The sequence below is a fragment of the Amblyomma maculatum genome, chromosome 3, assembly GCF_055883805.1.
Source record: "Amblyomma maculatum isolate TAMU_Amacu chromosome 3, ASM5588380v1, whole genome shotgun sequence".
Lineage (NCBI taxonomy): Eukaryota > Metazoa > Arthropoda > Arachnida > Ixodida > Ixodidae > Amblyomma > Amblyomma maculatum.
Window position 1 is genome coordinate 214953528 of NC_139346.1, and position 70274 is coordinate 215023801.

General features: G+C 44.8%; 1 protein-coding gene across 1 annotated transcript; it reads left to right on the forward strand.

The window, feature by feature from the left end:
- The first annotated feature begins 31340 nt into the window (after positions 1 to 31340).
- Positions 31341 to 59995, forward strand: LOC146197684 (uncharacterized). The gene is made up of 11 exons (XM_084597226.1): positions 31341 to 31347; positions 34349 to 34400; positions 38086 to 38171; positions 42266 to 42331; positions 47161 to 47274; positions 47906 to 48078; positions 49630 to 49754; positions 51640 to 51721; positions 53072 to 53221; positions 58132 to 58227; positions 59828 to 59995. Exons 1-11 carry the CDS (start codon positions 31341 to 31343, stop codon positions 59993 to 59995), a joined length of 1119 nt encoding a protein of 372 aa, XP_084453352.1.
- Positions 59996 to 70274: the final 10279 nt, after the last annotated feature.

The window sequence follows — 70274 nt, forward strand, 5'->3', positions numbered from 1 at the left end:
TTACACTTATTTGGCCCGAACTGCTTGGACTAGAAATGTCTGTAGTATTATGTAAATAAATCATACAACATATGTTCGTCCTTCTCAATGAATTGCATAAAAACGTGCTCTCTGCGAAATGAGATTATCCCCATGTTTTTGCCTAGCAGCTCCTTTGCAGCACTATACCGGAGCGAGTTTTATCTCTCACTCAAAATGAGGTATTTAAATGGGAAAGGACTCGATGCCTCATGAGTGGCTTGTATTGGGAGCTGCATACAGACCTCGCGAACCCATTAAAAATATTAGGTGAACCACGTCAGAAATCGGCCCACCGTCCCTTTGTTCCCTAGACGAGTGCGCGGGCACTAAGCTGAGAGCCTGAGGTACAGTCCGTAAATCTTCTCGACTACGCTGGAGGGCTGCCGAGAGAAAGACAACCGCCGCGGTAAGGAAAAATAAAATATTTCTTTAAAGCTCTCAATGAGCATACGTTATGGAAGGCAACGAAAGCTTCCTGAAATCGGTGCCTGCGAAATTAGAAACTGACAACAATTCTCGCGTTAACGAGGATGACACAAAAAACCACAGCACAGCAGCCTCATGCGCCTTCTCAGAGATCCGCAAATGAGCTTCGAATCAATCTTCATTTGTCCACGTCTTAGTCGGTGCATTTTAATGCTAAATCATTAAAATTAATATTGTAGACGTCGGAAAGACAAGGAAACGCGCGAAAGAAACAGTTCATAACGAAACTATAGCCACGAAACTTGCAATTCTTTGGCATTTCCTCACGTCAGGGGACTTAAGTACATCCTTGTAAATGTTTTAAGTAGGTGCTCCACCGCGGCTTTGTTTGTTTCTGAGATGTGGCCCATGGGCTTATTTAATTATTGTTTTGTTCGTGTCGTATAGCGTAAATCTTCACAAAGAAATAAACCAACCCTACCTTTAGTTTTCCTGCAAAAAATGTGACTTCGTTTCCCTTTTTGAACCGCCTGTTTCTTGCACATGTTCTTTGGAACCATTGCATTATTGCGTAATTATAGTTTATAACACATAGCCCATTATTATTATTTCTTGTTGAATTTTCTAATATTTTCTCGCTTGAGCTGCACTGTTGCGACACTAGAATCCTGATTTCGTTCCCCTTTTCGACAGAAGGAGGGAGCACATCAAGCCGATTGCATGGCTTTCTTGCGCTACCTCTCAGATTCTATATAGCTGAGATGAAAAATACATACTTGATTATTGTTTCCACGATAAGACGATCGCCGCTGGCACAGAAATGAGTGAACGGGAGAGTTATGACAGATGCATTAGCGCTTATGCAGACTTAGGCCCATGATATTCAAGAGCACTTACTCAGGCGCAAAACTATTTTTTGCCATCTTATGCCCACTCCAGGCTGTCATGCGCAAAGACGATCTACAATGCAGTGTCTGCTTGGGTAGGTTAAAACTGATCTGACAAAATTTCATATCATAGGAAATTTTTGGTTAATATAGCAAGCTCATCGGCTCCTGCATTAATTGCCGTCGCTTGAATATGCAACCGCAGTCTTAAAGGCTAGCAAAATTTCATTTTGCAGCGCTTAGTGTGCATTTTGTGCATGCAAAAAGGAATGAAAGATGGTTCAGAATTATTATGGGCTGGGTGGCACATGTAACCTTCCGAATTTATGCACTGGTTGGGCTCAATATTTAACTGTTGAGAAATAGCACCTGTGCCGTCCTTGCACTATAGCCTGCCACGTTATGCTCATCAGGATGTTCAATTAAGAGCAAATAAGCTTACATAAGGAACCTTATTCGAAATTCCCTTCTTTTTCGGACGGGAAAAAGTTTGATGGACAGTTAAGCCACGCCCTTGAGTATACGACGCGAGAACGCAAATAGCATCCCACTGCGATAGCTCCGATAGCTCCCTTTGCGAATCGTCGTTCCCGAGCATGCGCTGTAATACTCCATTAATCAATTATTGTTTAATTTGTAAACATATTTCTCGCACATACTCATTAGCGTACAGACAGAAGCAGAACTCTTCAATACTACCAGTTTCGAAAGTTCCCATAGCGCCCATGTATACGAAATTCGGGTGTATATAAAGCGCCCATGGCCATTGAAATTGCGTCTAAGTTGCAAACTGTCAGATTGTTGATAAATGCGCAATAACCTGTAAAATATATTTAGTTGAAGACCTACAGTAGAAATAATTCTTAATGATAATAGCCATACAGTTAATAAGATTGAAAATAAAAATAAAAAAGCGATTTCCAAAATACAATGATGGCATTAGCGAAAAGCTTTTGAAGGCTTCTAAAGAGTGCGATAATTCACTGATATAATTCACTGATATTTTATCAGTGAATTGACCCTTACAATGCAAGGAAGTGAGAGACTAAGACTGCAGAATATAAATTGGATAAACGAAGGACGTGTATACGTGCAAAAACATGAACAGAGCGTAGAGACGAAATGATGCTGTAAGGCCGCAAGGATCTCTTTCCGGGTGTTTCGGCACACGCGCCGGGGAAAGCGGCTGAGAGGGAAAGGCATAGTAGCCACCAGAAACAAGCACAGCCAATCACGCAATCCCGCGCTGCTCTCCCTAGCCCCTGTCGACATGGGCAAAAAGGCATGGCCCACGCATACATCCAACCGCGCGGACCTAGTCCTCCTCACTCCCGTGTCCTTGAAGAGGCCAAACATGCAGTCCATGGCTTCGAGAAATTTCTGGGCTTCTCTAGCGATCCGGAGGAGAGAAGCATAGCTTTGACAGCGCTATGCTGTCGGCGCTCATCCTCCGCGTCTCGAAGATTCGGCGGCGGTTATTTGAGCGCGCGTCGCGACCACCGGTTCTGATCCTCGCCGTAGCTAAAGCGCGGTAGCTGGCAGGCCCCGGCTTATAAGAAGTCGTAAAGAGAGCTATTGGCTCATGTTGCTGTTAGCGTGCCAGCTCGTGGAGCTGCGCTTAGTGTTTGGAGCGGAGCTCTTTGTTGCCCGTCCCTGCGTTTGCGTCGCCGCCGGAGGAGTTGTCCCTCGTAACCAGCTCTGCAGCCCGGGCAGCGCACGTTCACCGGTGCGTGGCGGCGACAGTGTTCTCCGGTTGCCGAAGCGCCGGCTCGCTATCAGCGGATCACGGTGCGTGCATTCCAAGTCGAAACGCAGAGCCATGTTGTCTTGACTCGCTAGCGGCGTCAGCAGCATTAGCCAGTCACTGCTATCTCTTCGCCGCGCAAGGTTCCTATGGGCCCACGCGCTGCCTCACGTAACCTCCCGATAACTTGATTGCTCTCTTCATTTCTCCGAACACAAAGCTTCCTTCATGACAGTCAAGAACTGTTAGTGGAGTGTTTCTTGAAGGAACATGCGTGAAAAATAAAATAGTTGTCTATAATTGTACATGCATGTCTTGCTCGAAATCTTTGCTTCAGTCTATCGAAAAGGTGACACAGCTTATGAGCTAGGATCAACTTTCGCATTAGAAAGCAACGTAATTGTCAGCAAATTTTTGTTCAGTCTCATTTGTGATGTGTAGTCGTCTCTGTCTTTTGTAAATAAGTTTTCGGTACTTCGTGTTTTTGTTATATAATGTTAAGTTTCGTCTTGTACTTCAAATGCGTCGTCCTTCCTCTCCCTCTGTGTGTGAACTACACGTCGCCCGCCAAATCGACGAGCACCTTGAAGAGATGAAGAGGAAAAGAAAACGACAAACCTGACGTTTACTGATGCCACAATAATGAAGCACATGGCATTATGAGGGTACTAAAGATACGAAGCACTTAAATGTATTTGGAAAGGAATAATGGTACCAGGGCTTACATCCGGGAACGCAATTTTGTACTTAAGGACAGAAGCCCAGTCGGGGTTAGAAATAGATCAGAGATCAGAAAGGTTAGCACTTGGAGCCCACGGCAAAACTACAAACGAAGCAGTACAGAAGACATGGGCTGGGCCATGTCTTCAGAAAAAGACAGCACGAGAGGCTCAGAGCAAAATATTGCACGAAGAACGCCTCAGGAAAATGAACAAAGATAGGTGGGCAGCTAAAGTATTTAAATACTTATACAGAAAGGACATTAACTCACAGTGGCGGAAAAGAACCAGAAAACTAACCAGTAAGCATGTTGGAAGGCAGGGCGGAGAAATAAAGAACAATAAACGTCAGGTAAAGAACACAGAGGCTAAAACTGGAATATTTCGATCGAAAAGAAGCCGACCCTAGACATCAGGGTTTAAAGTGAGACCACCCACCAGTATTTAGGGGGGTCTGAGACCCCCTGCGCTCGAATGTATAAAAACTGCATGAAAACGAAGCAGGCTGCCATTTTTTATTCTTGGCAATGGTTTTCAGATCATTCTATATTGTTTCCGCAATTTCGCGTTGAGTTTTAATAACAACTAACAACATATTTTCTAGAACCTAGAACAATTATTTCTCCCCTTTGTAAAAATGATGTGCGAAGCAGGCCACCGGTCGCTGCCTTTCTCTCTTCCTATATGCTTCCCTTTCCACCTGCACTCGCATTATTAGAGCCCCCCCCCCCCCCCCCCCCCCCCCCCCTTGGAGCCAGAGTAAGCACTGATAGATATGTATAGAAAATGGGAAACTCTGATCAAAGAGGAAACCTTCTACAATAACTCAAAAGGCAGCAGCCTTTCGTCTGAAGCTAGATCAGGATGTCTTAAAACCCGAAGCTACAAAAGAAAGCTTTATCAAGAAGATGAAACTTGTGCTATGTGCTGTAGGTCCACAGAAACAACTAAACATATATACCGAAGCATCTCTCATAGTCTGAGTGGCTTTGGGACGTTGAACTCCACAAACCAATCCACATGATACTGGATTGTGGCAGAATTCATCCAAATGTCGACGCGAGCATAGCACCCTAGCCGAGGCCCTGGAGTTTAGAGGAAACAACGGAAGCGTGAACGAATCGGTTGTAGAGGTTAGCAAGAGACGTTTGAAAGATTGGTGGATAAATATCTAGGAGGCGATGCATGGAAGCTAAATCAAAATTAAGCTAGGGTATTTAAAGATAACTCGGGTCTAAAAGTAAAGTCGTTAAAGTTGACCAAAAGGAAAGGGCCAGCATGGTCTAGGATGTTTCACTCAGGAGTTAAGGATCCCGGCTTCAATTCCAATCTCAAAGGAGCTTCCTGTGTTGGCTGCTGCTGCTGTGCTTTGCTGTCTGGAGACATCTGGCAATCCGCCGGCCAATCAATTTCCAGCCACGTCACCTGATGCCAACTACCAACCGACAGAGGTGTGCTCGTAGTTGTTTTGCTTCACAATGACCGGCAACACCAGATTTTGTGCAGGACAGGGACTTTAAGGCTATCATCATGATTGCACCCAATGCGAATACCCCAAGCCGTGGCCGTTTTCTTCACAGGATTTCTTCACATTTCATCACAAATTTTCTTGACATGCTTCCCTCAAGGGCATCTGGAAAGCTGACGTACTACCAATCTCTCGCCGGTCTGGAGCTTCTGAGGCCGCACCGCAGTTTGTCCCTGGAGCCCGTGTTAAGAGCGACAGCTTACTCAGCAAAACTAGGATATTTACCGAAAGCTCTTTGCAATGGTTTATATAATATATACTGCTCATTAATAGTTATCAGTTCTAGCAGAATCTACGTGGCCACACTACGTGCCTGCTTTTCGTGTACTGTAAACGGTGAGCATCTGACGACGTGCCGACGAATCAATGTGTCGCGGTGCCGATGTTCGTCTCTCTCATCTTACCTCGTCGCATTTCTTAATGTTACATTGCAGCAGCGTCGCGCAACAGAGCAAAGCGTCGCTAACACCTGTCGCTGCGAGAGCACCAACCTTTTATCCTCGCCAGTGGCCTCAAAGAGGACCACGGTGACGACGAGCGAGAAGCCGCTGAGAGAGGCGGCGACCGCCATGCGCGACAGCAGGAGCTCTAGGAAGGAGCGTGCAAACACGGTCATGGTGGCCGCGACTACAGCAACCGCGGCGCTGGTCAAGAGAAGTGGCCTGCGGCCCGCGCTGTCCGCCATCTTCCCCACGAACGGGGCGCAAACGGCGCCTCCTAGGTAAGTGCACACACGCGCAAGGAGAACCAGCCACGCGTTGGAACACACCAGGTCCCACTCGTTGAGTGCCGTGAACACGCCGGCGGGAATGTCGTAATCCCACTCATGGCATGGGAACTGCTCAGTCGATCGTGCACTGCCAGACCAGGGGAGCGCGGACGGCACCGATGACGAGGTCACCGCTGCACCACCGGGGAAAGGTATATACAGAACTGGCACTCTCATTACAATAATTATAGCTTATTAAATAGGTGCGGGGTTCCCAGCACCTTACAACCTTCTTAGAGGGACAAGCGGCTCCTAGCCGCACGAAACAGAGCAATAACAGGTCTGTGATTCCCTTAGATGTCCGGGGCTGCACGCGCGATACACTGAAGGAAGCAGCGTGTCTTTATCCCTGTCTGAAAAGAGTGGGTAACCCGTGGAACTTCTTTCGTGGTTGGGATAGGGGCTTGCAATTGTTCCCCTTGAACGAAGAATTCCCAGTAAGCGCGAGTCATAAGCTCGCGTTGATTACGTCCCTGCCCTTTGTACACACCGCCCGTCGCTACTACCGATTGAATGATTTAGTGAGGTCTTCGGACCGATGTCCGTCGCGGCCTTTCGGTTACGCCGGTCTGTTGGAAAGATGACCAAACTTGATCATTTAGAGGAAGTAAAAGTCTTAACAAGGTTTCCGTAGGTGAACCTGCGGAAGGATCATTAAAAAGAACTATGAAACAAAGAACTCCCTCAGAACTATGAAACAAAGAAACATTCAATGAGCATGCAGTCAAATTAAGCACATCTAAAAACTGCTGCGGGTCTTTCGTTCAGAATAAGTAGTCCAGGATCAGTTGCATAATTTGAAAGCGAAAACTTCATTACACTAGGTAAAGCAGGTCTTGGTGTGACACTAAGTTTGCCCTTCAAGAGACCTTGACCTAATTAGGTGTGGGTGTCCACGATTTTGTGGTGTTCATCCAAATGTATACTGCGCCTACCTCTGCCCAAAACCTAACATAAACGGCAAGGCAGCCTTGGGTTGTGAGATGTTCGCACACGTTAAATTACCAGATGTGGCCAAAATACTCCGTAGCCTCCCACTATGGGACCTCTTCCTCTCCACTTCCTCCCCCCCCCCCCCAACGTTTTATTCGATGAATGTAAGTAGTGATCGAGCATGTAGGTAGCAAGGTCCCTCCGTGAACTCAAACGAGGGCGTACAGTAAATCAACTTGCCAAGGAGCACACATGCGCCTGTCGCGAATACTCACTGGAATCGCGTGCGTAGGGAAACCTGTAGACAGAGCACCTGCTGTACCGACCGTCGACTCCCAAAGGGACGGAGGCGTTCTTCCAAGCTTGCGAGCTTTGGTTGGCGAACTCGGCAGGCTGCCTACACCAGTGGTCGGAAGGAGGCGCTAGCATGCGCATCGACTCGTAGTGGAAGGCAAGCGCGCCCAGTGACAGTTGCGCGCAGGCCAGGATGCGCAGCTGGTGCGTGCCGTGGCCGAGGATCTCATTCGTCGACGGCTCCGGTGTGGCAGCTCGAAGAGACTGCACCTCGCCGAACGTCACTGAGCTGGCGCCGCGAGACTTTCGCTGCGGCGAAAACCGGCCGCTGAGCCCAGGGTACTGCGACATGCGGTGCAAGGAGTAGCAGAGCGTAGTTAGGCTAACTACCGCATAGACCTTGTGCAGAAGATTGTGATCTAGAACATAACGACTGCTGTACGGGCGTTTCCATGCTGGCGAGCCGGGAGGCGACCACCAGCCACGAAGGCCCGAAGAGAGCGCGAACCACGCCGCTCCAGAACGGAACACATACTGCTTTATTCCGAGCACCCCCGGCTGGACTTCAGCTTAGAAGGCGCCACAGGTCAGCCAATAGGAGGCGACGCCAACATCTCCCCCCTCAGTCACAAGTTCAATGGCTCCGGTGGTACTACAAGGCAGCCGCTACGCATAAATACAACACCATCACCAGAACGGGAAGAAGGTCCAGCTGTTACAGGTGGCGGATTAGGTGCTGCTGACACTTGTGTTATAGGAGGTGAGGCTGGAGAAGTGCGGAATCTGTTGCTCTAAGAACAAAGGGAATAAGATGATGATTCAGGAGTGCGTGTTGTCGTTCTAGTTGCTTCTGCATAATAAAGGTGAAGTTAGCGCTATCACTTGGACGAAGACAAAAGAAATAAAAGGCACAATTACTGACAAGCGCTACTACCAACTGTTTACTAGGGTGTAGCACTATCGATTGCAGTTGTGTGACATGTGTTCCTGTACCGTCGGCGCATACTCATATTGTCCTTTATATTCCTTGCGTTACACCCCAATTAACAGTTGGTTGTAGCGAGTGTTAATCATCATGTGTGTTTTATTTCTTCTGTCTTCGTCCAAGCGTTAGTCCTAACTTCATTTTTATTAGGATGACGATTCCGCTACAGAATCGCTCCTTATTCCATCTGGACGAGAACGAACCTGGGACGCTGTGCCTTGCTGTAGCACGCACCTGGTCGGGTCGAACGCAGACCTGTTCACCAGACTGATGTGATGGCAGTTCCCTGGCGCGAAGACATCGGTCGAAGTCCTTTGGAATCATTTCCTTATAACGGCCATCTCTGAATGCTACCTCTCTCTTTCAGATCAGTGTGGACGAAGTTTTTATCCAGCTTTGGGACTCGAGTTCTCAGTTGCCTTCCCATTATGAGTTAAGCCGGGCCGCAGCCACTCTCACCTGGCGTATCCCTATAGCTGAGAAAGGCTAGGTGAGGATCTTTTACCTTACGGCAGATGTCTTTCACAGTCCGGATCCTTCGCTCCACCTCTCCATTCGACTGTGGGTATTGGGGGTGACTGGTGATGTATGTGGTCGAAACCATAGGATGCAGTGAATGCTGCGAACTCATGTGAAAAAAAGGGTGAACCATTTTATGACTTTACTTGTATCCCATGATGGGCGAAAAGGCCTTTGACCACCTCAATGACCATTGGAGTTGTACTTTTCAATTTGACCACCTCCGGGAATCTGGAGTAGTATTCCGCTGCCATCAAGAAGGTTTGAGAGCTCTGGTGAAAGTGGTCCATGCCCAGAACATCCCAAGGACAACCAGAGGAGTAGGAAGGAGTGGTTTCGCTACATTAACTCGAGTAATGGCACATCTGGTCACGAGAGAGATAATTCCGCTGCTATGTGAGATCACCATACAGATTCACGAGTGAGGGCCATGGCGCTACTGATGCCCTGATGTCCTAGAAGCGTAAAGACATTTGACATCATTGCTTAGGGGATCAGGACGTGAATGCCTTTAAGGAGAAGACCATTATGAAAAGAAAGTTCATCCTTCACTAATTCATACTTCGACACGTGAAGAGGTATTTCTGACTTCTTTGGCCAGCTGTGCTGACAGAAAGAGATGACCATGCTGCATTATCCGTCACAATTTTGGGAATTCCTGATATCCTGCATGTTCACAGGAAGCACATCTGACCACGACTTCAGTCCATCGAGGTTCACTACGTAAGAACGGTACATTGTCTTGTCTCAGGCGATTGGTGTACTCATATCTGAGCATGCCGAGCCCACCGAATAGTTCGACATTAAGTAATTAAAGTAATTACAGCACCCAATCATTTGACGACTTCAAGAGCTTGGATGGCTGGTAGACCCAGTAAAGGTACTGAAAGTGCCTCAATTACGCGAAGACGCCAGGAGCTGGTTATCCCTAGCCAAAATAGTCGTGCCCAATACGAGCCCCGTACACGCAGAGGCTGGCCACCGGTCCCTGTTAAAGTACCATCAACTTTGGCGAGCTCGAATGGGACTCCGGGAAAGTCACTTGGGAGTGCAGAAATCTCCGCTCCCGAGTGTACTTTCAACTGGGCTGTGTATTGTCGACTGTTACATCCACGAATTTGGCTTCAGCTGGCGACTCGACAGTGTGGAATTGGATATAGCATTCAGTTTGGCCTGCCTCGACTTCCTAGAGTGGCAAACTTCAGCAAAATGACCTTTCTTACCGCAGCAGTCGCAGACAGAGCTATTTGTCGGTCACTCTGAGTGTTCATGAAATGTGCGGCCGCAGAAGAAACAGACCGGATTATAGAGATAGTATTCTGACTTGGCGCCCGTTGAGCACGTTCGACCGAATACTTTTGGGTTGCAGCGTCAATGTTGACCACGCCTGGCGAGGTAGCCTGTGCAAGTGAGCGCCCTTGTCCGCATCCTCAGACTGATGAACTTGCGTCCAAGCTTCTTTGAGTTAGCTTCGGAAAGCAGCACAGCTTTTCAGAGGAACGCGTGTCGAGCAACCCAACGACAACCCTGTCGCGGACCAATGGCTCTTCACCGCTGGTGACCGGTAGTTGCAACGTTAGACTAACTTGAATAGTTCGGCGGAAACTGCGTCGACACTCTCGCCAGGTTGTTGAAGGCGCTTGTGAAAGCAAGACGACTCGTAGAGTTCATTACAATAATGCAATAATTACTCGGGGAAGCGTTTGACAATTGCGTCGTAGTAGGCTAACGCGGAAGCGTCGAGTGAAAAAGTGTCTAGCAGCGAGCGAGCTTTCGGGCCCATAGAGTATAGAAGAATACGTAGTACTAGCCACGCACTGCAGCCGCGCGTCGCGTCGAGCGCCGCCGCACGCAATCTGCCGACAGCGGTGAAGACCAAGCGGCGCAACGAGAGCGCGCTAGCGCCGCCGATGGCCACCGATAGGATTTCGCACAGTGCTCTTAACGGGTTTTTAGTGCCCCCCAGAATTTGTAAACTTTTATAATTATAAAATATTTTCTTTGGCGCGTCTATCTCAGCTTCTATGGGATATATGCGCTTAAAGGATGAGGTGTAATTTACCGTTCTGACCTCCCTACAAACGTCTATTCGTTTTGCTTCGGTTGGCTTAAGTGTGCTATAGCTACCGTTGTACCGGCTCCCCTCCACCTGCATTGTTGTCATTTGCTTTCATTACTCGGAAGAAGAAATTTGACAGGCGGAATTTTTTAATCATCTCTCGTTGACTCAAGCTTAAGCAGACTAAATGCATTAGTAGTAACCTACTGATTCAAATTCTGCTCTTGTGCTAATATAAAGAAGGAATCTCCATTGATATAAGTGTAAGATAATAAACTTACTATTGGCGGTGATAGCATCGATGACGTCGTGTAAGGAGTATAAAGCTTGTCATCTTGCGCTTCCACGGGAGACTCGGTCTGTGAAGCGCTCACCGGTGGGGTGGGGCTACTCGTGCCGGGCATGTCATTGGAGCTCTGTAATCAGCACAGAGCAGCCAGCTGCTCAGTCACGATCGAAAACAAAATATTCCTGGTATATTAAAGATAAAATTTGCGTCGTGTAGCAGTTGTATAGTATAAATATAAAACATTTATTTGGGAAATTGGGTTACGAGTTTAAAGTGCTGTTGCTCGGGTCCTCAGTTCGAGAATGTCCTGGCTGAAGCTGCTGCCCGAGCTCTCGCAAGCAAAATCCTTTGCGCCGCAAGGTTGGAACTGGACAGTGCTACCTCCCAATCTGCCGTTGAACTTTCTTTACAAGGTATGCCTTGGTTTTCTAGGCAAGCCCTCACCATATCATGAAGGTCTGCTTTCTGGCAACAAAACTTGCATGACCATATTCAACAGATACAGTGCCGTGAGGTTTACGTGCTAATTAGCAATGTTGGGCTTTCTTTACCAGGTATACGATGGTTTTCTAGGCAAGGCCACACTATATCATGAAGGTTTGCTTTCTGGCCGCAAAACGTGCATGACCATACAAACAGATACACTGCCGGGAGGTTTATGTGCTAATTAGCAATAAAAAAAACTGTATGTAAAGCACTATTTTAGAGTGGTACTTTTAAGAGATTGCAGCTGACACAGCACTTCCTTTTTCCACAATATATTTCAAAATGCCTGGAAGCCTTGACTATTGCTTAGTTGGTCGCAGGGACAGAGCTAATATGATAAATGAAGACGACGAAGCCGATTATCTGCCATGGTGAACAGGAAGAATGAACAAGTGAAAGAAAAGGCTACAGAGAAGTGCGAGAGACAAATAACGCGACAATAAAGCTGTTCTTGCACAGGCGAGAGCTAGGGAAATGAATAGCCCATAGAACAGCCAAAACTGAGAAAAATGTAGGCTTGGCAAAGCTCTGAAAGAACTGGAGGTAATTCTACAACTGTCCGAAGGCGCGGTGAATGTAGAGACTGAAACAATAAACAGATTGGGAAAGTCTCCTGGCAAAGGCACGGCAGCAAAATGCCCCAACTACATTTGATTTCATTTCATTTATTAATACTGTCAGCCATCATAAGGGGCTGTTGCAGGATTGGAATATACAAAACAAAAAAATGAGCAATACAGAACACGATGCAAATCAATAGTCAATCAAAGATCGTCTCTGAATACACACACAAATGAAACAAAAATGCATCACACAGCCTATTTAAGCTCCTTACAAAGAAATTAAGCTACATCGAACTAAGAGACGCGCTGCCCGATTTATCTATGAGAAGGAAGTGTGTATCCTGCCATTGAAGAGATAGTCCCTCGGACCGGGCTGTTGCTGACCACTTGGATGAAGGCGCCCAGTTGTTCCGTTGCGATGACGCCGTCAACTATGCGTGCGCACGGTCAGCCCTAATCAAAACTACTGGCTATTCCGGATAGCGCGGCAATATGATGCAGTGTCATGTAAGCACCAACATGCGTACACGAATAAGCTACATGCAGCAGCCGAAATATGGCGTCAGCATGAGACTTGTTCGGTACGTACTACGTCAGTTTTCTACGCTGTCCATAAATGACAGCAGGAGCGGTTGATTCAAGTGCTTAAAAAAGCGTCTGTATATTACTAAGAGAAGTACTCGTGAATGTCAAACCCGCTAGATCCTGGCGGTCGGAAAGGCTAACCCGACAGTTTAATGACGAGAACCGCCCAGAAACCGCACAGATTTTCACTCCCACTTTCCTTCGTATCCTTAAGGCGCAATCAGGTGCCCAGTGAAAATCTGGGCGGTTTCTGGGCGCTTGTCGTCATTAAACTGTCTGGGTTATCCTTTCCGACCTCCCACCTTCCTTCGTATCCTTACGGCGCAATCAGGTGCCCAACCCGCCGGGGTGGTGCAGTGGTAAGACGCCCGACTACTGTGCCGGAGTACCCGGGTTCGAACCCCACCTCGGCGGCTGCGTTTCGATGGAGGCGAAACGAAGAGGCGTCCGTGTGCTGTGCGATGTCAGCGCACGTTAAAGATCCCCAGGTGGTCGAAATCACTCCGTAGCCCTCCACTACGACTCCTCTTTCTCTCTTTGCACTTTCACTACCACCTTCCTCCCTTCCATTACGGCGCGGTTGAGGTGTCCACAGGAAACAAGTGAGACAGTTACCGTGCCTTTCCCTTCCTATAAATCACTCAATCAGGTGCCCAAAGAGCAATTGTGACAGATACTGCGCCTTTCCTTTCTTGTGAACCAATATGAAAAAACTCCGCCGTGAGCTCAGATTCTGCTGTGCCTGCTTTAGAGATGACTTCTAGTTAGCATCATTAAAGAAAACAAAAACGCGCAAAAAGACAAGACAAGGAAGGTAAGACACACACCGTCGCTTTTTCCTTGTCTTTTTGTGCTGATTTTCTTTTATGATCGATGTCGTATCACTTAACTGGCCCAGCAACAAGGTTTGCTGCTTTCCTGTTCGCAAGCGTTGGCGATATAAAGTAGCGCACAAGGTATTCGGCGCAAAAAAAAAAAAAAAAGTTGTGCTTGCCGACGAACATAAACGCTGCCCTCGAACTTCTGCAATGTGGAGCCATAGCAGATTTATAGTTCCAGTTTCTACAATGACTATACTGCAATCCCTCTCACAGTAAAGCGCATCGCAAATGTAAAGATAAAGCTTTTTTTCGGACTGAAACCTCACTATCGTTGAAAAAAAGAAATTTCTTGAGAAATTACGAGGCCGCTTAACCTTTGCTTTATCAGTAGATACAGAACAGTCCGCATTCGTTAGCCCACTTTTAACGCTCGTAGCTCGGCATCCCGCCTTTGCTCCAACCGGCTATACCTGCGTAATACCAAATGTACGCTTTCCTTTGTTGTTAATCATGTGCAATTCCTGTTTTGGTCATTTGTCGCCGCTTATGTCAATGTCTAATGTGAATGTCTTATGTCTAATAAAACTTTTTCTAAACATTCTCCGCCAGAATCCTTGGCATACGCGTGTTAAGCCTCACTGGTAGTCAAGCGCTACCACCTCGAAAACACACCCTTAAACAAAGCCTATCTGGTAGAATGTCAGACGACAATGCCACACTATGTCGTATCAGCCACAGGTTTCACCACACGTGTTCAAACTCAGCGACACACGCACGAGATTATTCATCTGCACCACGCTGGCTTCATTCACTAATAGCTAGTCATTACTCACTATATCAGCCCGACAAAAAAGCAAGAAGAGACAAAGGATGACCAGCGCAACGTTTTGATAGCAATACGGAGTTATATAAGTCACCGAAGCACTTACGATTGGCGGCGTGATATACTTGTCTCGTTGCACCTCCGCGGGACTCTGTGGCACTGTCGCCAGTAAGTTTGGGCTGCTTGCGACAGGGGTGGCCTCGGAAAGCTGCGATCAATGTTCCCCCACAGGTTGCTCAGCCAACTTTGCTGCCAGGGCTTTCAACACAGGATTTCGTTAACTCAAAGCAATAGCGTGCAAAGCTGACGTACCGCTCGAAGAACCAACCCAGGGCAGCCACTCCGAAATATCGGACGGGAAGGGGATGATGCACACTCCTTAAAGTGTGCATCATCCTTTTTCTATCTGAACCCTCATTATTAGCAGGGCCCTCAACATGTCGTTGTTATCCTTGAGATTAGCTCATACGCATGGTGCATGTTATTAACCGAATATTCATAAAGGAGAACAGCATAGTTGTAAAATACCCACATCATGGTTTGAACAGGTCATTTCATGCTGACTGGTTTTACAACAAGCACTGCGAAGATTATTGATTTCCGAGGCAGGTTAACCAAATACAAGCGATACAATCCTATTCGCTATGGGAACAACTTTTGTAACTCGAAAATTATAAGATGAGCGTCGGACGAGTTCAGGTCTATGCGCATATAAGCTATGCGCATATACGATACAAACGTGTCTTTAAATATAGTGAACCATTATCATCATCACAGACCCTAGCATTATTTAAGGGAGTAATTGGTTGACTAAAGAAAGGGTGTGAGAGGAATTGATACAAAGCTTAAGAGAGAAACCGAACTCTGGGGTACGTGCTCCGGCGATGTCTGTACGCAGGTTATTCTTTTAATGTTATAGTGCGGTGGCGTATGGTAGGGTATTTTCGTTTACAGTACTGCAATTCAAAGGTCTTCATAAAAAGGTACGGTGCAGCAATGTACGTTCGGTCATGGTAAGGTAGTGCAGTATACGGGATGGTATGGCACAGTATGGGAGATCATGGCAGAGCAGAGTACGGCACAGGTACAGAATGTACTGTTTTCTACAATACGGTACGGAATGCTTTCGAAGGGTTTCAGTTCCCAAAGATGACTGTGAGAGACGCCGAGGGGAGGACACGGTATTAATTTCGACAACCTGGTTACCTATGATTAGATAAAGTTTTATTAGACATTAGAAATTGACAGGTCCGATGATAAATGTCTAAAACTGAAAACGTATACGATTAAGAACAGGGGACACTGAACATAATACACCTCATGACAAGGAAATACATAAAAAATCCATTTTGCATTTACCCTCCATATTACACAACAGCGTATACAGTCCGCTCGGGGAAAAAAGCATCGCCGTCAACACTCAACTGAGAAAAAAAAAAGTTGCCGACGATTACGTTACTTCCTAATGCGAAAGTTGATCCTAGCTCATAAGCTGTGTCACCTTTTCGATAGACTGAAGCAAAGATTTCGAGCAAGACATGCATGTACAATTATAGACAACTATTTTATTTTTCACGCATGTTCCTTCAAGAAACACTCCACTAACAGTTCTTGACTGTCATGAAGGAAGCTTTGTGTTCGGAGAAATGAAGAGAGCAATCAAGTTATCGGGAGGTTACGTGAGGCAGCGCGTGGGCCCATAGGAACCTTGCGCGGCGAAGAGATAGCAGTGACTGGCTAATGCTGCTGACGCCGCTAGCGAGTCAAGACAACATGGCTCTGCGTTTCGACTTGGAATGCACGCACCGTGATCCGCTGATAGCGAGCCGGCGCTTCGGCAACCGGAGAACACCGTCGCCGCCACGCACCGGTGAACGTGCGCTGCCCGGGCTGCAGAGCTGGTTGCGAGGGACAACTTCTCCGGCGGCGACGCAAACGCAGGGACGGGCAACAAAGAGCTCCGCTCCAAAAACTAAGTGCAGCTCCAGCAAGTACCAGCAGCGGCGAATGGTGGCGGCAGGAGCGCGCACAGCAATCGGAGAACACGCGCGGTCGCCGCCACGGAGGAAGAGTGGGGTAGCGCGCTGCGCCAGCTATGGAGCTGGTTATGAGGGACAATGGCGACGGCGACGATGACGCGAAACTCAGGAACGAGCACCAAAGAGCTGCGCTCTAAAATGCCTTACCCCATCCTCACGACCAAAGCAAATCATGAATTCACAACGGTTGCCACACCGGATGCCGCCAGCTTACCGGAACTGTGCTGCCCAAGAGTGCGGCGGCCTATAGTCGTCGCAATAGGCGTAAAAGGTCTCGCATTGAAGCCGCGGCAGACAGCGCTTCGGAAATAGCAAATTGCATATTCGTAGACTGCTTTACTAAAGATCTTGCAAATTGTCTCATAATAAACGGAAGTTTTAATGTCGGCAACACCTTAGCCGCGCAGGTAGAGTACGTTATCGGATGAGCTGGGACACATCGACGGTAGCTGCTAGCAGAAACTTGCTTGTATTGCAGTTATCATTCTTCCCAAAAACTCGTTACATATCAGAGATCCTGAGTACAAACTATTTCTTAGATTCCTTTATCCAAGCACGTATTATTTAATAGCAGATTTTAGCATGCTTTTCTGACGCTGGTGAAAGGGATCCTATGCGTGTCGGCGCCAGCGGACTGCGGCAGGCGCAGCCGGTGCCGCCCTGGATGAGTGCGGCCGTGCGATGGCTATGGGCTGGCCGGTAGCGAGGGTTGCAGTTCTTTTGCGATGCTATTTGTCATGTTTTGTATAATTTAATGGACAGCTACAGAATTAGAGGCGCACAGTAGTAATGCTTATGGCACTTTTGTAATTTATTTTGGTGTATATTCTCACCGAGTCTCATGGTGTCGAGATAACGCACTTGCTCGTTGATCGCATTCGAATTAGTTTCTCAAACGTATTCGATAGTTAATGTTGTTTTCATCAAATATCCCAATTTCTGGTTTGGCAGCAAACCAATCTCATTTTGAACGAGTGTTATTCGATGGAAATGACATTAAATTTGCCGTCTAGCGAAGGTATAAGCGTCACCCAAGTTTTATTGTGGTCCACATTCACGTGAACATCGCAGTAGCGCGCAGACAAAGAGCGGGTGAGCTACACGTGCAGATAGATGCAAGCGAGGATTTATATACTGCTCTAATCGGACAACCCAATACGGAAACTGGAATACGCAATCTCGTAGATTGCCGCCTTGTTTATTGCAACTAAAATATGCATTACTTACACAAGGACCGTCAGCAGCATTTGACTGGAATAAACTGCCTTAGATTTCACGAGATGCGCGCATTAGAATATATCGAAGTTTTAGATTAAGGTCATGAAATAGTTTCGCGCTACCGTATAAAATTATGACATAATCGCGTAATAAATTGTGACAACTTTGAGGCTTCTCCACACAACATTTCAGCAGTGTGGTGAAACTAGACAGTGATGTCATTACGGGTCACATTAGAGTTTCAACATCTTTCTTCCCATTCTTTCTGCGAGTCACTCAGTGCCTCCAAACGACGCCTCGCGACCTTCACCTTCGTTGGCGCTGGTCTTCTTCCTCAAAATAAACGTTTCCGCGTTGGAAATGCATCATCTCTAGAGATGACGTCATCCCTGGTGTTGCCATTTATCATCGCGTACTGCGGAGAAGCCTGAATGCCGAAATAGCTTTATTTAGCGATTACGTCGTGAATTTAAACGCTAGCGCAAAATGGCTTGGAAGTAATTAACCTTATCCTTCACAAATTCGACTCCTTTGATTTAGTTGAATTCTAAAATCTCTTCAGTTCCCCTTTAGATATCGCCGCAGCTGAGCACATTGTGTAGCTATACCCCCTCTTGCACTGCGCATTGCATGCCATCACCTAATCTAAATAAAAAGCAAAACCATGAGCCAAAAAGGCTATAAACACGTAAACTCGGGTGTCGGCTTGCTTTAACTACGAAAAATAAGCCACCTTGACCTTGCGTTTTAGACGTTATTGCGGCAGTTATGCGACACAAAAATTGCAGGGCTGTCCTTAAATCTGCTTACGGGCAGCGAAAGCCTGGCAAGTCCTGCGCCTATACCGTTATGAATTCCGCTTTTCGGTCTTTAGTACCATTGCTTAGTTGCCGTTTCTATTCGCCAAATTCGGACGAAGTCAAATTCCGGGGGCGAAAAGACCAAATTTTGAGGGTGGGCCGTCTAAATTTGGAAGTCACCATTAAGTTGTTCATACTCAAATTAGGTTACAGACACCAATTCTGGTAACATTCGAACGCAGTCCAATTTCGGGGTTTCAGGCGGCCAGATTTTGGGCGTGGACCACCTGAATTTGCTAGTCACAACAGAATTGGCAACAGTCGAATTAGATTAGAAATTAGAAATTCAAACGAAGTCCTATTTTGGATGTGGTTCGAAGCAGGCCAAATTTTGGGTGTAGCGCTCGTAAGTTTCTAGGTCAGCCCTGTATTGAGCCAGCCTCGGTGGCTTTTCAATGGAAGCGGAAAGCAAAGCGCCGTGTTCCGTGCGATGCCAGTGCACGTTATACAACCCCGGGTGGTCGAATTTTTGGAGCGTTCCACTACGGCGTCTCCTGTAGCCTAAGGGACTTTCAGACGTTAAACTCCATAAAACTACCAACTCAATTGGCCATGCTCTATGTTAGATCATTTTGTTCCAGTCCTGACGAGGTTAAATTCAGGTTCTTCGAAGGCACAATTTTGGGGGTGGTCCATCCAAATTTGGAGGTCACCATCGAGTTGGCCCTATTAGAATTATATTCCATACCAAAGTTGGTCAAAATTACCTGGTTATTCGTGCTGATACGCTCAATCTACAGCTCCTGTCCACGCCCCTCACGAGCCAAGAAATGCTTTCTTACTAAGAATAAGACATAAGAAAAGGTAGTACTCACTGCCACTGTGATCCCATCTGGCTTCTCCTGGGTGATGCCCACGCCAGCCGAGCACTCGTCGACCGCATTGGCTTCAGGAGTCGAGGCGTTGTTCGGGCCACCAATTGCCTCTTTGGCGCTGCTCATTCCGCGCCGACTGAGTACAGTCTGCACTGGCGGCGCACTCTTGATGAGCCGTCCAACGTGTCTCAATCTGCCGCTGGAAGAGGCCACGCCCACCCAAGACGTATCCAATGTGTTTTCCTGAAGCGGCGAAGGCAATCCGCTCAGGTTTGCCTCAGACGACGTTGATGGAGAATGAACGGACTTCTTTTCCTTGGGTCTGCACGCAAAATAAATGTATTTCAACTTATTTGTCGCTGCGCGATAAGGGGCCGCTGCCTGCTGCTAAATTTCTCCTTGTCTAGCACACTCTGTATGAATCCTGATTCACGCCAAGTTTGTGTAGCACAAGAAGTTGAGAATGCACTGCCACTAAAACGCCTTCTCCAAGATCCCCAAGTTAAGCTAAGAAGGCACTTTATTAAGGCGAGCCCACATACTGTATGAAAAGGCTGTTTTATTGACATTGCTGCAGCCCTCACTTTGGGACGACTCATTAAAACACATGCGTAATGCTGCAATCATAGGAAGGTAGAGCATAGCCATCTAGTGTGCACCATCCTGATCAGGCCAGATCGGCCTTATAGCTTTCATAGTGCGGCAGAATCTCGTGAAACGTCATATCTTATCCGAAACATTGTGCTACCTTCCTTAAGCTCGTACCACCAACGAAACAGCTCAAATGCACTTTACCGCCTCTTCCTAACAACAGTGTTCGTGCCATGCTCTACCTCTCCTCTTGCTTGTCTTCTGCAACTGCCTGTATTGTAGTTTAAGGTTACCGCCGACCAACCCCTTCTGATTTTCCAGGAATAAGCTTTACTTTTTCTTTCTCGCTATCTGCATTGAAACTATTGGTAGAAACTTAACACGGGAAGTATCATTTTTATTTATATAAGACTATCGTGTAGTGCTCACCTCTTGTTCCTTTCCGCTTTAGAGGAAGCAGACCTCCTGGCGAGACGCTTTGGAGATGGGACCTCTGCACCATTGCTTTTGGGGCAGAGGGCACAGTTGTCGCTTTTTCTGTCCGCCTGTGAGACAGTGAAGGTGCAATTATCATTTAGGACTAGCTAAGTGAGGTGGAGTGATGTCTATATTCCCTTCTTTTCTGTCTTGATCATTGTGCGGACTCGAACAGGGCCACGCACTGAGTTTAATGCAGTCAGCACGTAATCTTTGAATAGGGTGAAGCTTTATAAAAACAAGAATTCAACGAAATCTTACCCCTGCAATTTGCGCATTTTTGCGACGCTTACTGAAGGACAAGATGTATTGCACTCGTCGTTCTAAAATTGCTTCTAAGAAAAGGCTATAGAGAAGCCCTCACCACAATTCCTGCTATCATTTATACTACTATAATACTGTATTATTTCGACCTGTTTTATCCTAACTCCTTTTATTGCCCCCGCTACTAGTACTATACTACTGCAACTTCGGCCTATTCTGTGAACTATATATATGATTTTACGTATCTGAGGATAGGTTACTGAGAAGCCTTCACCAGTGTTTCTCCTCCGAACTACCTACGAGAAAATTGTGAAATGGAATCCGCTCCAAACCGCAGTTTAATTTATCACTGAGCTCGGCAGGGGCTTCACAGAAGATTTATTGTTTAGTTCGACTGAAAATCGCATGAAATTTCGATGCAGCGAAGAAGAATGGCGAAGGCAGAGAATTTTAAGAAGACACCATGCCAGAATTAAATCTAAAACTTACGAACAAACAAATCATCACGCGACGATCAAAACAAAATTCCTAAAAACAGTCTTCCGAAGCATTTCGCAGCTTCCTACTACAGGGCGTCTCACCAAACGTCAAAGAAATTGGTGGCAAGAGCGAAGCACGAGTCGCGTTCAGGGCGAGGAGAAAGGAGAGGACATGTCAACTTATCACAGCAAACAGCTAGACGTGGCAAGCGATATATGTTACGCGTTACTTGCGGCTAAATGCGTTCTAAATCAGGGTCAAAAATTCATTCTGAATGAAGACCAAGGCCCGATTCACACGACGGTCAAACCGTCCGCGGACAGAGCACCACGTCAACCGACGTCACTGGCTCCACCTCATCCGCGGGCGGCGGATGACGCGCAGGACGGAAACCGCCGGGGACAGAGGCCGCACCATCCCGCAGATCCACCACAGCAGAGGAAATTGGCTGGCGACGGCATTCCAAGTCCACAACGCCGCATTGTGGAGTGTGCCTCGATGGCCAGGCAGGCGAGAGCATTGGAGCACCCTATTGCTGTTGACATTACAAAAGCACCCCCCTACGTAATAACGAAAAGACCATTGTTGCCTCACTTAGACGATGTAGCACACTACCCCTATATGTTGACAGGCACGCGCGCCTGTTTTTAGCTTTCGAAGTCTGCGCCGGGTCCGCTGACGACTAGGAGCCAGGGACGTCGGGTCACGTGCTGCTCGTCTGCTCGCGGACTCCTGTGATTCCATCCGTCGTGTGAATCGGCATTTAGGAGCAATGAGAGCAGAACTTTCAGAAAAGTGACTGGAAATGCACTAAAGGCGAAGCTTCGTTCTGGTAACGCGGCACACATTCGGGAAGCCGGAGCCACTTAACGTGCCAGGGAACAGACGCAGCAAGAAAACATAAACACGCATTGAGTCATCGAGAACAGGCGATTATATAAGGTAGATATGCCATACACGCTACATCATCGTGGCTTAGATGCGAATTTTGGAAAGTTGGAATGTTAAATGTTGGAAAGAAGAGGATAAAATGTCTTTAATGGCAACCTTCCGTGTGCATTTCCTTGTTTAAGGGTAATGGATATATGAAAACAACAATGTAAACCTAAGGAGGGTTGAGTTAAAGTCAGATACGGAGCAAAATCAGACAGATCTTGCCTAGCGTCATAGCGTAAAATATTCTAGATTAAGCAAGTTTATTAAATGACTAACCGCTGCCTCCATTTGCCTACATAATTCATGTTAAAAATCACATGAACCTTCAGGCAAAAACAAATCTGCATTGCACTTTAGTGGGTGGCTTACCGCCAGAAAGGTGCGAAATTCTTACGTCCGTTCTTTTGGAGTCATGCAGCCGCAAATTACAGAGACAAGACAAAACTATTTATTATTGCTGCATCTCCTTGGCTAGCTGTAGAAAAGTTATAGCTATCCAGGTTAAAGATAGATAAGTAATAAAGAAAGCCTTTGAAGAATCAGAAAACATGAGAAACATGACCAATGAATGGCGGTGGTGTGTTGTTTGGCCATTTTTTCGCGCGCCGCTGGATGATCCTAACCTCGACGAAGCGCCACTATCAAACACAGTTGGACAGCAGACTTGCGGTCAGGGAGATGACACCCACACTAACTGCTGCCCGCTTACTTGTACCGAAGGCACTGAGCAGGCAGCTCATAGTTACACGAGCTTTCAATGTCTTTTTGCTGCACCTGCTGTAGAAAAAACCAACGCACGGAAGTCATAGTCAGGCACACTGTTTGCCCTTATAAACGTACAAAGCGATACAAATCGAAGCTATAGATAGCAACAAAAATTGCCGAGAAGCAAGGTGCGGACGATAAGAAAAAGGAGTGGACATCGAGAGAAAATGATGGCGGCAGTGTTTCAGTTAGAGGAAATATTCTCCAAAGCAGAAAACGTGACTGGCAGTGGCTTGTACACAAGCAACCATGAAGCAAACAGCGCCTCGTTCTACTTGGATTAAATGCAGGCAATGCATGGGCTCACTAAACGTGCGTAGGACCGCCTGGATTGCATTTCACGGGCTTCGAGTGCAAGAAGAGTTACTTCACCAGATGTCTGGTTTTGCCTTACCTTATGTCTTATTTTGTTCCGAGAGTCGGGACAAATTTGACAATTGGGACTTGTTATATTTTATTGTAATTCGCTAATTTAATGTTTCAAGAAGTTATCATTATGCTAACCGCTTCTCTGAAATGCCAAGGAAGGTTGGTTGGCTGGTTGGTTGGTTGGTTGGTTCACAGGAAGGAAAAGGCGCAGTATCTGTCACACTTGCTCTGTGGACACCTGAACCGCGCCGTAAGGGAAGGGAGGAAGGTGGGAGTGAAAGTAGAAAGAGAGAAAGGGGAGCCGTAGTGGAGGGCTACGGAGTAATTTCGACCACCTGGGGATCTTTAACGTGCGCTGACATCGAACAGCACACGGACGCCACTTCGTTTCGCCTCCATCGAAACGCAGCCGCCGAGGTCGGCTTCGAACCCGGGAACTCCGGCACAGTAGTCGGGCGTCTTACCACTGCGCCACCCCTGCGGGGCAACCAAGGAAGGTTCCTGTACAGCATTTTCGGAATTTGCAACAATAAAAAAAAAAGAAACATATGAGCTTGCAAATTGTTCTGTAATTTTGCCCCATCCTGTCCTATATGGGTTAGACCAAACCGCTGAACAGCATGACGGTATTCGTGCAGTAAGGTAATCTAACCTCCGCACGGATTCACAATGTATATTTCAATAGAATTCCTAGATGTTAATGTGGCATGGCTAAGCGAGACAAAAGCAAAGTACAGCAAAAAGACGCTTGCTCACTGCCGGCATGATTGTATCTGTAGCGTCTTGGACGATGACGACGCTTTCAGAGTCCACGTTGATGGCATCAGCATCAGGCGTCGAGGCCTTGTCCGGGCTACTGGCCTGTGTGACGCTACTCAGTCCTCGCCTACTGAGTCTAGCCTGCTCTGACTTAGCTCTCTTGGTGTGCCGGCCAACATGCCTCGATGTGGAAGCCCCGCCCCCCGCTGAGTCCTCCGAAGTGTTTTCCTGAAGCGGAGACGACGTTCCGGACCGGTAGGCTTCGGACGACGTTGATGGCGAATGAACGGACTTTTTCTTGCGCCTGCGGATACGAGTCGCCTTGCGATGAGGCTGAAAAGGTACCTGTGCCTGCTGTCAGAATAGAAGTCTGAACGAGTATCTGACGGTTCACTTGCCACATAGCGCTAAAGATTCATGGACACCGCGAGACAAACAGGACGGGCGCTAACGCCAAACTTTGGTTCCAGTTTCCAAAGGTTCCATTCTGGCAAATTTTATTTCTTCTACAAAGGGCCCTTTTCCATGTATGTCTTTGCAACCGTGCACTATAGTCTCCGTCATCGCCTTGGCTGCCTGCAAATCGAGGGTGCTCGAATTCTACATTCGACGCAAGAGCCTACCGCCTGGCGGCGCTGGTGGTTTGGTGGTTGTCTGCCATCCCAAGGGCACGGAGTCAGTACATGCAGGATCATAAGGTGAGAATGACAGGACATAACCCGCCTTCACAACAACGTTGTACTCCTCCGACTGCAAGCAGTGTGCGGCCCTTCTCGATGTATGCAGACCTTCCGGGAACACCTCGTCATCGCCGGAAGGTCCACGAAATTCATCTCGCAACAAATCCTGCCAGCTGTGAGGTCTTTGCTACCTAAGAAGAAATGCACAGCGGTGAGCAGAGTCTACTGCACAGACGCAAATTTCCTTCCTATTGAAGCGTCCTTTGTGCTTGAACTATAAGACCAAAGTTCGCTGTTAGCGCCTGTCCTGTTTCTCTCGCTGTGTCCGTGTCTGTTTAGCGCTATGGGGCAAGTGCCTACAGTCGTCCAGTTATGCCCTTCTGACTTTTTCGGAATCCCGATCCCCTCCGGCATCTTTAGCGACTCAGAAAAGGCAAATCAGCGGCCATTGAAATAGTACGAAGTAAAGCTAGTTAGTACACGGTCTTTAAGAAGCGTTGTGCACTGAAAAAGCGATAACAGGAGATCAGACGAAAGGACAGAAGCGCTACTCTTCTGCCTTCCTTTCAAAGCTTTACACGCTGAGAAGCTTCTAATTCACGTGCGAGCGGTAATTATTCCTAAACGCTCTGTACGGGGACATCTTGGCGCGCTCCCTGATCCACTGCGGGGGAAGGAAGGACCTTACGGCAGCACCCCTACGCTAGACTGCTAGTATCTACACTTTTGCGTCATTTCACTTCAAGGCTTGGACGCACCGTGCTTTTTGGGAACACTTGGTTCGTGTCACCAACAAAACAGTCACTTCTCGGATCTGCGTAACGTTTCTAACCCAGAAATTTCGTCGTGCGCTGGAAAATGACTTGCGCAAATAAGGCGAGAGCGCTAATCTGGGTGTAGAAAATATATTTCTGTCCATCTCGCTTCGCAAGACATAGCGCGTTGTGCTTACCTCCTGCTTGGTGATTCTACGTGGAATGTAGATCGGCTGGAGGGACACTTCGGCAATGGAATGTCCACATCGTCATTTCTGAGGCAGCTGGCAGAGTCGTCGCTCATTTTTGCATCCATCTACAAAATAGCGACGTCAATATTATATCGGCGGAGCAATTAGGGATAACGCGGCACCCCGACTTCTTCTCTACTTTCTTTCTCGCGCAACACGAGCGCTCGGACTGTGTCGCGCTCAAAGCGCGCACTAGAATTTCGTTTTTATGAGCCCTATAAGTAAGCTGGGAATAGCAGCAGCATAAAAGTAAGCTTGAAATTACTGGAGTTTCCGCCGTCTAAGACGCACGGTGTTGTGATTCACTAATCAGTCGCCACGGCATGCTTCAGAGGGACGGTTACAAGGGTGGACCACATCAAATGTTTATGAATGAATGTTTACTTCGCTTTTGTCTAAAAAAAAGCGTGTGTGAAAAAAAAAGGCAGTGCCCAATGACCGCTTCACGGGCCTCGTCGCCCGTAAAAGTCACCGATAATAAAAAAGGCAGTTCCTAGCGGTGGTGCTTGCTTTGCGTAAGCTCCCCAACTCTTCTTCCGCGGTTATAATTATTACGGACTCATTATCTTTGGGTACTGTCCTCTCTGCGTTCAATGAGTTGCTGTTATTTGGCCCATTTAAGTTTCTCATCCCTCCTCATGCCCAATCAATTAAGGTTGTTTGGGTTCCTGGGCAAAGAGACCTTCAATTTAATGAATCAGTTGATGCTTTAGCAGAAGCAGACCTGAGTGGTCTGATATTTGGCCTGCTTCCAAACTCCAGACGTGAGGGATGACCGACCGAGGCTGGCTTTCAGCTGGATACGCTTGCTGTTCTGTCATAATTAGAGAGGATAAACCGTACAGAAATATTTTGGATAATATCCAGTGAGTGCGTTAAGCTTTGCTGGTAAGGATCCCATATTGATGTTGCATACTCTAGTTTAGGTAATACGACTGTCTTGTAAAGTAGAAGTTTAAGAGAAGAAGGTGCTTTGCGAAAGTTACGACGAAGATATCCAAGTGTTTTGTTGGCGTTGTTAATAACATGGGTAACATGAACAGTCCAGGTAAGGTTGCTAGTAAAGTGAACACCGAGGTATTTTTACGAGAATACTGAGTCTAGGACAAATTAGTAGTCACTCTACACACACGCATGAATTTGCACTTGTTAACATTGAGGTCCATTAGCCAATATTTTACACAAGGTTGAGATGAAATCGAGGTCAAATTGATGAGTTAGCACATCGCTTTCGTATTTTATTTTCGTAAATATTACGCAGTCGTCGGCGAATAGGTGAATGTTAGATAGAATGTGGGAAGGTAGATCATTAATATAAATAAGGAAAAGAAGCGGACCGAATACGGAGTCTTGAGGGAGACTAGAGTAAACCATACTCGGATCCTATAGGTGAGGTCATTAACTGAAACGAACTGTTGACGGTTAGTAAGAAAAGGTTCAAGCCAAGTAAGAATCTTTGAGTCGAGATTAAGCTTCTGTAGTTTGTACAGTAGTAAGCTGTGGCACGCTTTATGGAACGCTTTGGCGAAATCAAGAAATACGCAGTCGGCTAGTGAATTACGATCAAGAATGACATGCAGCTGGATAGTGAAAGATGCAAGTTGAGATTCGCATGAGTATAACTTGCGGAAACCGTATTCAAATCGCAAGAAGAAAGAGTTTGATTCTAAGAAATTAGCTATGTGAGAAAACAGGATGTGTTCAAGAACTTTACAAGGAATGCTGGTGAATAAGATTGGCCGGTAGTTTAGTGGAGAATTCCTGTTACCTGATTTGTGCAGTGGAATCACCTTCTCGACCTTCCGTGCGGCTGGTAGCGAACCCTGGTCAAGCGATTGCTGGAAAATATTTCTTAGTATTATGGAAGAATAAGCACTGGTGTACTTTAAAAACTTGGCGTTGATTAGATCGCAACCCGGAGCGGCGGATATGTTTAGAGAGTTAATCAATTTCACAACACCATCAAGGTCAATTGTAACAGGATACATGGGCATATAACCGATTGACTCTGTACTTGGAAGAGGGAGATTAGTGCGGATAAAAAACTTGGATGTGAAAACTACGTTTAAAACAGGTGCCTGATGCTCGGAGGGATGCTAATGCCAGGATTGTCAACAACAGGTATGCGCTATCACTATCGCTTGGGTTATTAGTGAGCCAAAACTTTCGTACGTCCGTGGATAGCATTGATGGAAGAGTAACTTGCAAAAATGTATTCTTTGCCTGTTCTAGAGCTGTTATGTACTCGTGCGAAACTGTTTTATAAGCGTTCCAGCAGTTGTTGTTAGAGGAATTTTTTGCGAGTTTATACAGGCGCTTTTTCTTGTCAGACAACCGGCTGATATTTGCGTTGTAGCAAGGAGCGTTGCTGTTAGAAGTCATATTGCGTGTTGGTAGGTGCCTAGCTGTTAAGTCTAATTTTCTCTGCAGACAAGTCCCAATTGGATTGTAAGCTGCGGTTGTTAAAGTCTTCCAAGAAACTTTCCAGAAGTATGCAGAGCTCACTGTTTATGATGCCAAAGTCAGCCATATTGTAATTATAATTTGTTTTTGTTTTCTTCACATTTTTCGGAGGAGAAGTGTTAATTTCAAAGGTTATGACGTATGGTTGCTGAGACATGGTAGGTAAGTAATTTTGGAAACGAATGAAGGTTCCGTTGTAAGAACTAGATCAAGAGTGTTTTAAACAGTATCTGTTGTTCTAGTGGGTTCTTTTACAAGTTGCGTAAAGGAGAAAATAGAACATAAGTCAAAGAAGTATTCAGCTAGTGTAGAGCATGAATTAGCGATAATGGGGTCAGTGTCCCATGTAATGTTTGGAATATTAAAATCCCCGAGTAGAAACATAGGAAACGAAGGGTAACGAGATGCGACCAGGTTAATTGCATCGTGTAGTTCATTCACAAAGTCAGAAGATTGAGATGGAGGACGGTAACAAACTCAAATTATAAGCTTCTGGTTATTTAAAGCGATGTTAGCCCAAATTAACTACAAGGAACTGAGTACTTCAATGCACTGTGATTGCAAGTTTTTATTGATGGCTAAGAGAACACCGCCTCTCTGGCCGCTTGTGCGGTAACAACGATAGAAAGAAAACTTTCGGGTGGTCGGGAAACGTTCCCAGTCAATTTGTGGTCGAAGCCAGGTCTTAGTACAGTATTGTCGCCTTTAATAGTATCAATGGCAGAGGCTAATTCGTTACGTTTGTTAAGGATGCTACGAATGCTACGGATGTTGCAAAAGAGAACTTGTGTGTTAGGTAGGCATGCTCTACTTCCCCTCTCCCTTTCCTAACTGTCGTCGTGTGACGACGCTTCCCCGTTGCAAGTATCTGTTTTCTGTGGCGTCGTTATTTCGGAATTTGAGAATGGTTCAACATAGAAAAGTTTATCGGTGCCCTTTTTATCTGTGATGGCACCCTGTATCGTGTATAGAAGAAGAAGTGAAAAGCGTTTACTGACCGCAGAAATGGTGTTTGCTGAGCTGGTCGTCAAACTCATCAGTCCATGATTCCTGTGATTTTGACCGATGAACGTACCAGTTGGATGAGCGCTACTTTGACAACCAAGCGGGACAGTTAAGCTGGTCAGTTGTACCTAACAATGCTCGAGTGACATATTCGGTGTCGGTAATGTTGCAATTTAGTCTGGCATCTACTGAAAAAGCGTTGAATTAGAGCTGCAACAAGGACGGACAGTGTGGTATTGAGAAGGGTGAAAATATTAAAAATATTAAAGGTTTGTAGAGGTACAAGTTAGAGTTTGACACCAGGTGTTGGCCTCCTCCAATGTGCAACGTCAAAGCGATTGCGATTAAATACAGTGTTTGAACCGCTCGGTCTCTAATTCTTCTGTATATGTGCGGGTTATGGCAACAAAGCTTTAAATAAGCAGCTCTGCTTTGTTACTAAAATCACAAGGCATAGCTTTGACCCTCTTGTTCTGGAAGCCCGCCTTGTCTGGGGTCCACGTAATATGACGATGTTCGGTGCGACGAGAGCTCCGGATAATTGCCGCTCTAGTGGGTGGGGACCGGGTTGTAGTATAATAAATACAGAGATGATTGTTGAGAGTCGGCCACGATGTCTGCAGAATTGAGGACCGATGTTATCGAGGTATTTAACAGCTATTACTACTGCAGTGACATCTGCTCTATCTTGGCTCTCCGCCCGAATAGGAGCCCTAAGAACGGAACTGAAACCATGCGACAGTGGGCGTTACCCTAAAAACATCACCATCTGCTTGGGATTCCACGTCCTCATTCAGTGCCTAATAATCTCTCTGTTTTTTTTTGCATAGGCGCCGAAGGTTTGCCTGGCGGCGGTCTGCGTACAGCGCGTGGTGAGTACGCTTTGGTAGTGAAGACATCAGTATGTGGTGTCGGATCTCATGGTAGAGTGGTTAAATACGAATGCTTGAATATTCTCTGAGCTCACTATCCCATCTCCCCACCCGCAACGCTGGTGTGCAGCAGTAACTATTGTGATAGGAGGACTACGTCACTTGACTCGACGAAAGTTTTGTGCAAATAGCCATTCGGTAAATATATTGGTAGTGCAGCCTAACTGTTGGCTGTAACTTCCCGTCTTCGTCTCAGAGTGTACCAAACGCACCAGCTGCGTCGCACCACGGTGGAGCTTTATGTTGAGTCTCGTGGTCACACATGCGTAATAAGACGGTCCGGGCTGAAATTTGAGACGCGCATTTATAAGGACACAGGCGCGTTAATAAAACTCGACCGAATAGAAAACTCATCAAATGCCACTCAATATAAACACACTAACTGTAGTGAACAAAAAGTTAAATATTAAATTTTGTTAGTTACCGATATTAGGATGACGTAATTTGCGTCCGCCTGGTCGCATGTTCCATGTACAAAAACAACATTTAATCAGTTCTCTTTGCAATTTTTTTTTTTTTTTTCAGATTGCAAAAGTCTAACTTTCAACTCCCTGTGTAGATGTCCACCAAGTAAAGCATCTGCAATTTAGAAGGGTTGTTTTGTAGGCCAGTTGATGCACACTTCAAGAAATGCTTAATTTTAACATGTAATTTCTTCCCTGGCCTCGAACCATCTCAAATGTGTGCGGGAAGCGTCACACAGCGCCACGTGTACCGTCCCAGTGGAAAAATAAAGAATGAGAGAATCACCAAAAGGCACCTGAAATTTTAATGAAACTGATAACGTATCTAATAGAAATGCTCAATTTGATTGATTTTGGGGCACAGTAAACAAGCGTCGTTTTCGAACTTACGCGATAGCGCGTCGAACCCTCTTCCTCAAAAAAAAAAAAAAAAAAAAATCTCCTTTTTTTTTTTTTACACATCTTCGCAACCTGAGATGGCTTTCAGTTAAATAGCTGCATAAAAAGCTGTCAGACGATACGTGACATTAAAATGAAGGTTAGGAGTAAAGAGAACGAAACTTCCGCACTGACAACACAGCCCTCACACTTGTCGACGCCCTTCGTAACAGATCGCGCCCGTCACCGCACGGCACGAAAAACACGGCGGCAGAGAGAAAGAAAGAAGAAGAGGAGACATTATTGATTCTGTGACCCACTGCTGCTATCCTTGTTTGTCTTGCGAGAGCGAGACTAACGTCCGAAGAAGAAACATAGAGGCTAGGCCATGGCAGGTGAGTGTCTTGCAGCACTGTCTAAATAAGTACTATGTTCCTGGCAGAAGGGATAACCACATTTGTGGAAGTCATTTTACCCCTGTATACGTCTTAACTTTCACCGGTGTAGTGAACAGCTCTGCTGGCGACCAAGCAAGTGCAGTAACAGCCTACGAGAACGTTTTTTTAGTCTGCAATTCCGAAAATTCTGAGATCGATGTCCGCCACCTGCTGTAGGATTTCGCGCTACCGTAGTGAACGGTGGAGAGCCCGGTAAATAGCTACAGCGGGTCTTTCGCCAAACAATCCTTCAGTATGCACTGCTTACCTGCAGTGACCGTATGACGCTGACACGTCTACTCCGGTCGATCGACCTTTCATTCATTTTTCTATCCTTTTATTTCAACCATTCGTCGTATACCCGCTTCACGCGTTGAGACAATAACCGTCGCTTTAGGAAAAGAAAAAGTAGCCTCGCAAAAAGAAATTTCTCTTCTTGGATATCTAAAGTACCTCTACAAAGGTGTTGAATGACAAAGGAAAGATCTTGCATCCCATACAGATAACATTTTCGCAAAAGCCTCACCAAGGAAATCCAGCACATTTAAGCATACGTGAGCCATCTTCAAGTCAACCACGCAAACTTCCAAAACCAATGAAAAGTGTTACGCAGAAGCGGAGACACGCCACTACTGAAACATAGAGCGTTTCATACTTTAACAGCGCTCACTGTAAATTACAGTGGCGCTAGAATATAGCTTTTACACTCAATCTTCGACGGTGAGTCTAACCTCACACACTATCATAAGCAGCAATAGTTGTTAGCGTGACATCCCATTTAAGTAACACAGCTTCGGCTTCCGGCTCACATGATCTTTATGTGGGATCATACGCAGATGCATGTTCGGTGCGAAAAAAAAAAGACAAACACAAGAGAGGAGACAGGACAACGCGCTACACGCAGCCAGTCATAAAGAAGGCGCACTCGTCTCCACATCTCAAGTCGCAAAAATCCTGCACAGACGTTTAACGTGGCCATAGGTAGGATGGACTACGCCGAGCAGAGCGTTGACCTCCTCCGGTATCAGTCCCTTCTTGATGCAAAACGTGACGCGTCTGGCGCTGCAGGAAGCCCATGAAATGTGGCTGACGATGACCGACGCTCTGACGAATGCGAAGACACACAAAGAAAAGGGCCCACAGCACGGGAAAGATACTGAAGTAAACCTTGTTGCTAGGCTAGTTGGTTCATGATCGTACGGCAGAAAGGTAAGCGCAAAAAAAGACAAACACAAGAGAGGAGACTGCTGCAAAACTACCAAGAAGGGGGGGGGGGGGGGGGGGGGGGGGGATCGAAATCAAATATCACTGCTGTGATACCGAGAAATATGAGAACAAACATAAATGCCTTTCTGCGTCGTCTTACAGTGATGGCAATCATGGTTTCATCCAGTATTTAACTGAGAGGCGACACAATTGTTCATTGAACGCCGCGGATAAATCCACCTGGAATCACTGCCCAGCGATACGAACGCTGCTTTAACCCATAAGACATAAGATAAACGAAGCATCAAGGGGCCGGTGCCAAATGAAAGAATATTCGATTTCCAGTACCAAGTAAAGTGAGTGGCAGAAACATAGTGTCATGAACCACATTAGCGTGTCATGACGCATGATTTTGTGCTTGGGTCAGGAGAACCGAAATCTGGGCCAAGTAGTGAAGGTTTAGTAACTTTAAAAGCGGACAAATATTCGTACGTATCAAGAAATACAGAACGAAGAACTGGTTATCGTCAGTGTTTCGTGCATACTCGTGCTACATCCTGTACTTTTTGCACTGTTCAAAAAGGCTTGTTCAGGAACTTAACCGGCATTACATGAAACATGTGCGTGTGAGTGTTCTCCGGTGCCGTGAACTTCAACCAGGGGAGAGCGTTCTTTTAAAGGCAGTTCGTTTACAGGGCTTTCTCAAAACGCCAGGTGGTACATGTTCATAATGTAAACAGCGCAAACTACTAGGGACTTGAAAGGAAGTCCTGTGTCCCTTCTTTTCTTGATCCTTGTAGTTTGCGCTGTTTACATTATGTACATGGCTTTCGACGGGTTTGGCTGTACCCATAGTTCCTTTACATTGCACTTCTATGCGCAGTTAACAGATGGGTAAAGCTTTGCAGTAGTATCTGTTAGAGCGACATCCAGGGAATAACTCGCTGTTCGTCACGAGGAAACAGGGGAATTTTATCCTTTGTGGCGAAAGGGGGTTGGTTAGCAGGAAAGGGAAACGAAGACGCATCCCGTCTACCTCAAAGTCGAAGCAGCTTTATCCACTTGGAAGTATGGCTGATCGGCGTTGGCACCCTAGTCTTGCTTAGCGAAATGAAGCGGAAGTCAAGAAGAGAGGATTAACTAAGGTTATCTCTCAATCTCGCCGCGTTGGCTGTATGGGTAGTATGGTCGACTGCTATTCCTTAGGATGCGGGTTCGATCCCGGCCGCGACGACGGCGTTCTGATTGGAGGTGAAATGCAAAGTGCCAGTGCACTGTGCGGTATAAATACATTTAAAGATATACTATCCGGACCCCTCAATCAGCCCGGCCAGCCAGTGGTTGGCTTGAAAACGCAGTTGTATTGAGATTGCAAGTGGGCTTCCATCAGTCCTGCAGTCTATAGTGAGCACCAAGTTGCATGAACCTATCTGCAGGTTTGCAGGTGTGATTAGATGTCGTGCTATACACCATGCGGATCAGGGCATCTGCTTTTTGGCATCCGGAACAGTAAAGTGCGAGGTATGGAAGAGAAGTAGATGATTCAGCTAACTACAAAGTCTCGTAAAAGCCTACTAATTCTTCTGTACGTGTTGGCTATCTACGGATAGCCAATGGGAATTTTACTGTCGTCTGACGATTTTTCTCCTCTCATAGTCCACAAAGAAGTACTTCGCTGCACTACCTGAATGCTCGCTGAATTCCATGTAGCCATTCAGTGCGATGATATAAAATGATGCACCTTTGCCCACAGAACCTGCAAAAAGACAAATGGGTGTGGACAAGGCGAACGGGGATCCCCCAAGGTAAGTTCGGCGACAAAAATGATGATTGCTTATAAAATGCGTACGTGTTTTCGAGATATCTGCGTACGTGTGTGCGTATGCTCCCGTAGTGCCCGCGAGTGAAATAGCCACGGATCGTGACACGCAAAAACGATTGTCGTCCTTTCCTTGGAATTCTCTCACGTCACCAGGTTACCTCCTTCGGGATCGTTATTGTTAAGGGGCTGTTATAGCACAGCGTATGCTTTAACTTGCTGTCTGAAACTGACTAAATGTACAGCTTTACAAGTAAGCCACAAAATGAAGGCGTTCATTGACTGCTCAATACGCTGATGCCCCTCTCCCGGGACACGAAGCGGAAACATTTCAAATCATCTCTCGTCTTGTTAATGACCACTGGCGCGAGATTCGTGTAGCAACGCGCACGAGGCATTAAGTCCAGGCTGATTCTATGAAGACGGCCTGCATGCACGAATAAGGCACCGGGTACCATACGGCATATGGTCGCCACATGCATCGCCGCTTAGCGAGAATGTATAAATTAGTGAAGCAACCCTGTAGAAGATGAAAACTTTTTGTTTTCTGAAACCCAAAATAAAAAGGATGAGCATGTCTGGGACGTACAAATTGTTGAGCAGCCCTCGCAGTAAGGCTGCTGTCGATGACACCAGGCACTGCGTATACAGGGTGGCCAGTTTTTCTAGCACGATATCCCCCCCCCCCCCCCCCCCCAACGTTCTTTAACACATCTGTAGCTATCTGATCCTCTTCAGCTGATTTCTCCCTTTTCATAGTTTATAATGCTTTCTTTACCTCGTCCATCGTCACTGGTGGAACGTCTGACTGTTTCTCCCTACCGCCAATCTCATTACGGTCCTGACTACTTTGGCTCCTCGGCTACTTTGACTATCTTGTCCATATTCGTGATGACGTTGCCTGCCTTGTCCCTTATCGCATACATATGGTTTTTGACTATGCCCAATTTCTTCTTTACCACATTAAGGCTTCCCCCGTTCTTTACAGCATGCTCAATTTTGTCCATGTTATGCTTCCTTATATCGGCCACCTTGCGCTTATTGATTAGCTTTGATATCTCGGCCAATTCTATCTGGTCTGTTTGATTGGAAGCTTTCATACTCTGGCGTTTTTTAATCAAATATTTCGTCTCCTTAGACAGCTTACCGGTATCCTCTCTAACTATCCTACCGCCTACTTCTACAGCGCACTAAGTAATGATATCTGAAATTATTTTTCATTGCTTCTAGGGTAACGTTGCCATCCTCGGTTATAATAAAGAGCTGAATATCTATTCTGTAGCGAGTTCATGAACTCTGCTGCCCTTCCCCTCACCGCTAATTCGTTGATGGGGTTCTTCCTTACTAATCTGTTGCGTTCCTTCAGATTTAGGCTAACTCGGGACCTCACCCTCCTGTGGTCACTGCATCGCACTTTCCCGATTACCTCTACATCTTGTATAATGGGGGAGGTTGAACACAGTATGAAGTCAATTTCATTTTTAGACTCCCCGTAGGACTTTTCTATGTCCATTTCCGGTTCTTCCGTTTGCTGAAGAAGGCATTCATGATTGTTAGGTTATTGCGCTCTGCAAACTCAACTAGTAACTCCCCCCTAAGCACATACACAGATGCTATTATAGTCGTGTAGTGATTTCAATATGTAGAATAGTTTGGTTTTTATGGTCGGTTAGTAATGAAATCAGTAAAATCCAGTAATACTGCTCTACTTTCTTGAATCGCCTCAGAAAGATGCAAATACTCAAAGCGGAAGAGAATCATTTCGAAAGTTAGAAAAGAAAGTCAGGTAATATTTTGTCCAAAGCAGCTGAGTGGCTTATTTTATAGTTGTGCCTTATGACCATAAATATTTAGCCGTCACAGGTTTATTGATTAGAAATTGTCACTCTCAAGAATGGCACTCTCTGAAAAAAAACGCCGATATTCGTTGCGCCTAAAATGTTTCCACTGTATTTATCACAGGAAGACTGACATTAATCGTGACTTGAATATTCACGCTCCCAACTAAGTTTCTTACGACTTGAGTATCCATTAAAGGTCAATAAAATAACTCTAAATCTGATACCTATAAGTTTTCGTTCTTTCCCAATATTGAATAAACACTGGAATAGGCTGTCTGAAGAGTAAGCGTCAATTATGAGTTGCGAATATTTTGCTGCTGCTCAAGTAAATATTCTGTTCATGAGATGTACGTCTTGCCGCGTTTGCATCGCTTTTTGTTTTTCTTTTCCTGCATGCTTGTGACATAGATGCTGTTTTTTCCTCCCCCCTCCTATGTAATGCCGCTCGCAGCACTGTGGGTATAGCAATAAGAAATAAATAATTAATCAACGGATTAATATTAATGTGAATATTTGTCTTAAATAAATCTGTAAGTTTCATATTAAAATATAACGGACTATAAAAAATGTATTCCCAAATGACAAAAGGACCACCATAGTCTGACCGAATAATACATGCGTAACACGTCACAAAGCTCTTCGCATGAGCCTTGGCACCTGTTCCTCGTACTCTACGCTAATATGCTTGCTTCTGTTTTGCAGTGATACTAAGACACAACTGTAAGTACTGCCTTTACAGTTCCAAAGTTGAGCGAAATATGTGCATGCCTTCACATTATCGCGACATGAACGGAACTAAAGACCCGCGAAAGTGAATGCTTTATGCATGGTGTCCAATTTCTTTTTAACGATGGGATAATATAATAAGCCGGCGTTAAGCAGGGATGTCGAAGCAATTAAGAGCCGTTACCAGTCACATCGATGGAGCAAGTGTATTCGTCTAAGGAAACTTTTCCTTCCATCCGCTCCATGCATTACCTGCTTCACTTAAAATCTTCACCGCTTCGACAGGTCATCGCTGAGAGGACCGTATCATTGACGGAGGCACAGTGTCCGCATGGTGAGAAAAATTGCAAGATAAGGCTGCACTTCTATGATGTGGACGAAGATATTGGACTGTAGTTTATTGCTCTTGATGAACAGTTCCGACAGCAAATTTAGACAGAGGATACTCACTCATTTTAGTCGAACACTTTGAGCTGTGTTGTTAGGGTGCCTACTTGCCACTGCTTCTCTAGCGTTTCGGCACCCGCTGTTCGTTCAGGGAGCCGCCGTTCTGTTTCGCAAGTACTACGCAGGTCTCTGCACATTGTTAATAAACATCTGTACTTCAGTTTTTTTTATGCTTGGTCGTTGTATCAGACGATATTGAAGAGCTTAACATCCAGACAACTTCCTACTTTCAGTCACTAGCTGTGCATGGCCTGGCAAGAGCCGTTATAGAGCACATCCACCGTAGAAGTTTTGAATGTGGCTCTCTGCATGACATTGAGGGTGTCGTAACTTCTTAGCTGTAGCAGGACGGCATTTTTAGAACGCTGCCACATCTCCAATATGACGACTCCTCCTCTGCGAGGCGATAATACATTTGTTCTCGATGGAACCACATTGGGGCACTCAAATTTCTCGTGTCGTTCGCTTCATTCATGGCCATGGTGTTCACCCCTAAGCGGCAGCGGTGCGGCCCCTACTTGCCAGAGACCACGAGATGTTCGCCCTGTCTTCCCTGTATATTTGTGCAAATGAGGCACGGGCTGCTACCCTGTTGGTCTTTCCCAGCATAGCAGTTTTGTCCAGTCTGGCAACTTTTTTTTTTTTTTTCATTTGCAGAGGCGTGACGCACTCCATGCAGGTTATCGTGATGGTGTCAATTTTGTTGGTTGGCTGCGCTGTTGGTGCGTACTTTCTGATTCTCAGTAAGTACTGACTATGCTTATCGGCGGCTTGTCCAACAATATCTATTTCCCTTAAATCTGAAAAGCAGCCAAGCGCATTAACTCTGTTCGCGAAATGTCCACAGGCACAAGAAAATATGTGGTGCTAAGTGGTCTAAACTATATAAATGACCTCTGAGGCTGCTTTTACATGTTTTTTAACCATTTATACGCTCTAAATCTTCTCTCTGCCTTAAGTACGAGAGTGTTCAGAATCCTGGCCTAAGGAGAACACACAAGAGTGTCCGAACCAAACACGTGGTCATTGTAGTTGCTAGTTGTCAATGACCTACAGTTAGAAATACTTTTCTCTACTTTTATTTGATTACGGTCTTTCAACGTCAACTCATCCGTACTTGGCGCTCTGGCATCCTCACAACTACTCACAAAAACGTTTTAAAGCAAAATTTTTGAATTCAAATTAAATTCTTTCCTACAAACGAAACACACTGCGCTTTCATATCTATTAAACTGAACAAAGTTGAGTTTATTTTCGTTTAAATGGTACGCCGTGCAAGAAAGTATAGGGATGAAATTTTGATTTCCTTATTGAAATAATCTTCTCACAATCTTTCTCAGATGCCAAAAAATGCCTACAAAAATATATCACAAATCAAGCAGCCTAAGGCGTTGCACAAAAAAAAATTTGAATTTGACAAGATTCGCTTTTTATTCACTTTAGCCGTCATTTGCTTAGTTATGTGCTCCTACTAAAATATAAATGTTAAGTTGCAAAATGGCATTCAATGGCATCTATTTCTAAAAGTTCAATAAGAGTCATTCTTGTTTTGGGTGAGAAAATGATTTTTGCAACTTAAGTCGTTGCATTCAACTGTGGCGTTCCTTCGTGCTTTCTCGTCAGTGTAGCACACTTTCCGCAGACTGAAAATATACACAGAACCAGCCCTTCACTTTTTGAGTGGAATGATGCACAAGCCATGGGGCTGCCAGCTTCGGCAACTCAGAAAAGGGCAGAGATGCAAAAACTCAATGAAGCGCCAGCATACGTGGCAGGAGGATGAAGATGTTACCCACGTTCAACAGCAGATGCGGATCAAGATGAGGGATATCAAATTCAGGTACCGCTTATTGCTATCTTACAATTTATTTTTATTGACCTTTCAGAAGTAAAGGCCATGTAATGGTATTGTGCAACTTACTACGTCTCATTATTTTACTAGGGCAACCTGAATACGCGATTGAAGGCTGAATACGCCACGAAGAGCAATTTTTCTCAAATTTACAATTTATATACAGACATACTTGATGTTATTTGATCTCCAACATATTTTTACGGTTTTTGCCTTTTGTAAACCCTTAAATAGATGACACGACTAGTGGCCATAATAAAATTCGATTTAATACATGAAAATTCATCTTTTGCACTTCCTTCAGAGGTTTATATTAAAACAAAAAAATACATTCAGCTTACCGGACGTTCATAGTCATGCGTCAAAACGTTTTTCTCGAAACTTCTATCGTGTGATTAGGTTTTTCTACTGCTTATAAACTTCAGAACTTAAAATAGTTGAAGCAGCTAGAAGTTTCTTTTTTTTACAAAAATTCCAGGGCGCGGGAGGAGGGGACGGGCAGGGTTTGTTCGTCATACTACTACAAGGGTATGATTTATTTTTTGAAAAATTGAAGATTGTCGAGCGCGAAGCCTGGATCAGTTGGCGTGAAATGACCCACAAGCAAGCAAGCAAGCAATGCTACAATCATGGACGGAATCTTATGCGACATGATTTCGCGAGAAACGAAGTTACTCGTTAAACTACTCCACTGGCATTCGTGCGTGTCTCTTCATGCTGGTTGTCATGCTTTTTATCAAGATGTTTTCCCCACCTTACAGAAATGTTTCTGTCCTCCAACCTATATTTAGTTTGTGGCCAACGGAAAAGTGCAATGAGCAGCACTGCGACATAGACAATTATTTACGTGATCGTTTCCTTGCTCAGAACTCATTATCAATATCATTCCTGTGGATGAATTCTTCAGTGTGCAGTTCGGAGAAGGAAGTAATACTCTGCCACACTCAGCCCCATGATATATCCGTACAGCCGGTATAGGTACCCGTATGGCCAGTAACCCTACGTGGCAGCTTGTACTGCTCCATAACTACAGCGCAAAGGACAGGAAAGAGATGAAGGAGGGACACCACACAGCGCTGACAACTACATGCCTAATAAAGTTGTGGAGTTGTGAGTCAGCGCTGTGGAGTGTCCTTCCTTCATCTCTGTCCTGTCGTTTGCGCTGTAGTTATGGGTCATCAAAAACACCAACTCGCCCAACAAATGCTTTTGTCGAGCTTGTAATGCTATATTTCTGAGTCACAATTCTCCTTTCCCACGTCTTTCTGAAAGGCCTTACGCAACTTCTGAATCACGGGTCTTCGCGTTAATGAGCCCTTGCTTCAGCGGCTCAGAGGTCTCGCAACAAGACACATTTGTTAGGTTCCTTTAACCTTACTTTGTTCTCCGCCTTCATGCTCATCAGGGCTCATAATAATTTCGTACGCGCTACAGAAGATGAGAAACAAATTACAAATACATTTTTTTCATTTGGAGTGTACGTAGCTGATTTCAAGGGTCAATTGCAATTCCAGAAAATCAGCTCAATTACGGAAACGTTATCTATTACGGCTGCTTTATTTTCCTTAGAACTGTCATTGCCATAACATAACTTTACTATTGCAGCTTGTTTGATGCTGCTGTATACGACGTTAAATTTCAAGAAAAGTTTGTTCTGCGCTTCCTCGTGAAGGCACATGTCGTTATAATGTAAACACTCTTTCGGTGTATACACGAGCGAGGCCGTAGATCTGTAATGTTGTATTGCTAGTTTCTAACTAATCTATATGAAGCGCCGCGCTTCCTCGTGGTTAGTGCTCTGACAAAGTGCTATATAGTAAAAGAGGACACGGTAAAAAAGTACTCGGCAAGAGAGTTCTTCGCAACATTGCACGCGCTCTGTGCCTTGAATTGCAGCATTGTGCTTCGGAACCATAGCATGTATGGTTTAATTCGTCGGTTAAACCCTGGGGCAGCTTCTTCGACCTGCACAGAAGTGACACGGTCGTGGCCAAAACCTGACCGTGCGCAGTGCTTTTCCATAGCCTTTTCTTTATCGAACACCTCCGCTAGCATCACCTTAGTAGCTGGTTGCCAGTAACTGATTAAAACAAGTAGTTCAATAACCAAAACTGGTACAATTTAGTAAAGTAATCAAATGATAACAAAATTACAAAAATATATCTGAAGACAAGCAACCAATTACTCGTGATGCATTATGTACAGCTCTGACAGAAATCCAGCAAAGAATTGCCATTCATCGGCTCTGTTTCACGTAGGCATGCGTAATCAATAGCAAGTGGGCAAGAGAAATGAAAAAGAAACTATATAAAACTACAAAATAAGGCCTCTGCTCTCATCATTTTGATTGATGTTTGATACACCTAACAAAGTTCTTTCTATCCGCCGTCGTAGATACTTCGAAAACGTATTCTCACGTGCTTAAGGCTGATTCAGGCGGTGGACAATCACTCCGCGGACCGCGTATTACGTGTTCACTCGTTGTGAGGCACGCTGTCGATCGGGGCCTGTCCTATTCTGGATCTGGTCCTACTGTCACCCCCATCAGTTCGGGGCTTAAGAGGCGCGTATTATAGCATAATTATCTGTTATAGTTTGCATCATCCCGAGTGGGCAGAGGTGTTGTTTGCAGCACTACAAAAGGCGTGGGAGGCAGGGCGCCGAGGCTCAGTCAGGATGATGCACACTGTAATAGGTAACTGATCTATTATACACGCCTGTCGCACCGCAAATTGGTGGAGGTGACAGTAGGAGCACAATTATCTACTGTAGTGCGCTGAGGCGACCGGCACGCAAGAGTAGAATTATAGTCTGCATTATTCTGATTGGGGCAGGACCGGGCCAACAGCATGCCTTACATGGTAGTGACGTCTGAACACATAATACGCGGTCTGCCGACCGATCGGTCCGTCGTGTGAGTCATGCACACAAGCACGTTACAAGTTTGCCAATTTCATGATTGAAAAGCCTTGCACTCTTCCACAGACCAAGATGACGATGGTGATGGGAACATAGACAAAACTCACCAGCATGGTGCTCCAAGTTTATTCCGTAAGTGCACAGAGGATTGTCCTTTCAACAATGGCCAATATAGCACAAGAGAAAGTGCGTGCATATAATTACCTCTTCTTTTGAGAAACACTTGCTGTCATTGGCTCCAGTAATATGGTTACTCTGAATCTGAATATTTTGTTTGAAGGTAAATGGTTACATCATGATCATGTGCAGGAAACAGCCGCGAAGTCCGAGACTAAAGATGGGCTAAAAGCTGCATAGCCACGTAGAAACACTGTCATCTATCACACACACACACACACACACACACACACACACACACACACACACACACACACACACACACACACACACACACACACACACACACACACACACACACACACACACACACACACACACACACACACACACACACACACACACACACACACACACACACACACACACACACACACACACACACACACACACACACACACACACACACACACACACACACACACACACACACACACACACACACACACACACACACACACACACACACACACACACACACACACACACACACACACACACACACACACACACACACACACACACACACACACACACACACACACACACACACACACACACACACACACACACACACACACACACACACACACACACACACACACACACACACACACACACACACACACACACACACACACACACACACACACACACACACACACACACACACACACACACACACACACACACACACACACACACACACACACACACACACACACACACACACACACACACACACACACACACACACACACACACACACACACACACACACACACACACACACACACACACACACACACACACACACACACACACACACACACACACACACACACACACACACACACACACACACACACACACACACACACACACACACACACACACACACACACACACACACACACACACACACACACACACACACACACACACACACACACACACACACACACACACACACACACACACACACACACACACACACACACACACACACACACACACACACACACACACACACACACACACACACACACACACACACACACACACACACACACACACACACACACACACACACACATTTATTTATTTATTTATTTATTTACAATACTACCGGTCTTCTTCCAAGACCATAGCAGGGGGCTTTTAGTACAATTCGAGCAGAGAACTTATATACATATCTTTCATAGGCAGCACAACAGGACATAAAATACACGTACGCGAAAAGAGGAAAAATTACGTGTGCTAAAATGACGTACAAAGCAAAAAGATCAGCAATAAAAAACAACTTTCCAATGCAGTGCAAATCACGTAAATCACAAAATTGTACACGTGACCGTTTTCCTATCAACAGGTAGCAGGTGCAGCTCTTGTATCGCTATCATGAATTTATTAAACGCTCTACTTCTGATAGGGATGAAGATAGAGATTGCGCGCTAGTAATGCAATGATCTAAGCGATTCCATTCACTGACGGCGAGGGCAAAGAAAGAATGCTTGAATGTGTCATTGTGACAGATGTACTCGGTTAGTGAGTACAAGTGTCTATGTCGAGATGGTCGGGATTCTGAAAAGGTTATGTATTTTTCCGTCTATTTTGTAGTGGTTATGTAATAACTGAAACAGAATCTTCAGGCGCGCTTGTTTTGCCCTCGATGATAAAGTAGGAAGGCCGCTTGAAGCTGCAAGCAAAGACAGAGAATCGGTGCGATTTGTTATATATTACTAGTAATGCCTTGCGCTGAACGGCTTCTAGCTTTTGTTATGTTTGTTACTGATTGAGACAACCAGACAATATTCGCTTATTCTAAAATTGGCTTCACGAAAGTTGTGTATGCTAGGAGTTTAGTAGCTACTGATGTGAATCTTAGGCGTCCTCGTACAAAGAAAGGTTTTTGCAAAGCAGCTGATGGGATGCTAGTGATATGAGAGCCCCACTTCAGGTCAGATGACCGCGCGATACCTAAATATTTATGGTGCGTAATTTCTGCTAGTGGCGCGCCGTTTATTGTGTACGAAAAGTGCGACGGGTACTTTTTTCCTGTTACGGACACATAGACAGATTTTTGAGTGTTTATTGTCATTTGCCATGTGCTACACCATTCGGTCATTTGTGTGAGGAAACTATTTAGCGACAGGTGATCTTCGTGGGTGTTGATTGCTTTCTAAATGATACAGTCATCTGCAAATAGTTTAATGCTACAGTTAACGTTGTTAGTTATGTCATTGATAAAAAGTAGCAATAACAGTGACCGAAGAACTGATTCCTGGGGCACTCCCGATGTAACGGTTACTGTTTTGGATGGGACATGCTTGAAAAATATCTGCTACACCACTCCGCGCACGTTTTTAAAAACTCTTTGGGGATATTATCAGGTCCGGTCGCCTTTTTAGGATTCAGTCTGAGAAGAATGTTAATATACCGTCATATGGCAGCTGGGCTACAACCCTCTTACGCTACCTTTGCGACCTCCAGACTGCCAGAATATATATATATATATATATATATATATATATATATATAGGTCGAGACGGCAAGGCAAGGGATGCCGTGTCTGGCGTTTTACTCCGATGACAAAACCCAGGCGCGCGCCGGAGCCGGCGCCGCGGGACGATGATGATGGTATGTGCAAATGAAAGAGGAAGATCATGGCATGTACAAATTAAAGAACGTTCACAGAAGGCTCACTATATATATATATATATATATATATATATATATATATATATCCGCCATGGGACCGATGGCTCGAGGTTACGTCGGGCGGTTGGGCGGGGGTTGCGTGTACATGTCCGGTTCTTTTGGGTCCTTCATATATATATATATATATATATATATATATATATATATATATATATATATATATATATATATATATATATATATATATATATATATATATATATATATATATATATATATATATATATATATATATATATATATATTCTAGCAGTCTGCAGGTCGCAAAGGTAGCGTAAGAGGGTTGTAGCCCAGCTGCCACCCTCCCTAATGATCACGTGCTACGTGACGCTCGCGATATAACAGGATGTTTCACATTCGCCGCTAGGGATGAGGATGGCGCTGGTGCACGCTCACAGGTTTCGGTTAGTCAACATATGTATCCAAGAAAGCGGAAGGTTAGACAGCCGACGATGTACTGAAGAGGAAAAAGAGAATGAAAGTGCCGGCAGCGGCTAGAACTTTCCTTTTTAGCTTGCACACTGTAACTTTGCCAGTAAAATTTTTTTTTTCAAGAAAAAGGTTTATTTCTTCCGTGGGGAGCACATTGCTTAATTTGTAAACAGCCAGAAACGATAGATAATGTATTTCTCAGGTCGCGGGGAAGGCATCCCTCCAGGCAGTGGTAGAGGTAGAAAACGTTATCGCTTTGAGCGCACAGTTCAATGAGTCTGTAGTTGAACTTCATGGTGCATTGATTAAATTTGTCTACCATTAGCCAATTTCCGGAACACCGTCGGCAGTTAGGAGCCCGCGGTAGTACCAAAGTGGCATATACTGCCTTGATTTCATGCCTTTCGGTGCGATGAGCTTCAGCACATCCGCGTAGCGAGTGAGGACAGTGTCAATACTTGTACGGACATTTTCATCAAACCCGCCGATAGAGGTGGACGTATCATTATTTTAGACAAAGATGATTACATTCAGGAAGGCAACCGCCAACTCAACAACCCGAAATTATATAACAATCTCTCATCAGACCCCACCGCTACAAACAAAAACATCATAGCAAAAGCTCGCAGTAAACTCGCGTTACCACCACGAGTTAGTTAGGCGCTGCTGCCAAAAAAAGGCCTCTGCGGGACGCTTCTACATGCTCCCTAAAATACACAAAGTAAATCATCCAGGGCGACCTATTGTTTCTTGTATTGGCACACCAACAGAACCTATCTCAGATTACATTGATTCCCTCATTAAATATATACCACCGAAACATCCCTTCTACGTGCGCGATACTAATCATTTACTAAAAGAATTATCCCATGTCACCTTCCTTCGTGGAGCTTTCCTAGTTGCCCTAGACGTGGTATCGCTTTACACTAACATCGCAAAGGACGACGGAATCCAGGTCAGGGTCGGAGAATATAACAAATATAAAATTCCCGACTCTCCTAGTGAAAGTGCCATCAAGACATTTACCAATTTGGCTCTTAAACTTAACTCTTTTGAATTCAACAACTCATATTATCTCCTAACAAGCAGTACAGCTATGGGCACAAAAATGGCACCAAATTACGCCAACATTTCATGAACAATATTGAATCAGACTTCATCTCTTCATATTCAACCAAACCATCTTTTTACAGACGCTTTTTAGATGGCATGTTCATAATTTGGACAGAAGCTGAGGACGAACTCACTCAGTTTATCACCTCATTTTATAGCGCGCATCAAAATATTTATTTCACGCACACTTACTCTACTAATGAAATTGCTTTTCTAGATGTGCCTGCGTGAATAGATGGATCTAAATGGGGAAAAACTCGTGCTCGCTTCAATATCGACCTTTGAACTGCTTTTTTTCGCATCACACTATTTCCGACTGCTATATGAATCTAAGGTCCACTGAAGATTCCAAATTCCCGCTATAATTATTGACTGTTCAGTACCAAGAGGCATATGGTGGCATCCTAGCATCCGAGAAGCATTCGCCCAGATTTGCCGAGCTCCTACACGCACCACCCCCCCCCCCCCCCCCTCTTTTCTCCCATGCCGGCTGCGATTATATTTTTTATTATTAATTTCAGCACACCTCATCTGCGTCACCAACAGGAGTCCCAACTACGACAAAAAAGGGGATGTACCTTACACGCCATGCGAATTTGTAATATACTACCCAGAAGTCGCCAAATTCGATGCAAGTACGTAGAAATTTGTGCTGTAGGCCTCGGTGCATTACACTTACTATTAAGAGCAGTGCCGACTGCTGATATTAAGGCGACGAAACAATACGTAAAGGGAGCTCTTGTTAAACTTCGTGTTGTCGTTTTTATTGTATAGGCGGCCGTTAACAGCTAAAATGCCTTGCTGCAAGCTGTATACACTAATGGGGTCTATTGCTGGATGTTACAATGGTCACATGCGACTTAAAATTGCATACGACTTAAAAAGTACTAATTGTATCGGCGGCAGCTTTTCGATGGAGGCGAAAAGCAAGGCGCCCGTGTACTGTGCGATGTTAGTGCACGTTAAAGAACCCCAGGTGGTCTAAATTTTCGGAGTCCTCCACTACGGCGTCTCTCATAGCCTGAGTTGCTTTGGGACGTTAAACCCCACAAACCACCACCACTAATTGTACAGTATATATCCTATCACGAAGGGATGTGCTTTAGTTTTAATTTATCACTGAAACAAACGGCTTCGAGGCGGGGACTCCAGCTGAACACGATAAGGCACCTATGCATCTCTTGCGAATCCTTGGTTGCGAGTAATTTCAGGCACGCTTTATATTGATTTCAATGAGTTCTCACTTGCACATATTTAATTCTTCAGAAGTTTCGTACGACGTCCGTGGCGTGGAAGTTATTGCCGGCTTCAACACGAAAGAACCGAAAAAAGCAGATTACCAGAAACTGAGCTCGTGGGTTGGCATCAGGTACGCGATATTAGACCTCACAATCGCCAACGACTTCTCCGACGTCGACACGAAGACGAAAGAAATCCAGGTTCGTGCAAATTGAAGTCCACTTTATTGTTGGCTTCAGAGGTTGAAGAGAATTTGAGAATTTCCTTTTTTTTGTGCGTGTTCAGCTTTATCGCTTGCTTCATTTTTCCTTGTGCACAAGTTTGCACCTTTCCACGTCACGTGTTTTTCATCGAAAAAAAAAACGAGCGTTCGTACTTTAAAGCACTAGTCCGCTGGTTCATAGCCTAGCAAAATTGTCTAATTAGCCCTTGTAACAATATCACGATTTCTTTTTCAGAAAAGCCAGACCAACAAAGGCTCCAGTGTTGCACGTTACGGTTCATGCTCGTATTTGTTTAAGCGACGTTTGCCCGTTGTGTTGTCTTTTTTGTTGTCTGTTGTGTCTTTGTGTTGTTTGTTCTGTTTTCTGTTGTGTTTATGCACCTAAATAACTACGACCAACGAGCACCTCACTTTCGCTTCAGTTTTTTGTTTGTTAGCTTGCGAGGCTGCCGGTCCTAAGAGACTTGAAATCAATAGTATAGCGCACAGCTTCCGCCTTCCCATGTTGATCACGTTCCATGTGACTTTCGCGGTAACACAGGACGTTTTACGTCCACCGCAATGCAAGAGGGTGACGCTGAGGAGCACTCTCAAGGTTCGGTAATAAGCAGCATTAATACTCAAGCAAGTGTGTAATAATGCTGCTTTGCTTCTACTTTTCCTTCTACTTTGTATCTCCTTATTGTTAATCCTCAACTCATTACAGTACTAATTCAGGTCAATCGTGAAAGTACAAATTTTAAAATCCTCTAAACTTTCTAGGCCTCGCCAACTGTTGGCTTCTTTCCTAGGACCAACTAAATACGTCTAACACTTTTCCAAACTCTATACAAATGCCTCGATGTTAAACGACTAAGTAAACCCATCTCAGACCATAACATTGATTCTGCGCGTCTTAATTGGTTGAAGCGGACTTAAACCTCAGCTGACCTTCAGGAAAGTTCAAGCACGAACATGACTGAAAATAATGGCAACGGTATCCAGCATCGCAGATATCACCTTTTCCACATGACTGGGTAGGTCGCTGTGGAAAAAAAAAATCATTTCAAACTGTAGCAGTGCTCAAGGTGCTTGCGGTCTTACCAAAAATTTCAAGAGACATCTAATGACAAGGCGACGTGGCAAGGCAATTGTCTTCTTTCTTTTTTTCACCTAGCACTAACTTAAAATTTATTAAGTTGCTTGCACGCAAAGTAGTATGAATCGAAAATGTTAGCGCGAGAGCGCTTATACTGCCCACCACGATATATCAGCATCTATGTCATTTACTTGTTTATTTGGCATGAGTTAATGGAGGCGAACCTTGTTGTCATGGTACAAACAAGAGAACAGTTATTGTGAAAAGGTTTGTGTACGTTTTATGCGAAATTATTTGGAAGTCGCCCCCTTCAGCGTCTCTCTGTCCCTTTTGCTAAATAAAAATCTGAAAACTGCAGTTAATTATTGTTCTGGTTATTCGGATTTTCCTTTCCCACCTCAAACGAAATGGACCCTGATTCGTAGCGCATGACCCTGCTTACTTTTCAAGGATGCCTTCAGTAACATCAGAAAGAGCTACCGAAAGCCCGTAGTAGCTTTCCTAGGCATCAAGGTGCAACCTAAGGATGCCGACGCCACAAAGGAGAATGGAGAGAAGATCGCAAGCATCGCTAAGTAAGTGTTTAAATTGGCTACACTAGACGGTCCTGTTTCAGTGACTGTCATTTCTCGGTTAGTTTTACTTGAAAAAAATATTACCGGGCGTTTGCCCAAAGACTGCGACAAGAAATGGGCTCCGATCAGTTCAATAGGAACAAATTCGCTGCGCATTACGGAATTACTGCTGTGTGAATGAGAAATATGCGGAACGACTCAAGGACGTTCTGCGTTCGCGCGAACTCACAGCTGCTTGTGGCGTCACCATGTCACCACCCCTGTTTAAAGCGAGCGCCACCTCTTGGGAACACCTGTAGAGTATTGTGGTCGTAAATTAGGCTTTAATTGCGCATGCGCCGCCAGGTGTCCTAACCTCCTGCAGGCATAATTGGTAGCGACAAAAAGTTTCCTACCCAAGAAGTGAAGTCCCTGCACGTCCGATACCGTCCTCGAATACACACTGCATGGCTTCTCCAAATCCCGGAACAAGGTTTAAAACGTGCAATTTGTTTTAATGCGACAGTCTTGAAGGTCCCATTCTCCAGAAAATCAGAGATCGATGTTTTCGGCGTTGTGAGCTAAAAATCACGGGCAGCCCTCTGGCAGGTGGCATGTTGGCAGGTGACAAATAACGCCTGGCAGAGAATGATTGTCGGGTTGAGTGACGTCAGGACAGTACATGACATGGCCGAGCTAGCAAGGACTTTAAAATCAGGTAGCTTTTTTACATGAAATGTTGAGATGATAATTGAGCTGTCCATGACCTTTAATCCCGATTCACATGAATCCTAGGACAAATAGGGAAGTTCGTACGACTTGGTTTAATAAAGCCGGGCTCAATATCTGTAGTAAAACTTTTTTGTTGGGCTAGTTGGTTCATTAGGATATAAGAAATTCAGTAAAAATGAAGTAGCCCAAAGGCGAAAAGAAGGGACATAGCGAGGTCCTGGGATAGCCTAGGTAACGTTTATTTACGTCTTTGCTGGTTTTCACGCGCAGTGCTTTAGTGGATGTCCTTGCATTCCGTTACAATGACAGGTGATCTCTACCTAGTACACATAACTTCTACAATATCTTCTTCGAATCCACTAGGTATCTCCCCCCACTTATCTCCCCCCACTTCTTCAGCTAAACTACCCTGTCACTGTCCGACATCAGTCTCTTGCCCTACCTTGATCAAAGCTCAACCCACGCATGCAATCCTGACATTTCTAAACATGACAGATATCCATGCAGCTTCTTTCGGCAGGCATGAAGACCTCATAACGGAGCAGTTGATCATATTGATAAACAACCGAGAAACAATGCCAAATCGAAAAGCTTTAGACCGTCAAGGATAGGTCTTCGGAATACTACAGGAATGATGGGATACTAAACTTCAGTAAGTCTGAGAAGGCATCGAGTACGCTATGGGTTCGTGCTCACGCTGATGCACGATGGAATTTATTACATGATTGCGGCTGCTGCTGACAAGAACTTCCGAGTGGGCCCTTGGTGCCTGCGGAAAATTTATTTTCTGTAAGGTTTGGAGCAACTTATTCGTAAATTTGTAAAGAAATTGAAAATTCGTACATTTTAAGGAAACCCCCGAAGAGTTGGAAAGCATGTTGCTGTTATCCTACCGTGGGATAGGAACACAACTGTTTTTGGAAACAAAATCACCTGCACATTTGCTTCGTATCAGACTTTCTGTAGGCACGGTATGGTTCTTGACAACCTCGTATATTTATACTAGCATTGCTATTTCATTCCTATGATCTTACATGGAGTGCCTGCAGTAATTTATTTGTACTCTAAAAGCATTGCTTGTTTACTGAATCTGTTCCTTTTGTTTCCATGTTATTTTGGAGCTGCGCCAAAAACGCTTTCCACAGCCTCAAATTTTTTTTTTTTTTTTTTACAGAGGCGCTATAATAATTTTTCAAACACACAAGCCGCCAGTTGACTCCTGTATAATCGGCATCAACGAACTTATGATAACGAAGGTAAGCACAGCGCTTAATAGGTCATAATATTGTAAAAAGACAACCGACATGCTGGTACAAAAATTGGCGGAAGTTATTTCTGTTGAACCGACTATAGAGCGAAATAATGAATTTTTTTTTCTGTTTACCTGCTTGAACTCTGTGTAATCACCGTCCTTTACACTATACTTACACAAACGTTCTGGGGCTATGGGCCTGGTGCACTGCAGCTTCAGCGGTAGATGGGGTGTCACCTGGGAGCCACCACATCAAATAGGGAAGGCTTAACCGTAGCCTTCCCCCCGTAGCTTAACAGCGCGCTTGTTCGCTGAGACCACTAGTTTAACCCCACTTGTAGCCCCATCTGTGAGCCACTGCGTCAAATGGTGCAAGTATACCCCTAGCCAAGCTTTGTTATTAGTATTTAAAATGCCCCGCTATTGACCCTGAGAACCCGGGTTCGAACCCGACCTGTTCGAATCCGCACGTAAAAGACAATAATTCATTTTACTTTGATTCATTTAATAAGTAAGTTCTCCACGAGTTTAAAAGCATTATCTTTGCTATTTTAGTCATCGCAGCATCAGAGCGGCCGTAGCTCACCGCCCTGAAAACGGACAGTGTTCAGAGATATACAATAGTGTTGATGTTTACTTGCTGACGTGGTGCACACTGCGCGCTCGCATTGTCTCGGGGCGTCCGATAAATCGCAACACCAGAGCTGAAACGCCTCCACTATGCTAAATGTCTCTAAAATTTTGAGAGGTCCTGTCGTTGTTGTTGAAGCCAATGGAGACTCGGCTAGCCATGAAATTTTTCTCACTGACCGCTGCCAACACTTTTATGAACTTTCTTCTTTATACACAACTTATATAACGAAATAAGACACCAACAAGAAAATATACAATAAAAGGTTTCTGTGACACCATTATTCCTAGTATTCTGCTTCACTAACGGCTGCTTCTGGAGAATTCAGAATTAGGACGCATTTTTTAGCAATAAAGCTTCAAATAATTTTCGAACTTACATGCAATAGCCAACCTGGGTAAAGATATTGTTGCTTGTCTTGTAAAATTTGCTCCTTAATGGGGTGTGCAAGCTCATACAGCAATTTAAACGCTTGGGCATGTTGGCTAGACATTATCGGTGCAGCGCGTACGTCAAAGACAAGAGGGGACACAGACATAGCGCTGTGTTTGTGTATGTGTGACTCCTCTTGTCGTCGAATGCGCGGCACCGATAATCTCATACAGCTGCCATATACTGCATACGGGTAAAAAAAAAAAACGGATGCGCAATCAATTGTAGCGTGTAATTCTCAAGTAAGCCGGTTTAATTATACTCATTCACAATTTTTTTTTCTGACTCCAGAAAAATTACGAAAGACTGGCCGAAGGTATAAATAGCTCTGTGGCCATCTCCACAACTATTGGAGTAGTGCAGTTTGATCCCAAAGACACGCACAAGACGAACATAGGAGACGTTTGCAGGAGAAGCAGAGTGCTGCGACGTTCAAGCGATGTACGTATCAATAATCTGTCAATTTTCGGGCCATGATGCTTAAACTTAAGTCGCACTCATGGACGCCACAGAGCCGGCAACCAGTTCTTCAATGTGTCAGCTGTAACATTCTGTTCTATTTTTCTTGCTTTAAAAATAAAAGGCGTCAGTTGCGCTGTTTACGGCATTCCCAAGAATGCCAGCGTTGTGTACACATTTGTATTGTGTTCTGTGTACAAAAAATGTATGTTGGCCATGGTAAAGCTATGGTAGGCCATGTGGCTAGATCTGTGGGCATTATATATATATATATATATATATATATATATATATATATATATATATATATATATATATATATATATATATATATATATATATATATTGTAAGGAAGAAGATTATACAGCGCCGACGCTAACGACGATGAAGACGCCGATCAGCTGGCGCTCGCACTGAGAGCTCGGACCGTCTTGTTCGGAAGATATTGTGCTTCACTCTACGATCGTCTTGCGTCACCGGTCGCCGTCTCCAGTCCTCCGAATAACCCCCAATAAACCCGTCTTCAATATATATATATATATATATATATATGAGAGAAAGTGTCATCTCGCTTCCCATCGCTGCATTTTCTCTCCTTACATAACTCTGTTGGAGGGATCGTATCCTAAACGCCTTCTAGCTTTTTGCATCTCTAACCGGATTTCTGTTTCCGCTAACGAGGTAAATATTTGCCTGAAAAGGGTGACGATATGCTATATCTCCAACCACAGCCTGTAGGGCATTCGACTTGTAAACCCAAAGGACGGGGGTGCAGCACAGGCCGCGGAGGCCGCTTTTTGATGAACGCGAGAAGCCTGGCGGCCATGGCGATGCCGGAGCACGTTTTTAAAGAACCCCAGGTCGTCGAAATTTCCTGAGCCCTCCACTGTGGCGTCCCTGATAGTCCCGAACCAAACCACCGAACTAAACCAAACCATTTTCTGCAGCGAATAGGGACACCCTAAACACAATGTTTCGTAAGGCAACGAAGCTAGCACTGGGCATGCCCATATACTCATCCACGCAAAGACTGCTAAACATGGGCGCCTGCAATACGGTGGAGGAGCTCATTGAAGCCCACCTATCAAATCAGAGAATCCGGCTTAGTCACACGAAACACAGACGAACCATCCTACGCAAGATAGAATGGCAGATTAAGCCAGTACCCCTCAAGGAAGCCCTTCCGGAATACTGGGAGACGACCATTCAGACCAAACCCCTTCCCCGAAGCATGACGCCTGGCAAAGACGACGAGAGGCGCACCGCGCGGGCCAAAGTCACATCCTGGAAGCTGGAAGAAACCCCAGGGTCCTCTACGCGGACGCCTCGCTCCGAAAACACAGTTACCGTTCAGCGGTGGTGGTTACGTCAAAAGACAGGCTGATCGTCAACGAGTTCATAAAAACAGTAATATACGTGCGCAAAAGACGAGACAAAGAGAAGACTTCTCCTCTTTGTCTCACCGTTTTGCGCATGTATATTACTGTCCATCATGGTTCACCAACTCGCCCAATCAGCCGTTCTTCTACAGCTCATAAAAACAACAGATCCCACAGCTGCCGAAGAAGCGGCCGTGGCCCTCGCACTCGCACAGCCGAGCGTGGACACCGTGGTCACCGACTCAAAGACAGCCTACAGAAGCTTCCGCAGGGAGGCAATCTCCTCCGCGCCATTCCATCCAAGTGCAAGCCTCCGGGCAGAGCCATAGAGCTATTTTTGATCCCGGGTCACTCGCAGGTAGCAGACAACACCTTCACAGACTACCGAGAAATGTCAATCCGGGGCGAGCACGAGCCGGAAGAGCTACCGCTTGCGGTTACCAGCTTTCTGGAGATTACCCGAATGTACCGAGAGGAATTGCCAGAACCGCACCCTAAACTCACCAGGCAACAACAGACGATCCTGCGTCGAGCGCAGGCGAGATCGCTTGCGCATCCCGTACTGATGAACCGCATGTACACTGCGGAACACTATATTCTCTGTCCTTTTTGCAAAAAAGAAAAGGGCACCCTGCTGCACGTTTGGGCAGAATGAGCAAACCGCAAGGCCCCTCCTTCTCCAATTCCCGCCAATACCCCCAATCCCCAACTCCTTGAGCGATGGGAGACCTTACTATCCATCCCCGCCCTATCGATTCAGCTCGGACTGTCGGACAGGGGTGAGGGGCTGCTGGGAGCATATGGGTCCCGCAACTAGGGAACCATCCCGTCTGGTGCAAGCATGCACCACCGAATTATTTCGGGCCTAATAAATCTTGATTCTTCCTCCTCTTCACTAATTTTAAGGGTTTTAATATTGTGCAGCCAAGCAAGAAATTGCGAGAATTGAAAAATATTTCTGATAGACTTGTCGACATTAAGACAAGATGTGGTGACAGTAACTCCTTCACACAGCCACAGACCCACAGCCAAGCCTCCTCCACCCTCCTTCCACCCGCGTTCAGGCCCAACTCGACTACATATGTGTCTCTTAATTAGAAGAGCTATCGGGAAGACAGTGTGCATGGGTAGGAGGGGATTGCGAAAATATTCATTTATCATGTGAGACAGCTACGGGGACGCTGATCCCTCTTTTTCAGGGAAGTTTGAATGGGCGGGTTTCAAGTCCTCTGCTTGAAATTTAGTCGGTCGACAACTATTCTTTCGTAGAAAATGCACGCGAAATCGACAGAGGCGTAAATAGTGCATGACTATACAGCTTTATTACGTCTGCTTTCTGCCTCATGTCCTCTGCTGAATTTCGTTAAAAAATACTAGGCAGCAAATATTTTGAGGAACATCAACTTCAAAGTGCAGGGATAGGGGCTGCCAAGAAGCTGCTCTAAACTAAGGAGATCCGACCGCGAGGAAAATTTCATTTTCAGTGCGTAGCTGCATTATTGCTCGGTGCACCGACGTCGTATAAGTGGAGAGCAGTGCGGTCTGCACATATTTCTTTCTGTGAATGTCAAACACGCCTTATCCACAGCGAAACATTGGCGCTTCCGTACTGCCGCATTGAACGGAAGCGATATTCCCATCACGCACTTGTACTTGTGTTTTCTGAGCTTGATGCTCCAAGGAGCTGTAGAACGGGATACAATAGTGCCGCGAGACCTTCAAAACTGTATTTGTTGTTTTTTAACAGCCGCCGGCATGCGGGCGTATCACTGTGATCCTGGCACGCGTATCAATTCTGTATCCCGTGTTTGTTGATGCGCGTTGTCGTGATACCACACGTTATCATTTTCTTTGTCTCGAAAGATGAGCCAAAGTCTGTCTCGAAGATTTCGATCACTTGCGTATGTTCCTACAATGTTCCAGGTTGTGCTAGTAGCAGTTAGCGACGTTATCTAGATTGTTCTGAGCAGCCTTTAATTGAGCGTTGACGAGTGTGACGAGCATTCTTTGTTCGACGATCGACGAGCACGTTTGTTGCTATCGCCGCCGCCGAGTTGTTTAGTTCCTTTGCGGGCGCAAGTAAGCTCAATAAAGTGTTTCTTCAGTGCAATCACCGACTCCTCATTTGTGTCATCGACCCTGGTCACCACCACGTGACAATAGGAATAATATTTAAAGTCATGACTTAGGGAGCGGGGATAAAAACTAGAAAGACAAAAATTTTCTTTATATCCCGCACACAAACATTCACGGACAGACAGAGCGTGTCCTGTCAATTAATGAAAAGCTACAAAACTTCTGACCTTTCGGGAACAGTTTTTTAACAGAATCTGCTATGCGCACTGAGTGTGACAAATTCTGTGGATGGAAAAGTAGAGACAAGCGTTGGCTGTTATGAACACTAACATCCGGGGGCGATCCAGTTATTTTTCCGTCTTATGTCACTGTTTCGAGAGAAAACACATTCGTCAATGAATTTTTAAGGACGGTGCTGCTTAGAAGTGCTGATTATTCCACGCCTTTAAAGAGGCAATCAGTTTTCTAGCTCGAAACAAAATCCTAATGTTCTCTAGGCATGCATTACCTTTTGTACAAGGTGTTAAAATAGTTACGTGTTGCAACATCTAAGCACTAGAAGGATAGTGAAATATATTATTACGTGGCAAAAAATCCTGCCAGAGTCTGTGCTGCATGCTGCCAGGTTGTATACATTCAAAAGCATTGCTTTGTCTAATCAAAGGTATGATTATGTAACCTGACGAGAAAATTCGGCTGAAGTCGTTCTATTTACTGTCGTTGAATGATTATGATGTTCTTAATATAATGAACGACCTTACTCTAAGCAAGGGTTTCAGACACACGACAGGGTTCCTCTAGGGATGATGGGAGGGCGGTGAAGGTATACGGAGCCAGGTGACACTTCTGTAGGTTGTATGTTGGGTAGGGATCAATGCAGGTCTAAACGATAGTTATTGGGGGAGTGCAGCCCTAAATTTGATGAGGGGAATGGTGATAGGAGAGGGGGAGGGGGTAACGTGGCCGGGCTTCTTGAGGACGGCTGGGTTTCCATTTGTGATTCTAAATTTGATTTAGCCATCGCTTATTTGTGCCTCTTCTGCGTGAAAGGAATAGAAGCCTGTTGATGAGCTTCTGAAGCGTAGTGTTCGGCGGTTGATGTCCCTGGAAAATTAAGGTGGGTGGCGGTGGGTGAAGGTGGGGTGTGTGGGTGGACAGAGGACGCCTGCAGGTAAATGGGCAGCCCCCTAATTAGGGTTCTGAGGTGTGTAGATGGCGTGTGGGCGGTGTATCTCAAGGGTGCATGCTTCAGTCACTAAGGTATCACACAGACAACGCTGGGATATCTGCCAGGGGCGACTGGTGTTCCCCCAGCACTCCTGTCGCAGTAAGGCAAAAAATCCTTTGTGGCTACAGCACACTCACACAAAGGCTATGAACTCGCAGTTCTGCACAAAGCGGATTAACTCGCCTGTTCTTTTCTTCTTTTACTAAAGATATGCAAAGACCTGTCTTTCAACGATAACACCGGCTACGCCATCAAAGATGGCATAGTCTCCATGTGCAACACTAATGCTACTGCACACGCGCTGGTAAGTACAGCTGTCTCCGATGGCATACGGCAAGTTATAGGGCCAGTTTAGATTTGTGAAAGAACGAGCGGACGCGCATAGCAGTTGCTACGTTCGCACTGGGGAAATACTTGGCTGACAATTGTTTATTTATTAAAATAAATAAGTTAACTTTATAACATTTACTATCATAACCCTGCTTTTCGCGGTATCTGCATCCAGCCAGCTCTGTTTATTTCCTCTCACCGCGATTAGGCGCACAATATCAGCATACCACACTGCCAAACGTCAACACGACTACACTCATTCTTTATTCAGACAGGTAATGACTGGAATAACCTACCTTCAACCTGTGCGTCTATAAAAGACAGAATATTTCAAAAACGCGATAACTAAAGTATTACTCTAGTGTCTACCCTTGATTTTATTTTCGTTTACGAGTTCTGATTTTTCTGTTGCTTGATTTCGTTCTTTGCAGCCTATTGCACCTCTTTTCTTGCGTTTATTGCTGGTGTGATCTTTCTGTTGTTTTAATTTTGTTCTTTGCAAACCAAACGATATTTTTCTTGTTGTTCTCATCGTTTTCTCTTATTGTTGTAAATGTTTGAATCTCCTCATTGAAATGTGTATCTTTATATACACATAGCGGATAAGTAAAGAAATAAATAAATAAGCAAACAAACACCTGCAATAGCATTTTTCTTAAATGTCGTAGTGCAACGCAGAGAACTACAACTTTAACCTCACAATTTTCAGCTCTTGTTTATCTCACGCGATCTGTGATTTAGCATTTCGCACCATGCTATGTATATTCAGGTAAGCGCAGTGAGGTATGGAAAGGGAAGCTCGTTGAACATTGACAGGCAGAGAGAAGAGTCGATTATGAAAACGTGAGTTAAAGGAATGCCAGTTCATATTCAAGGGGCATCGCAAGAAGGGTGTGTAATGCGAAGGCGATTTCATTTAGATTACGGAGTCAATTCCGGAAGCAGGTCAAGCGCAGGAGTTGGCATCAGGGTGTCAGGTTGACAGATGAGATTAGGAACGTTGCAGGGATGCAGCACAGGATCGATTCGATACGAGGGATAAGAAAAGAAGTCTGTTTTGCGGTGTAGGCAATCGTGACGACATGTTGATGGCGGGGCATGCGAAAGCATTGGACTGCGCGCATCTATAAAATGCAAAGAAATGAACGCCTGACGATAACAGAGCGACAGGGGGTAAAATTGAAGTTCCCATAACATTTGGTCGTAAATATAGATGCACATTTAAGATGTCAGTAACAGTGATACTTTTGCCACCGGAATATAGACTGTCGATAACTTAAAATAATAGGAGGTGTTTTATAAATTCAAAATCAATGCAGGAATAGTTATAAGTTAAAATTGTAGAATAAATAACATAACGTCGCTCTTTCATCCTGTAATATGCATAGTGTTGTTCTAAGTTCTATCGATGCGTATAGTTGTCTCTCGCCACGTTCGATATTCCATAATATCCCATGTAATATCATTTTTCTGAGCTTGAAGAAAGTCGTTTCATTTGTTAATACTTTCTTTGCAATGTCTTCGCCTTGAAAGCACACATATAAACTAATGGCATAACTCTTTTCCCCATGCAGTTTGTTTCCGCAGAAAACGGAGACCCGTCTACTGCTTGGAGGTTCAACATCGCCTTCTTCGATATAGAACTGTATACGCCCAGCAATGACACGCTCTGTCCGAAGCTTGATTTGAGAACCTTCTATAGAAAAGGGCCAAGGCAGTTGACGAGGAAAGCCAAGGCTTGACGCCTGGCATCAATAAACTTAATTATTCACTTGCGGAAGATTGCACATGAAACATCGGCCACTAAAAATGCCACGGATAATAATATATCGGCGACTCCGACTACAGCGTAAAAAGACTGCGAACGTCGACAAGCACATATGAAGTGAAGTACCCTGGGCATCACCATGATAGTGACAAGTATTATTGTAGGTCGAATAAGTCACCAACAGCGTTGTAAAGTGTGTTCATCGCTTGATATCGACCTGCTTGTGTTACAATGTTCACCTAATGTCAACATTTTACAAATGTCCATATGTGTAGAAATAAATAGCAGCACGTTCGATGATGATGAGGAACAAGGAGGGGGGGGGGGGGGGGGGGGTTAAAAACTTTCCCTTCTGGACAGGCTCTTTATACCAGTCTATAGAAAGGCGAACAGTAATAAAATTGAGGGTGTCAGCAACTTCCGTAAAAAAAATCCCTAAAGAGTCTCCTCAGGTACACGACCAGATAGGTGTGGAAAGTGCAAACTTTAGTCCCTAATAAGCGAAGCTATTACGGCCGATTTGAAAATAAAATCAAGTGAAACAAGTTAATGCGCGAAGAAGTGAGCAAAGCATATTCCATCAGACTCCGTAGGCAAAAATTTTCCTTCACTAACTGCACACCAAGCTGCTAAAACGAACCAGGGCAAACGCAGAGATGTATCCTTATTAACAAACTGGACAGGAAAACGCATAATAAAGGCGCAAAAACAGGCTTCAAATGACGAATCCATCTAACAATTTAATAAACGACTATCTAGCTCTTCATGGTTCTTCCGGCTTTAAGAGATGGATTTGCTAACGGAAAATAATTCATAAAATTTTGTGACTGTAAATAAAAACTGGTGACATATTTACGGGTTGCCACCTTTTTAAACCCCATTGCTTCTAAAACGAGTACGAAGCTCTAAATCTGTAGAATATAAGCTCAGAGCTCTAAATAGAATCCTCAGTTCAGATCCCACTAATTGCTACCACCTTCTCCTAATTAGGGCGTAATGCATGTGTACTGAAACTCTCAGTGTAAGAAATAATTATTTCTAGGTAAAGGTTCGTGCGGGCGTAGCTTTCGGCCAGGGAGCTTCACTTTATGAAAGACCAGCGTGTGAACGTTTCCTAGCGCGGTTCGCTCAGCGTGGTGGGATAGCTATGCATCTTAGTCGCATACATTAACCGGGCTGCGCATAGAACTTATGATAGCTCTCCCAGAAGCGCATGCTTATTAGAATCTCTTTCGAACACAAACCGGTCGTGTACAAAGCGTTGCTGGTGATAAACACCATAAGCAATATTCTCTTACTTGAAACAATAAGCGTGAGACATTTTCGCTTCCGCCATAGTGTTCCTATAATTTGATGAAGGCCCACCAGCCCAGCAAGATATTATAAAAGAGCAAAATACAGAGGTAAACACAAACAGTGTAATAGCGAAAAAGTTACCTCGGACAGGACACAGGGGAGCTTCTTTCCGAAAGAACATTAATAAAGTATTAAACATATTGTGATTTTCATTTCTCTTTAGTGTCCTATTAGAGGATTAACATAAGGGGCCCAAGATCCCAGCCAGAGTATTAATATCTGCAGATAAAGTCACCGATTGTAAATAACGTCATCGTGGTCAGCGTACTAAATACTTACAAAGAGGTTAGAGGAAAAACTTCGTTCCTCGTTCCATTTCAGCGCACTTCTACTAAATAAGACAAAGTGATATAGGTATATTTCAGCAGCTGTACAATTTCAGCCGACACTTAGTATTTTCAAGAATTATCAGCTTCATCGACTGAATGAAATAAGTGGTAAAGATGAAAATAATCAGAGATTTGAGGCGTCTTTTCGCAAGGGTTTGTTTGGCATGGACAAGGAAGCATTCCTGCTGCACTAAGAGCAGACGTTACCCCCCTCTCCATCTCCAAAAATGTTATAAAGGACGCTTTCTTACATCTTTTCATGCAAGTCACTTGTATTCTATAATTTTCTGTATCACCAGATAAGCGAGCACGTCATACCAGTCCTGTATACCTATATCTTACATGCCATTGCGTTACCAGCAATATTTAACTTGTGGTGGGTAATGTCGTGCAAAGCGCGCGATAAATTCTTTCCTTTTTGAAAAATTACAACACTTAATTAGTTCAGTAAAGGGCGAAGCCAACGCTGGCGCTTTACGTACATGGAGTGAAGACGGAAGTGCACACCGATGCGTGCAGGGTTGGTCTCGGAGGAGTGCTGTTGCAGCAACAAGCGGACGGTAAAATGCATCCCGGTATGTACTATGTCAGCCGTAGCACTACGACAGACGAGGAACGGTACCACTCGTATGAATTTCAGGCGTTAGCGGTTGTGTGGACTATCGAAAAGCTTAGGCCATACCTGTACGGTACCGAGTTCCTCGTTGTTCAGACTGCAACTCTCTCAAGACTGTTTTGTCAAAACGAGATATGGCGCCACGTGTGGGCAGATAGTACCTGGAGCGACAAGTATACACGTTTGATGTAGAACACCGACCGGGAGCTTCAATGAGCCATGTTGATGCCCTCAGCAGGGCGCCTGTCTCGGAGCTGAAGAGATTGATGCTGCAACAGGCATTAATGTCTTTATAACGGAGCTCACCGACGACGACTGGTTGACGCTAGCAGAGAAAACGAACTCAACGTTAAAGTCTATCGCAGACACATTGAAGGAATCGCCGAAGACGAAAGAACCACTCCACATAAGAAAGGAGTATTCCTTGGTAGAAGGCGTGCTTTTCAAGAGACCATGCAACACCGGTGAGGAGCGCTTGCTATGGGTGGTGCCACGAGCGGCACGTCGGAAATCGTGAGACGGTGTCACGACGATGTGGGACACTTCGTAGTTGAAAAAACCATGGCCTTTCTGTAGAGCAAACATTGGTTTCCAAGGATGCGACGGTACATATAAAACGGCACATTTCATGCTGCTTGGAATATTTGTATTGGAAGCTCCTTCCGGAAAAAGCGGGCAGGCTGCACAGCATCGGAAAAGTGGTTGTGCCATTTGACACGATCTATATAGAACACTTGGACTCATTCATCCACAGCACTAGCGGCAACACGAACGTCATTGTGGCATTGGATGGCTTAACGACGTTTGTGATCATTCGCGCTGTGAGAAGCACTGCGTCAAGCTATGCACAGGGTGTTCTCAGAGACCTTGTATCCACCTTCGGAGCTCCACGAGGATTGATCACCGTCCAGGGAACCGCTTACACCAGCCTACAGTTCGCTCAAAATAATTTACGTGAAGAACGCAACGTTCCCACCTAGGCAACGTGCACAGCAGCGTATCTTCTTCGCTACTTTCCCAGCCAATGTCGTCGAGCATTCTGACTACAAGGTAGCGGGAGAACCACAGCCACGGCCACGTGCACGGGCAGGAGCAGCCAACTCGGGTCGCTCCTTTCATATGGTAGGGTGATATCAGAATCAGCCTGCCAGAACCGTTTGCATTATTGTTACCCCTACGACATGCATGCACGCCCATACGGCTTGGTTGAAACGTGATTTTATAAGTGGGCTGGTAGCTTACACTTTCGCGTCATATTCTTAAAGGACGAGCTTAAGTGTCCCCAATAATGTAGCACCTAACATTGATAGGGCGTGATAGGGGAATAATGTAGCAGGCAAAAGAAGATTCCGCCGTTGCTTTTGAAATTCAACTAGGGTTAACCAGAGCTAAACCACTACTAACTTTAGCCAAAAAAATATTTAACTATTTATTTTAATTTAATTAGTTAATGGTCCAATAATTCGGCCGATCTTGTGCGAGGCAACTCCGTAGCCTAACTTTATTATGTGAGCTAATTATATGGCTCTGAGAATAATCACTAACGAACAAAATAGACCGAGGGTTAACAGGACTCCTTCCAAGAAGACTGCCCTGTTAGCTCAGGATGAAGGGATACAAAGTATCCACACAAAGTTTGGAGCAGGCAGCAGTATCCAGCCTTGCTAAAGAGAGCAGCTGAGCCCCAAAAAGTGACGCTTTTCATCAAGACGATGGAGAACTGCGGTTCGAAATGGGTGCCCGTCTGAGAAAGCCGTGGCTACTGCGATAATCCTTGACCTCAAAAGCCGACCTCATCTAAAGACATCTTCCCTCAACCTCGAACTCATGAATGAGGTTGAGATTCGATTTTCTGGTCTCTTTCAAATTAATTTCGCCTGTGGCTGGCTTCACCTCAACGTCCGTCACTCCTGAGCTGGAGGCCATGTTAAAGTTGAGGGTGACCTCATGAGGTTATAACCTCACAAGGTTGCCCACCTCCGATCCCGAAGAGTTGCGGGAATATTGACTGGCCACCGACTTCCGCGTTGCGGTATCGGTGGAAACTGAAGGGGACATGCGCCCTGCCACATGCTTGCTCATAAGTAGAACTGTTGTAAGGAACGCAATGCCGATAAACGTTCCAATGTGTCGAAAATCCTGCGTCGGTGTTGAGAGCGAAAATGATCACTTAAGTGTACACCAGGTGACATGACCTGGAATAGATTATTGGTCGTAGGCTTGTGCGACGTCACCCAACCACGTGACATTGCCGATTTGGCAGAAGCTTCTGACTCGGGCTTTTCAATTCAGATCGGAAAATGAGATCGATCGAACGTTTCGGGACCCATGAAATCCGAGTGAGCCATGCAACCCCTAAAGAAAGCTGCCGAAATAATTAAGAGACTCTTAATTCCATTGCCTGTTGAAAGCGTGATAGCGTCAAACTCTGAAGTCCCCTTCAGCGTCATGGCTATCTTCCTCCCTTCTTGCTTCTCGCCCCATACTCTGAGCCTGTGCAGTTGCCGCGGGTTACTCCATCCTCCGCGACATACTACCATCCTTCATCTCATACCCTACTGATGCCCTGAGGCAATAAACATCGACAAAAAAAATACCGTGGTCTCCTCCTTTGTTTGTGGGGATTTTCCCCGAATGGAGATTTTGGCTCCATTCAAACATATTACGTGGAGCTGCATATGGGCAAGCATAGCTACCAAATAACGCCAGTTTCACCAGTGTGCTCGACCGTGTCATGGGACCTGCGCACGTACCAGCTGCCAGTGCCAGTACATGCCATGAGGACTCATAGCCTTACAAACACCTTCATATCACGTGGTCTCATGAGGGGAGACGCCGCGTCATTCAGTGAATTTTATGGCCGATGACGTTGACGTCGAGGGCCGCTTTGTCCAGTGAGGCCTTCAACATAATCGCATATTACATTTAATATCAGAAACCTCTTCGATGTCACGATGATGACTGATGATGATTATCATGTGGCCCCCGCTTTGCATAAAATTAAGGGGGGGGGGGGGGGGGGGTTGTACGGTGAGCACGCTGTATGGCCTAGCCGTTTACATCAAATTAATAAAAAATCACTGGTATGACGAGCAAGCGTGAGCCACTTTACGACATTCGCGAAACAGGTTTGCGCCCCGCGATGACGAGGATAAAAATGAAAGAACGCTCGACAAGATGAACGTGACCGAATACCGGCATCTCATATACTCATGGAAAGTTCGTTCATGTAATTCACGGCATTGTGAGGTAACAATGACTCTCATGAGATGCAGGATACCTCGCCTAAATCTTTAATTATGTAGATGCGGGATCAGCCCTATGCACAAACCTTTGTGAGGCTTGCGGTGAGATTGAAAATATTGATCACTTCCTTCTTGCTTGCCGAAGGTTTTCACATCAGAGGAGGGTGCATTTAAAAATTCCAATTGCACGCTTTGGATTTACGTTGTCGGTCCCGCTTCTACTCTCCTTCGGTGCGAGTGCAAAAAGATTTGCGTTGCCTCAAATTTGTCAGTACTTACATAACTACATCACAGCTACGGACAGATTCCCTTGCTAATTGTATTCCAAATTTACAAACTGCCAAATTTTTGCTTCATATTTTTTCTTTCAATCAATTTTGTGATCTTAAATCTTAAGTTTTTGTTTAGGCCAGGATTCAGTCCACACTGAACCCTGGCCAATCCCCCTTCGTGGGTATGTGCCATATATCAAAGGCAGAAGAAGAAGACAAAGAAGATACGAAGACTCCTGGCACAACTGCGTCGAGAGCTGCTCTACCGCATCTGACCCTGTCGAATCATTTTACCGCCGACGCTGTACCTGCGCGAAACCTTCTCAGCGTTGGTACGAGCAAGAAGGCGCCGCCATCGGTAAGAAGCCTTTTGTATTGTTTTGCTATCTGACGGTAGCCTGCTTCTCATGTACTTCGTTGCTTCGTAGGCATTAACAAGAGACATACTGGGTTACAGTTTTTTTACATAGGGACTACACAAGTCATGTGTTTTGGATGGACATGTCTTACTGCACATGTGTGGTGGTTGTTTGATAGCGTGTGACTATATGGTGGACTTTGTGACTGTCCAGCTTGGATGATGGTTGTGGTACACTGGGACGATTGTGGTATTAGCTGCTGGGCAAAGAGGTATGTGGAGATGTACTTGAGTGTAGAATTGGTGACTGTCATGCTTGGATGATGTTTATGTTCTGCGGGGAAGAAAGTGCTACTATCTATTTGGAAAAGAAGAGGATGATGAGAAGATGTACTAGGACAGAAGAGGAGGAGTGGTGAAGAGGAAGTGTGTGTTCAGATCCATATTACAGTTGGTAGTGTGCGCCTTTGTTGTGTTTCTTCGAATGTGATTGTGTTTGTTGCGCCACATGTCTGGGTACTAGCCTGCATCCCTTTCGCACAATCGCGCAAGTGTTGCTCAACACAGAAGTGCGGTTTGAATAATATGATTTTATAGTGGCAGTTCTGGTAGCACACAAGGGGTTTATTTATGTACACAAAGTGCTTCACCTAACCGACTTGAGGAATGAACGGACTCTTATCTAAGAATATTAATATAGTAGAACATAAGCTAGTTGGTCTAATATCTTAGAAGAAGGCAGCAGAGCAGGCAACAAAACATAAGAAGCTCACACAGACACAAGGACAAAGCTGCACTGACAGTTATATTGATCAGAACCCGCACATCATCATCTCCCTTCACTTCACCTCTGCAGCTAACTTCTTCTTTACCTTACCGGCAGGAACCGAAAGATAAGGAAGAAGGTAGGTGCAGACGTAAAGTGAAGGGTGAAGAAGATATGCGGGTTCTGATCAATACAGTTTTCAGTGCAGCGTTATTCTTGTATATGTATGTGCTTCTTATGTTTTGTTGCCTGCTTTGCTGCCTTCTTCCAAGGTCTTATCTAAGACACATGACACCAACCAAACGGATTAATTGTGGGTGTGTTCTGCCCGTACACTGGCAACGTTTAAATTTATCGAAGTGTTGTGCTACGCCCATACAAAATACTCCACCAACGCGTTATGTAGACTTGTGGCGTTGAATTCAGGTGAGCTGCACTTTTCTTATGACGTTCATGTTTTGTAATATTTCGAATATGGTACTAGTATATTGCAGTAGGAATAACCTGTCTCATCTGCTTTCGCCTGCGGTCCTTTCTAACACGAGAATCGACGACTGATATACCACAACTATGGACACGACCGAGACAGGCGGCACCACCTTTACCACTGGAAGCACTACCGGTAGCTCAAGCCTGCGAAGTGGCACGAGCGCCATCATTTTGTTACCTGCGGAACGTGAGTCGAGAATCAGCTTGTTGAGCTGTATCATGACCTGTGTGAACCGAGTGTGGTCAAACAAACAAAGAAACCGTTCACAGCATTTACCATGAGGAGCATGACACTGGAAGGAGTAGATACAAGATAAGTTACGGCCGTTTTAGCGTGGTTGGACCAAGTATGAAATAGATGCAGTAGCACTTCAATTTTCACTTCAGTTTCAGCTTCGGGTCACCAAATATTCCTTACTATACGGTGATAATCTATCACATGAAATAAAAGACCACATCCAACATAAATATGAAGCCCGCTTCAACCCAACCATGCGAGTGTACGTGTCTGACGATACTGCGCTTCCGGTTGGTCCGATTCACAAAACTGCTCCACAAGTTGGCAAAGGCTTTAGATAGACGGAAACGGCGGTGAAATTCGTGAACGCGAGTGTTAGTGTTATCGCAATAAATTAAAAAATATCATACCGCCCTAGCGTTCGCATTATGCTTCCAGACAATGCGTTCTTGAACCCAGCTTTCCGACGCTGTGCAGCTGTTTCGGTTACAGTGATTTTCCCAATGTGTTGTGCCCTTCCCCACTGGTAGTCGCCGTCTCAGACATCTGGCTGTGGGCTAGTAAATATTTCCATTAGTGGACTAAATATTATGCGCTACTCTTCTAAACCAAAAGGGAAAAATAATATATGAAGAAAAAATATCTCGGACCCTCGTTCTTTTCCGGCAACCACAATGTACACAGCTAAATGAAATATATACTGTAGATGTCTTGGACTAGCATAGAGCTAAACCAGAATCTCGGTTTAACGAGATCATTGTAAAAATTTGAACTTTCTTCGTTTTGCCGCAGAATACTCAGCCCTACAAGATGGGCAACCAAACGCAGGTATGTTAAAAGATATACTTCTCGTTTCTTCCGTCTTAAATTCTTATCAGTGTCTTACTAAACACTTATTACATTATTAACGACAAGTTGTCGACAAGTTGTCCCGAAATCAACCACGATTTTAAATTTTACTACCACTGCTGCTTATCGGCATTTATTTATTTATTTATTTATTTATTTATTTATTTATTTATTTATTTATTTATTTATTTATTTATTTATTTATTTATTTATTTATTTATTTATTTATTTATTTATTTATTTATTTATTTATTTATTTATTTATTTATTTATTTATTTATTTATTTATTTATTTATTTATTTATTTATTTATTTATTTATTGTACCCTCAGGGCCAAAGGCATTACAGAGGGGAGTGGGTTAATTAGGATACAGAACAATAAATATAATACAGTGAAAACAAGTAGTACAAAATAAAATAAAATTCCTCCAGAATAAAACAAACAACATTCTCAAAGCGTAAATAACATAAAATCAATGTACACAACACAGTGGAAACAGATATAACGTATGATCAAATTCCTTCAGAGTAAACATCGTTAGCTATTGCGTCGTGAAAGGTTTTGTTATCTGAAATGGCTGCAATATCGGGGGGAAGACGGTTCCATTCCACAGATGTGCGAGGAAGATATATGACTGAAAAGAAGATTTGGTGTGGCATGTTCGGATGCCAACCTTGTGGCGGTGATCGATGCGATGTGAAATGTATTCTGGGGGTGATATGAAACAGTCGTGAAGCGCAACGTGATGATATAGCTTGTGAAATAGCGTTAGGCGACCAATTTTACGGCGAGATTGTAACGGTGGGAAGGAAACGTTAGATTTCATGGCTGTGATGCTTGCCGTACAATTGTAATTTGAAAGAATGAAGCGGACGGAATTATTTTGGACGAGTTCCAAGGAATATATGAGGTTTTCATGTGTAGGGTCCCATATTGATGCTGCGTATTCCAGTTTAGGACGTATAAGTGTTTTATACAGTAAAAGCTTAAGAGATGAGGGAGCGGCAGAGAAATTCTGACGTAAGTATCCTAATATGAGGTTAGCGTTATTAATAACGTAGTCAATAGGAATAGACCATGTTAAATTTTGAGTGATATGAATACCTAGGTACTTGTATGTTTTTACCCAGTCAAGAGGAGTGCCATTAAGATAATATGAAGGAAGAGCGTTAGATGCACGGGAAATACGCAAAGCTTTACATTTATTAATGTTTAATTCCATATTCCATGCATTGCACCAGTCTGACACCAAATTGAGGTCTGACTGGAGAGTGTCAGTATCGTTAACGTTATTTCCCGAAATATTACACAATCGTCAGCAAAAGGTGAATGTTAGAGGATATGGCAGAAGGAAGGTCATTAATATAGATTAAGAATAGGAGGGGTCCAAGGACCGATCCCTGTGGAACACCAGATACCACGTTAGTAATCGGTGAATTAGTGTCATTAGCATGTACAAATTGCCAACGGTTAAGAAGGAAAGATTTAATCCAGTCTAAGATGTTAGGATTGAGATTAAGATGGCTCAATTTATGTAGCAGCAATTTATGACATACCTTATCAAAAGCTTTGGAAAAATACAAAAAAATGCAGTCAGCAAAAGATGAGTTGTCAAGTATGCGGTATAGCTTATCAGTAAAGGCAAGTAATTGAGTTTCACATGAGTATGTTTGACGAAAACCGTGTTGCGCAGGTGTGAAAAATGAATTCTCATCGAGAAAGGTAACGACATG

Coding starts and splice junctions, on each gene's coding strand:
- LOC146197684 (XM_084597226.1), top strand. Junction 34,401..38,085: donor GCGAACGGGGATCCCCCAAG/GTAAGTTCGGCG, acceptor TTTCATTTGCAG/AGGCGTGACGCACTCCATGC. Junction 47,275..47,905: donor AGTCGCCAAATTCGATGCAA/GTACGTAGAAAT, acceptor TTAATTCTTCAG/AAGTTTCGTACGACGTCCGT.